At 39.6% G+C, this 61516-nt stretch overlaps 2 protein-coding genes across 3 annotated transcripts; one reads left to right on the top strand and one right to left on the bottom strand.

Moving 5' to 3' along the window:
- Nucleotides 1-577: 577 nt before the first annotated feature.
- desmb (desmin b) lies at nt 578-14783 on the top strand. 2 transcript variants are annotated; one of them, XM_059571410.1, is made up of 9 exons: nt 578-1158; nt 3365-3425; nt 3540-3635; nt 4483-4644; nt 7260-7385; nt 7472-7692; nt 7813-7856; nt 8639-8736; nt 14615-14783. In XM_059571410.1, exons 1-8 carry the CDS (start codon nt 578-580, stop codon nt 8731-8733), a joined length of 1386 nt encoding a protein of 461 aa, XP_059427393.1. In that variant the 3' UTR covers nt 8734-8736; nt 14615-14783. The 2 variants fall into 2 exon arrangements, with proteins under 2 accessions (XP_059427393.1, XP_059427392.1); XM_059571409.1 differs by having other exon boundaries at nt 8639-8727.
- A 1823-nt stretch (nt 14784-16606) lies between these two features.
- On the bottom strand, nt 16607-29275 carry tmem198b (transmembrane protein 198b). The gene is made up of 4 exons (XM_059571411.1): nt 29101-29275; nt 27387-27968; nt 18654-18856; nt 16607-16808 (listed from the first exon to the last, which is right to left on the bottom strand). Exons 1-4 carry the CDS (start codon nt 29267-29269, stop codon nt 16653-16655), a joined length of 1110 nt encoding a protein of 369 aa, XP_059427394.1. The 5' UTR covers nt 29270-29275; the 3' UTR covers nt 16607-16652.
- Between the last annotated feature and the right edge of the window lie 32241 nt (nt 29276-61516).

The raw sequence follows: 61516 nt of genomic DNA on the forward strand, positions 1-61516 counted from the left end.
TTTTTTATCATTTTAGCATTTTAGCACATCAGGTTAAATTAAAATTAAGAAATGTTGAATAAACTAAAATAAAATAAGATTTTATTTTCTTTGATGTAAATTTAAGTTTCTTTTATTATTATTATTATTATTTTTTTTTAATGATTTTAGTTTTAGTTAACTTTTTTTTAGTTGACTTCATGAACCTGGCATATACAATGAAAGTTGATGGGGTCTCTAAAATGTAATTTGACATGTATTTATTTATGCAAGCAGAAAGTCTTACAGGTTTGGCATTACATGAGGGTGAATAAATGATGACACCATCACATGGCATGACATGATTGACTATCACTTTAATTAGAAAAAAGAAATAAAATATATATATATTTTTTGTTATTGAAATTATTTGTTAGGTTTAGGATGGAGAAGATGGTATGGGAGGGAGGAGGTGGGCTGAAGTAGTTTGGGGTAGCTTGGAAGGGAGGGGGCAGAAGCCTAGAAATAGCTACAGATAAGCATCCCATGCGCTAATTCTGTCTCTGTCCTCTCCAGAGGGTGTTTGTATTCATCTGGTCTGTCCTTCTTGTGCTCCAACATGAGCCACTACGCCTCTTCCTCATCCTCTTCATCATACCGTCGAATGTTTGGTGGTCCTGGCTACCTGACACCACCAATGTCCCGTGCAATGTTCGGCCGAGCCTCGACTGGGGGGTCCAGCAGCTCTCGGGTCAGCTCCAGAGTCTACGAGGTCAGCAAGTCCTCTACTCCCACTCCTGGATTCTCCAGTTATCGAGCCTCCTCCTACAGTTTGCCCAACTTGTCTGCGGGCTATACCCGCTCCTATGGTGGCATGGGTGAAACGCTGGACTTCAACTTGGCCGACGCACTCAACCAGGAGTTTCTCCAAACACGCACCAATGAGAAAGCTGAACTTCAGCACCTAAATGACAGATTTGCCAACTACATTGAGAAGGTCCGCATGCTGGAGCAGCAAAACCAGGCAATGGTGATTGAGGTGGAGCGCTTGAGGGGGCGGGAGCCCACACGGATCGCCGACCTGTATGAGGATGAGATGATGGAGCTGAGAAGAGATATCGACTTGGTCACCAGTCACAGATCACGTGTGGAGGTGGAGAGGGATAACTTGGCAGATGACCTGCAGAAACTGAAACTCAGGTGAGATGCATTAAGCATGAATCTCAACTGGAGGAAACAACTTAAATTAGCCTAAATTGGTTTAACAGTCTAGTTGGGCTGGTCTGGCTTGTTTAAGACTGGCTTGTTTTGGTCTTGGTCTTGGGCACTTTCCAGGTGGTCAGGCTACGAAAAATTGGTTGCTTCTCTCTTAAAAATAAAGGTTCAAAAAGGAATTTTTGCAATGAATTGCTGCACAGAAGAGCTATTTTGGGTTCTCTTAAAATATATATATATATTTCTTGGTGTGAGAGCATTTTAAGAATCTAAATAAACTTTTCCACTTTAAGGAACCATCAATGCCAATAAAGGACTTTTATATTTAAGACATTTGGCCAGACCGGGAGTCCAAATAGATCATCTGAAGACCACCATGGCCAGGTCAGCAAACCAGTTTAGGCTCAGCATGATACAAAAAAGAAAGAGGGGATTAAAGGAGTACACTTGTAAACAGATGTTATTTGATTATTCAATAATGCATGCAAATTTTATTCATGTATTCTCTGTGGTACTGAAGCTGTCAACCCACTCTTGAGTTTCATATTTAGAAACACACAGTACATTACATAACAATTCAGAGTCATTCAGTGCCAACAGGGGAACAAACATGATATCTCCCCATAGCAAATACCTCACACACATTCTTCTGCCCCAGACAGCAAAGATAACACAATCTGAGAGAAATACAAACATCACATTCATACATAACACAATGTGAAGTCTAGATCACAGCAACAGGAGCACTTGTTACTCTTATAATATGTATGTTATAATATGTAACAAATGGAGGAGAGAAAAGTGTCCAGTTAAAATGAAATTGATTTCATGTATTGATTACAAATTAACACAACACAATGGAAACAAGCCACAACGCAACAGAAACAAGCCACAACACAATGGAAACAAGCCACAACGCAACAGAAACAAGCCACAACACAATGGAAACAAGCCACAATGCAACAGAAACAAGCCACAGTACAAAGGAAACAAATCACAACATAACAAATTAGCACAACACAACAAAAACCAGCAGCAACACAACAGAAACAAGCCATAACGCAACGGAAATAAGCGACAACACAATGGAAACAATGGGTTGGTGTTGGCGCAGTGGATAAGACACACGTCTTTGGTGTGAGAGACCCGGGTTCGAATCCACTGTGAGACACCAATGTGTCCCTGAGCAAGACACTTAACCCCTAGTTGCTCCAGTGGCGTGCGACCTCTGACATATATAGCAATTGTAAGTCGCTTTGGATAAAAGCGTCAGCTAAATGGATAAATGTAAATGTAAATGGAAACAAGCCACAATACAAAGGAAACAAGCCACAACATAGCGAAACTGGCACAATGCAACAGAAACAAGCCACAACACAATGGAAACAAGCCACAACGCAACAGAAACAAGCCACAACACAATGGAAACAAGCCACAACACAACGGAAACATGACACAACATTACAAAATTAGCACAACACAAAGGAAATAAGCCGCAACAAAACAGAAACAAGCCCCAACATAACAAAATTAACACAACAGATTGGAAACGAGCCACAAAACAACAGAAACAGGCTACGAAATTAGCAAGACACAACAAAATTAGTTAGTTAATGTGTTGTATTGTGGCGATTTCATTGTGTTGTGCATTACTGGGCCACTGTAGGGACATTCTTCTCAACATGGCCAAACAAAAACAGTTGGAGAGGAAGAAAATGTATATAATCAGTTTGCAAAACCACTGAGAGACCGCTGGGCACAAGTTTTTCAGGGTCACTGGAGTGTTCTAATGTGTTCTTTATTTAATGCTGAAAAAAGTTTCAAATTGCCTGTGTCTTTAGTAACCAAGCTAAGAAATGATTAAACATGACTTTATCTGGTCTACCAACCAATTATGAATGAAATAAAATGCTATATCAGGCCTAGAGAGGTTATTAAAGGCTTAAGGAAACTTCCTTTATAAAGGAAGCTATTGTCCTATCAAGCATGTTGTTTACAATAGTCTAGCTTTACTTCCTATTCAGGAGTTAGTCAGCCTAAATGTGCTGCCCTCACTACATCTTCCAGCAGGAAAAGCTTTGTGTGAGGTTGCTGTAAACCTTCAGTCTATAAAAGGAAAGGAAATAGGCTGGCTGTAATAAATATGATATACTTAACTCCCTTCTCCCATTCTCCCTCTTCTTCTCACCAGGCTTCAGGAGGAGATTGCCCTGAGGGAAGAGGCAGAGAATAATCTGTCCGCTTTCAGAGCAGTAAGTTCCCTAAATCACAAAACCCCCTCTCTTGAATTCCATTCTGTTTTATTTTCTCATTAATGAATAATAAAATGTGGCTTAGTTTTATTTTGATATTACATCCAATTTCAGGATGTGGATGCTGCCACTTTGGCCCGTCTGGATCTGGAAAGACGTGTAGAGACTCTCCAAGAAGAGATTGCATTCCTCAAGAAGATCCATGAGGAGGTTAGCACATTTAAGGACATTTAATTTTTATTGTCTGTGCCAGTAAAATGATGTAAAACACAGACTACAGGCAAGCCAACTTAAAATGTAACACATCTCATATAAACTCTGGTATTAATCACTTTCTTCAGTTAAAAATGATTCACTGGTTATTATTTGTAGTATTACTAAGGCTGATTCACGAGACAATCAGTGAGTCAGATAGTCATCTGTCTTGTACAAACTCAAAATTATTCATTTCAATATTTAGATTTGAAAATTCAGTTCATCTTAGTGAATCAGTGTGTTAGAGCTTGTGCAAGTTAATCTCTTAAGAAAAGGTTTAAATGATTCAATAAATGATTTGAGTTTAATTAGGATTGTGTTTGACATTTGCAACTCTTTTGTAGTACAATATCTAGTTAAATTCTCCTATTTGCCAATATACCCGTAATCACTATACTTACCCGTATTCCATCTCAGTAACAACAAAAATGTTTAGAACACAGTAAATACACTGTACCCCCCCCCCCCCCAAAAATAAAAGTAGCTTCACCATAGTATTCAATTACCTTAATACTGCTAGAGTTTCAAGCTAGAGTTTCAAAAGTAGCTTCCTCCACACTGCTGAGCTGAGTGAATCTCATCTTAGAGCTCTATTATACAGCTGCATCTGTTCCTGGAGATTACACAGCTCCTTTAAAACAGCCTCTGACAAGCTCTTTCTCTCTGTGCCTCTGTTTCAGGGCCAGCTGTGTGTGGATGTTTGAGATTAGTCCTGCCATTAGTTCTATCAGCAATGCCATGCTGCTTTATTAAAACAAGCACATAACACATACACACAAGCTTTTTCTTTCTCTCTGTGTAGGAAATTCGTGAGTTGCAGACCCAGATGCAAGAGACTCAAGTCCAAATCCAGATGGACATGTCCAAACCAGACCTGACTGCTGCCCTAAGGGACATCCGTGCTCAGTATGAAGGCATCGCTGCAAAGAACATCGCAGAGGCTGAGGATTGGTACAAGTCAAAGGTGAGACAGAAGAAAAGAAAATATACAACCTTTTGATTTTCGACCTTTTGCATTATCACCATTAGGTATCACTTAAAATATCTGACTTAAGATACCTCAGGGTCTCAACTCTGACAACGTATCCCCAAAGTGTCTTAAGCAACACTAATAAATGTATACTCCTGGATGTCTCCTCCCTTTTGAACACTATTACTTAGGACTAAAATCCTACTTTTTTACCCTTACATTGTATTCTGGTCAATGTAACCCAGAAAATATGTTCTTTCCTGAAAATGATAGTTAATGTTATCTCATTGGACTAAATTTACAAACTTTACTCACACACTGTTTTGGGATACGGTTTTGAAATCCCCCAAAAAAGATGGCCTTTTTCACAACTTGTTTTCCTTCAGTTAAAACAAGTTTTGTATTTCTATTTTGACTTACTTGAGCATAGGCCCCAATGATCCAGTGAGTTTATTTGGCTCAGTTTTGAGTGTACGTTGCCAAAACACTCTTAAAAATAAAGGTCCTTAAAAGTAATACCATAGAAGAACCATTTTTGGATCCACAAAGAACCATTAAAGGGGTCATATGACACTGCTGAAAATATCATTACGTTGCAATGTGTTTATGTTGTTTAAGGTAAAAAAAAAAAAAACATTCTTTTCCACATATTGTACATTATTGTTGCTCCTCTATGCCCTACCTTTCTGAAACGCATAATCTTTTACAAAGCTCATCGTTCTGAAAAGCAAGGTATACACTGATTGGCCAGCTATCCAGTGTGTTGTGATTGGTTTAATACTTCAAGCATGTGACACAGAAATGTTACACCTCTTAATATACTTTGATACCCTTTGTCCGGGGTGCGACAGGACAAAAACAATAAAACCCATTATAAACAAGGCATTTGTTGCATCACTACTTACATCCCCTCCTTGTTTTCAAATCTGAAGTAAGTCCATACATCTGATTTAAGTAGTGGATTCAATGAAGGAGTGGCCGGCGGGTAACCACATGACTCTGGGCTGGACTCGAAAAGCCGATCCGGTGATCCACAGCGCGAAGTTGATGTATTTCCTCAGCGACCAGCACGTATCAGCTCTAGGCATGACGAAGCAGATATCATCCTCTTTTTGGAAGGCCAAAGTAGTTTTGCTTTCACAATGAAACACACAACATGTCTACAACATGGCAGTGGCAACAATAGTACAGCGATAATCAAAGTTACACTTTCTTACTTTGTGTGGACATTTGGGTGGTGTTTATGCAAATCTTCCAACATCGTGACGTAGATGTGGAGTTGTGTTAGAACGAGCCGTTTTATGTAGGAGTGGTTGACTCTTAACTTTTATAAAGAATGTTTATTTGGATTTGAGACTGTAGTCTTTGAAACTTTACAGATCTTGTTTATGCTCCAAGAGCTTGTAACACTCCAAAGAGAAAGGAAAAATTGCATCGTATGACCCCATTAAGTAAAAAGTTATTTAAAGAACAATCTCTGTTTTACCTTTTTATAATCTGAAGAACCTTCTTTCACCACAAAGAAACTTCTCTGAAACAGAAAGGTTCTTCAGATGTTAAAGGTTCTTTATGGAACCATTTAGACAAAAAAGGTGCTTCTATGGCATCGTGAAGCACCTTTATTTTTAAGAGTGAATAATTCACATTGCTTTTTTCACTCAAAAACTTTATAAGCTCATATAAACTTTATAAATTGCATAAGTTCAGATCAGTGAGGCCTATGATCAATAAGAATCAAAACAGAAATACAAAACCCATTTTAATTGAAAGAAAACAAGTTGGAGAAGATTTAATGCAACAATTGGCAATAATATATCATATCAAGAAATGTATAAGTTTATTATTGACTGGGAATGCCAGATTAAAGGGTTACTCCGCCCTAAAATGAACGTCTTCGGGACACAATTTAAGATATTTTGACTGCCAAGTGAGTTACACTGTCAAGGTCCAGAAAAGTATGAAAGACATCGTCAGAATAGTCCATCTGCCATCAGTGGTTTAACCGTAACATTATGAAGCAACAAGAATACTTTTTGGACATGAAGAAAAGAAAAATAGTTACTTTATTCAACAATTTGTCTCCTCCCTCATTTTGAAGAACATAAAATAAAACACTGCTTGAGTTCTGTGGATATTCTCCGAAATGGCACTTCGGTGATGGGGAATAACACAGAGGAATCAAATTGTTGAATAAAGTCATTATTTTTGTTTTCTTAACATACAAAAAGTATTCTTGTTGCTTCATTCAATTCAGATTGAACCACTGATGGCAGATGGACTATTCTGACAATGTATTTACTTTTCTGGACCTTGACACTGTAATTTACTTGGCAGCCAATGAAACAGTCACAAGCCTCCCGATTTTCATCCAAAATACCATAAATTGTATTTAAGCTTTTACAGGTTTGGAATGACATGGGGTTAAGTTATTAATGACAACATTTTCATTTTGGGTTGGAGTATCCCTTTAAGCAAATTATTTTCTGACAGCATAAAACGTAGCTTTGTTGTATTTAAGTTTCAAAGTATCTTCCTCAAAACTGGTGAACTGGGTGAGAAAAATGAAAGGAAAACCTGCTGAACACTGATCGTTGTATTTTCACCATTAGGTGTCAGATCTTAACCAGGCAGTGAGCAAGAACAACGAGGCTCTCAAACAAGCCAAGCTGGACACCATGGAGTACAGACACCAGATTCAGTCCTACACCTGTGAGATCGACTCCCTCAAGGGCACGGTATGTTTCATCTGTTCTGATGTGGACATAACATGTTCTTTGTCTTTCTCCATGTGGCATTCATCTCTTTGTCTCTCACGCTGTAGAACGAGTCTCTCATGAGGCAGATGAGAGAGATGGAGGATCGTCATGGTCGTGAGGCCGGTGCTTTTCAGGACAACATCACCAGGCTGGAGGCAGAGATCGCCAACATGAAGGACGAGATGGCACGTCACCTGCGAGAATATCAGGACCTTCTCAATGTTAAGATGGCCCTGGATGTCGAGATCGCCACCTACAGGAAACTGCTGGAAGGAGAGGAGAGCAGGTACAAAGGAAATGAAAAAAAAAAAGATTTGTCCTTCTTGTTTTTAACATACTCCACCCTTTCTGCTTATTCTGATGACTTTTTGTTACTTTTTACCTTTCCTCCTCTCTCACCTTAAAGGATTGTGATGCCCATGCAGTCATATTCCACTTTAAGCTTTAGAGGTAAGATGGAAACCATGTGATATACTAAATATGTTGTAGATGTTTCCTCAAGAGGCCACTATGGGGCGCTGTACCTACCTGCACAGATTTCTGCAATTTTTTGTGATGTCTTGTGAATAATTTAAAATAAAATTATTATTATTATTATTAATTACAAAACATGAGGTAAACAGGGATTTAAATCAAAGTTAAAAACAGATAGTATAATTTAATATTAATATTTATAATATTTAGGGTTGGTCATTTCTTTTTTTGAAAGTAATAAATAATTGTATTCAACAGATGCACATTTTTGTTTGGTTTCTAAAAAGAAATTTTGTAATAAATGCTAGTCTTTTAACCATTCTGTTCATCAAAGGATCCTGAAAAATGCATCCTCAAAAAAAAGTTTTGCACAAAAATATTAAGCAGAACTATTTTCAACATAAGTAATAATAAGTAATGTTGGTAGCACTTTGCTAAGGTTCCTTCTGTTAACATTAACTAACAATGAAACACACATCTAAAATGTGTATTAATCTCAGTTAATGTTAATTTCAACAGTTTATAAATTACTAAAATCAAAATTTGCATCTGCTGTTAATGGAACAGATAAATTTCACAAAAAAAAAAAAGTATTTTAAAAGATTAAGAAATACTGTAACAAATCTATTTCACATTCTTTGTAAATGTTAGTTAAAGCATTAATGTTTATTAAAATATTATTGTAAAGTGTTACTACAAATCTAAGTATGTAAAATGAGTGTGAATTTTTTTTATTATTGAATATACATTTTCAACAGAGACGAGTCCAGAGCACCAACAGAGAGCATCTGAAATGCACTCAAAGAAAACTGTCCTGATCAAGACCATTGAGACGCGTGATGGGGAGGTGTGATATGTGTGTAAACACACACACACACACACACACACACACACACACACACACACACACACACACACTTCAGCTCATCCCAGTGCTGTCTTTTCATTCCCTCCAGTATATAGCCTCAACTTCCTTTGCAATATTAGTGTCATATACTTAAGTAAAATGTAAAAATATTTGATTACAGAACTTAAATACTATAAACAAATAAATAAAATGGGGGCGGGGGTTGCTTTGCAGGAGTGATTTAGTCACAAATTGCCTGCCTGTTATGGGATTAGAATCCCGCCAAATGTATTGCAGTCACAGATCGAAAAATAATAAGCATAAATAAAATATTTAAAAACACGTGTAAAATAATAGCGTACAAAACCGAGAAACAAATGCAATTTTTTTAAATAACAAACAGCGCAGTCATGGATTACTGAAACATGAATTAAAAATTTTCCAAATCGCAAAAAAATCAGGTTTCCTGCTCATATGTTATTTTTTGTGTGCTTGTGGTCTTTTCCCCTTTGCCCTTGTTTCCACGTTCTGCGCTTGCGTTTCTAAAAGTTGCAGTTTGAGTTTCATGTAAATCAGGGTAGGCTTCAGCGTCACCATTGGCCCGCAAGTTCTAGATTGACAGCTGCGCCTCTAGCCAATCAGTCCAAGGGGGAGATGACGTCACTCCAATGCGACTCTTGGCTGCTGTGGCAGGTGTGTGAAGATTAGTGATGGGAAGTTCGGATCATTTTACCGACTCGGATTTTTGAGTCTCGTTCAGCAAAATGAACGAATCTTTTTTCGAGTCATTTCGTTCATTTTAGCAAAATGTAATGAAAATGTTATATGTTACTTCCCCAACACATCTAGTACTTACGCAAACGTTGATCCCACTAAAAACAATACAAAACTAAAATGCTATAAGATACAGAAAAAAAATTCCTTCTTTACCTGGGTCTTCAGTCTGTGATTAGCTCACCTCACCTCTTATCTGACAAGAAATCCTTGGGTTTAAGTCATTCCTTAATCAAGTGACAGCCACATACGCAAAACTAACGCAGTCTTGAGCCGGAAAGAGAATTGATTAGTTCATCTCATGAGTCTTTCGGGTCTCGGGTCGAGTTTGCCTCGTTCCTTAATCACGTGACAGCCCCATACGCAAAACTAACGCAGTCTTGAGCCGGAAAGAGAATTGATTAGTTCATCTCATGAGTCTTTCGGGTCTCGGGTCGAGTTTGACTCGTTCCTTAATCACGTGACAGACCCATACGCTATTTCTGACATTTCTGTCACTGTGTTTTTGTTACTGTTTGTTGAGGATCTGTGGTTTGTTATTATTTTATAAATAAATAAAACCCTGTTATAAATAAAATATTGATTAATTTGTCTTTTTGACTGTCTATCGGTAAATAAACACTAGGCTATATAATAATATAATAATTCAAGCTTACAATAAAAAGTATTTATACTAGTTTGTTCATTTTTACTCCAATTTTGAGTTTGCTAGTATAATAATTGCTTTTCCTAGGCAGACTTGACATATTGGTGTAATATATGTATAAGAAGATTGCTCAAAAAAGGACATAATGACATATACATTAAAAGCAAATAAAATTTTGAATTTGAATTATTAATGTTAGTTTAAAACATTAAGGTTATGATAACTTCAGCTTTAACAGTTTTAACCCAGCTCAGAGTGAGGAGGATACTTCAGATCCTGGTGCGACTGCCAGTGCAGGGGCCATGTTTTGGGAAGACTTTGACGAGAGGGTAGCAAGCTTGAGGCCTTCTGCTACCTCTTCTAAGACCTCAGATGCTATAAAGGTGCAGGCCTACCTTGCAGAGCCACTCTTACCCCGCACATCAGACCCTCTGGCCTGGTGGAGGAGATGTTCACCAGTATACAAAAGCCTTTCTGAAGTCACAAAGACAAGACTTTGCATTGGTGCCACATCTGTGCCATCTGAAAGAATTTTTTCTAAAACTGGGCAGATTATCTCAGATAGAAGAAACAGACTCAGCCCATCCAAGGTCAGGGAGCTTGTTTTTTTTTAATGCAAACATGCCTTAAAGCAAGTCCTAAAAATATAGCCACAGTGTGTTATTTATTTTAAAGCTTATTTATTTTTATTTATTTAGAAAAAGACTAGCTTGTTGTGCAATATTTTTGTTGTTGTTGTGATTTTAAAGGTAATTTGTTATTGTTATAAGGCTCCGTAGCTTTAGTATCTCTTCATTTTCATTTATTTTTATTTAAATGGTTTAAAATTATTTGGGCAATAGTTATACTCTTTGATATAAAGTTTTTATTTTGGCACAAAAGTGTTATTTATTTTAAAATGTATTAATTTTAAATTATTATATAAAAAAAGCAAAGCTTGTTGTGCAATATTTAGTTTTTCTTTTTTTTATATTGTACTTTTAAAGTTCATTTGTTGAGGTTATTAGACCCTGTGGCTTTATTATCTTTTAATTTGATCTTTATTATACTTTTTTATTATTTTGATTTATTTTGGAATAGTTGTCCTCTTTGTTACAAAGCTTTAATGGCACAAAAATAAACAATAAACAACAATTCAAAAGTATGTACACAGTGTTTTTTAATGTTTATAAAGTGTCATATGTTACAAAAGTATGGTTTATATACAGACAATCTGATTTAATAATTACTCTAGCCAATTTTGTCACATCACGGGACAAAAGAACGAACAACCCGACCGAACAACCCGAAGAACCGAAAGATTAACTAATCAATTCTCTCTCCGACTCAATACTGCATTCTTTTACTGTCTATGGTTTTAGCGTATGGGGCTGTCACGTGATTAAGGAATGACTCGAACCGACCCGAAGACTCATGAGATGAACTAATCAATTCTCTTTCCGGCTCATATTGCATTGGTTTTAGCGTATGTGGCTGTCACGTGATTAAGGAACGAGTCAAAAACCCGATAGACCCGAACTATGAACTAATCAATTCTCTTTCCGGCTCATATTGCATTGGTTTTAGCGTATGTGGCTGTCACGTGATTAAGGAACGAGTCAAAAACCCGGAAGACCCGAACTATGAACTAACCAATTCTCTTTCCGGCTCAAGACTGCATTGACTGACAGGTGAAACACTACTACTAGAACAGAACCTATTTTTTTCTTGCTGTAACAAAATGATAGAATTAACAGAATCTATTATTTTTGTGTCAGATTTTCATTCCATAGACATTAATATGGAGCATATTGTTTTATTGCTTTGTCTTCTGGGTAAATTTCACCTACATAAAGCCAGAGCCATCCATTGCAAACCTAACTTTAGAATGTTTTCATCTGATATAAAGTCCCTTTTTAATTCCTTTAAGAATTTGTCAAAACCGTTGAACTCAAAGGCTTTAAAAACTTGTAACATTATTGAGTCTATTGTAAGCTACCTTTAAATTATCCTTTCTTTCCTTTACATTTTTTTTTTTTTTTTTGTGTATGTTTTTTTTTATCTTTAATATATCTTGTAAATTTATGTCTCTAACATAACCTCTTGTGATGGTGTCCGTTTGCCCCCTGTTGCTTCAAATATGTTGTTGTTCTTTCAACTGCAATAGAAAAAAAAAAAAAAAAAAAGAAAAAAAACTAAATTCTCTTTCCGGCTCAGACTGCATTGGGTTAGCGTATGGGGCTGTCACGTGATTAAGGAACGAGTCAAAAACCCGATAGACCCGAACTATGAACTAATCAATTCTCTTTCCGGCTCAAGACTGCATTGACTGACAGGTGAAACACTACTACTAGAACAGTACCTATAGAATAATGCGCATGCGCGACTGAACGAATCACTCCCCGAGACGACTCGTTCTTCCCGAGTCACATTAAAGATTCGTTCAAAATGAACGAATCGTTCAAGAACGACACATCACTAGTGAAGATGGATAACCAACGTCAGCAGACAAATCCTGGATGATCTCAGGTAATTAGCCATAAATATTTTGTTAGTGGGTGACAGAAACATTCCCTTTGTGTATTATGATATTTTCTGCAAGCACTATGTAGTCCGATATCCTGTTATCACGTGTCTTGTTAGTTTGGTTTATACCAATACTTTATATTTTAGGCAGTTGGGCTGCACGATAAATCACACGCGAAATTTAATTTATCTTGTCAGTAAAGCCGGTTGTGTAATCAGCGGTAAATCTCCATCACCTGCACGCTTTCACAAGGAGCAGCATTAGCGTTCGACTTGAAGCAGCTGCACCGAATGATCACTGTAGGACATCAAAGTACCGCGCGAGCAATAAGAGAGCACACGGATCCAATGCATTCGGATCGCTCGCGCGGTACTTTGATGTCATACAGTGATCATTCGGTGCAGCTGCTTCAAGTCGAACGCTAATGCTGCAAGTGATGGAGATTTACCGCTGATTACACAACCAGCTTTACTGACAAGATGCGCATTAAATATTACACAAAGGGAATGTTTCTGTCACCCACTAACAAAATATTTAAGACCAATTACCTGAGATCGTCCGGGATTTGCCTGCTGACGCTGCTTATCCATCTTCACACTAGAGGCTGACATTGATTGGAAACAAAATCACTATCAAGGGATTGGGACGGGAAAAAATGTTGGCGGGACCAGGAATCATAATAACACTTCGTTCCCCAACTTTCTACACAAATATAGCCTACCTTTTAAATAAATAAATTATAAACTGTAGGCTTATATTTTAATTTTGAACTAAATTGTACTCGCCCTGTGTCTTTATGATCTCCTTTTTGCTTTGGTGTGGCTGGTAAAGGACAGATCGGTAACGGCTGGTCTATGTGGTAATACAGTAGCCTACATCGGGCAGTACATCCAAAAGCCCACCTATCATTCATAGACCTCAAATATAGCTTTTCATCGAAAAGATGTATGTAGTAATAACTTTATATGGCCGCTCAATCTAATGTTGACCTACAGAAATGTGCGCTATTGAAGTGTGTGTGGTGGACACTGAACAGCAGGACAGATGGAGGCACCAGTGCTCTCACTTGCTCTTAAAATGTGAACTTGAGCGAGAAACTCCATGTATGAAAAATAAATCTATATAGAGAGTGACACTCTGAGTGCAATGTCTATGCTCAAATGAAAAAAAAATAAAATAGAAAACGTGTGTGAATGCACAAAAAAAAAAAATTAACTAAAGTGGGCGTGCTGTGATCTGTGCTGTATTTTTTCACTGTAACTGACAGATTCCGGCTGAAAAAAAAAAAAAATACAGCATGGGAGAGGGAGAGATCGTGAGTCATTCCGGGAAATGGGACAGGATTTCCCCCCAGTTTTTTTCATGGGATTGGGACGGGAGAGATTTGAAAATCCACTCCCGTGTCACAGTCACCCTCTACTTCACACACACACACACCTGCCACAGCAGCCACGAGTCGCATTGGAGTGATGTCAACTCCCCCTTGAACTGATTGGCTTGAGACACAGTTGTCAATCTAGAATTTACGGGCCAATGGTGACGCTGAAGCCTGCCCTGATTTACATGAAACTCAAAATGCAATTTTTAGAAGCGCAGAACGTGGAAACGAGCAAAGGGGGAAAAGCCACAAGCACACAAAAAATTATATATGAGCAGGAAACCTGATTTTGTTTGAGATTTGGAAAATTTTGAATTCATGTTTCAGTTTTGTGCAATAGAATTTTAAATGAGTTTACATTTTTGATTTACACTTATTATTTTTCGATCCATGACTGCGCTTTTTGTTATTTAAAAAAAACTGCATTTGTTTTTCGGTTTTGTGCATTATTATTTTACACGTTTTTAAAGATTTCATCTTTGCTTGTTATTTTTCGCTCTGTGACTGCAATACATTTGGCGGGATTATAATCCCATAGCCTGTCGACAAAGAGCTGATGAAGTCTGTCTACTGCCCCCTACAGGTGGTGAGTGAATCTACACAACAGCAACAGGACATCATGTAGCCTAACCTTTGGACAAGGAGCTGCAACCAAAGAATCAAACCAAGATAAAAATAAAACTTTTTAGGACAGTTTTTCATAATATGTAGTTTCTTTTGTTTTTCCACACATCCAAAAAGTGATACGAGCACATCTTAAAATATGGATTTCTAAGCATTTTAGTCCAGTTATAGCCTATATGCCAGTTTGGAATAATGTAAGGTAGATTAAACTCCAAGTTTCTGATAAGGTAAAAGAAGGACATAAATAGTAAGGTGAGTGCAGTGAATGGAGAGCGTAGAAGCAGAAAGCAGACTTAGATCATATAAAATGATAAAGAGGACTGTGAGGACGGTGCCAAGCATAAGAAAAAATAAATTAAAGATACCTAAGCAACACATTCAATTATTGTTTTCTCTCTGTGTTTGTGTTTCTGAGTGCGACTTTTTACCTATACGTGAGTATAAATATGCCCAGATAGAAATAGCGAGATGAATCACAGATCACAAGAGACACAGTGAATTCACAAAGTTTAGCATAATAATCAGGCCCATACAAACACATGCTGTTGTACAGTGTCCAAAAACAAAAAATATGTCAGATTGTCAAAGGTTTCATTGCATGAAGACTTTCTGTCTTTTAAGACTACACTCTGTTATCAGTTGGTAAGTTATAAAGAAATTATGACTATGCATGTAAAACTGAACAAACAAACAAACTAATAAATACCACCATCCATTCACCTGTCGGGACCCGGGATCCCCTTGAAAAACAATTAATTAGAAATAAACCATTATCTAATAAATATGAGAGGCCATGTTGAAATGAATATACTACATGTGCATTTTATGTACAAAACATGAATGAAAAGAAAATGAGAGACACCATAGACACCAGAAACTCCTCATTTCAATTGTCTGTATGAAGATGGGCCTGAAAACGCATTGTGGAAAGGAAAATGGGGGTGCTTATGTCATGCAGTTTGCCCCAAAGGATTGTGGGGATCTTTTAAGAAGGACGTTTGCTCCTCAACCATCATGTCTTCCTGGACACCCTATATGTTCACTTGCAAGCTTGTTTTATACACAGCAGTAACTGAACGCTCATGGTGCCATCCATTGTTCTCGTCTCCGAGGGAACAAATCTATTGTTTTTGCATCATTATTCTGTGTCCATGTACTTTATAGTTCTTCCCCCACTACTTCAAAAAAGTCACGCTGTCCCTGAGTATCATCTTCGCTCATTTCCTCCATCTTGTCCTCGTACTTTACATCACCAGGCGTTCAGCTTTGCATCCCAGAGTGGACCAGGTGGCTCTGATCAGCAGTAATATGGCTCTTTGCCCTACAGCCTTTCTGAAACGAGGCTAAGGAGTTGGATTCTCCTGAGAGAGTTTCATAGTGGTGTCTCGAAGGCAACCCTGCGTGACGGTTATTTGGTACAGTCCTGGGCCGGAATGCGGGATCTCACAATACAGACACTGACTGGTAGAATCTACAGACTTTACTATGAGAGGAGGAACGGCTGACTTCAAAATGGCAGTCAGCGTTGTAGTACAAAGACTAGATTCAGCACCAACTGATGAATTTGTCACAAACAGAAATGCAATATCGGGAAACATTGATGAACGGGCAACACACTAATTCACCACAGACGTTTTTTAAAAATAATTTGACAGAATGGAGCCCAGATTGATTTTTTTTTTTGACCACCTCATCATGGTTTATGTATTAGGTGAACAGAATGCCACGTCTCAGGCACATGTTCAGGTAAAGTTTGTTAGTGTAATTATGTTTGTGAAAGCAGCTCTTTAATACAACCATGGTCTCGCAATGATGCATCCAGTATTATTAAGTGCTTTCATTGTTCAGTTCTGAATGGGGAGGAGACCCAAGTCTCTGTGCGTGCGGGACCCAGGGTCAGGTCAGCACCGAATGAGAGAGTGTGTGTGTGTGTGTGTGTGTGTGTGGGGGGGGGGGGGGGGGGGGTTGGGTTGGGGGTTGTGAAAAAGTGAGTGTGGTCAGACCCGGACATGTGGTCCGACCCCAGAAGTGAGAGGGACCCTGGATCCACAGTCATAGTCCATATCCACACTTGTGTGACCCGCAGCCATCAGCCCACCCGCTGGATAAGCACGTCCATCCACCTGTCTTTCCCGAAAACTCTGGATGTAGCTCTGCCAGAGAGAAAAACACATAAATGAAAAAAATAAAATCAAATAACTACATTATTAAACAAGGCCAAAGTTACTTTTAAGTAAATGCGTGTCTTTCAGAGTTTTTCCAGCTTTGTAGGACAAACTGTTTTACAAAATTAAAGTTATGATTAGACTACAGTAATTATGATTTAATTTGGCATCATTTCAGAACATCAGAATTCAATGCAAGTTCATTTCTGTCACAAATTTTCAATGTTTAAAAGGTATTTTTAACTTTCATTAATACGTTCAAAATCATATTAGTTTATGTTAAAATGCATAGAATCAGATAGCTAAATTTATCAACTTCTCCCAAAAGATTTATTTTTGTAACATTATAAGTGTCTTTACTGTCACTTGTGATCAATTTAACAGGTTCTTGATGAATAAAAGTACTTTCTTTAGGCTTTTTTTGTTTTTGAATGGTAGTGCATCATGGTTTTCAACATTGATAATAATAAGCAATGTTTCTTGAGGACCAAATTAGCATATAGGAATAATTTCTGAACAATCATGTGACTCTGAAGAGTGGAGTGTCGCTAAAGACTATATTCAGCTTTTCCATAACAGGAATAAAACAGGAATACATTACATATATATAAATACATAATATACTTTTTTTTATTTTTATCAAATGTAAAAATATTTTTCAAAGTTACAGTTTTTACTGTACTTTTTCTACTGTATATACACAATGTGTTTCTAACATGAATAGAACATTATCAGCTTAGTTTTGAAAGGGTTTATTATTATTATTTCAGATAAGTTTTCTGCTTCCTTAGAAAACAGTGTGTATTTTAAGAACTTTAAATGTTTTTTATCAGTACTTAAATGTCTTAAACCTTAAACAAACATTATGTGGTTGAAAACACTGAACGGTTGTTATAAATCACAAGTGCTAAGCGAGTCTTTCTGTCTCAGTGCCAGTCAAAGCACAAAAGCAGATTTGAATTTAGTAGTTGATCACATGACGTACTAAATGTTCTAATCACACTGGTGTGACTGTAAAAGCCAAGGACCTGCTTAGAGTTATCATTATGGTGTTATTGTATGCATCAGAGGATTAAATAAAATCTCCATCCAGATAATTAGAAAAGTAATTAGTTTTAATAAAAACATCAAGGAATTCTTTACAGGGACATTATTTGTAGTAACATTTTAAGTTTTGGCAGCGTTTTTGTCACTTTCCCATTAAAGGGATAGTTCACCCAAAAACTGGCAGATCGGCAGATCGCAGACTTATATGTGCATTACTGCCACCTATCTCTCAAATGGACCCTTGAAACTCCCAATTGAGATTGTAGATAAGAGTGTCAATGGTCCATTTGAGAGATAGGTGGCGGTAATGCACTTATAAGTCTGCAATCAGCCGTAAAGCAAGAAGAAGAAGAATATGCCTAATCGCAGGCTGTGTCGAGGATGCGTGCTCAGTACAGTTTAGACAGTTCAGGCATTGCATTGCATCAGAGGTAAAAAACATAAATACTGTGCAGTTTCTTGCACAGATGGATCGTTTCGTGTCTTTACATATCAATGTATCGTCACGAGTTGCAGGGTTTAATTTGGTTTTGTGTATGTTTTTTTTTGTTTTATTGTACATTTTAGCCTTTTTTCGCATTCACATCCATTACAAGACTGATAGAATACAAAAGTTTGAGTTAAAAATCTCAGTTTTATATTCTACTGAAGAAACAAAGTCACCTACATCTTGGATGCCCTGGGGGTAAGCAGATAAACATCAAAATTTCATTTTTTTGGTGAACTATCCCTTTAAGTTCCACCCTGATCTGCAATATATGTGTAGGATGGTGTGTGTGGACTCACAGGAGAAAGCACATCTCCATCAAAGCGTCGTATAGGGTTGGGTTTCCTGCGGTAGGCGGGCTCTGGGTGCAGGGCTTTGGCGGCATGTGTGTGGTGTGCGTTCTGTGGCTGCTTCCTCTTTTTCTTCCTGCCGCTCTCCCTCCTCTCCTCCTTCTGACGTATTCGCATAAGCTGAACTCGCCGCTGCTGGTGACTGATCATCACTGAGAAAGAGAGAAAGCACATTACATAACAGAAACATACATATTGAACATTGTATGTTTTGTCTGTACAATAATTATCCATGTATATTTATGACTTGCATACAAAAAAAAAAAAGAATGGTAACGTGGACCTGCCAGTTAGCGGCTTCCTCCACACTTCCTTTACTTTAGTGATCTGTTCTTCTCTCATGCATACTCTTTAAAATCCTACATATGTAAATTTACATGGCCACATAAGCTTTATATATAATGTAATAATAATTAAATATACATTGAAACAAAATAATAAATACTATTTCACTATTCACGATCACCATACTACTACTACAAATTTTTTCCCCAGTACAACTGTTCAAATGTTAAACCATCAAGCTTTAATTTTGTTGGAAAGCTACTGGGATCCCTTAAAGATGTGATAAAACTGAAATAGTGACAGAACTTTTCTTCTGTATCATGATGCACATGTGAGTAATGGACCATCAACAAAGAAAAAAGTAGGCAAAAAGTAGACTTGGTTGTATGCATAGATTGATTGTTGATAGGATTTAGACACATGGAAAAGTGGAAAGTTGAAAGTGGATGCAGCTGAATACAGGGCCGCTGCTGGCCAAATGGGTGCCCTAAGCAGGATTGTATTGTTGTGCCCCCCTCCCTCAAATATGATGGAAAAAAACCACCTACTATAGGGGTGAAAATAGAACTTTAATCAAATAAAAAAGTAAATGAATAAATTGTATTATTTACAAATTACAATTGTAGCTCTCGACATTTACCTATGGCTACAACTTAATTATGACTCTAATTTATTTTATAGTCTCAAGCATTCAGAAATCATGCAAAAGAAAATTAGCAGTTTTACTATGATAAAAGCATGGATTATTTTTGTAAGGGTTGTGATATGCATGTTTTTTTTGTTGAAGAAATTATAAAGGCTGTGTCAACTATAGCAAAAAAGTGGCCAAAAATGAAAGATTAAGTGAATATTTGAATTAAATGTTTGGTCAGTAGCCTAAACAAGGATTTGATTGTCCTGTGTAACAGCAGCAAATACATTTGGCTCCCTTTGCAGGCATGTGTAATAACGTACATAAATTGTTTATTTTGTATGTGCCTACATTATGTATTTTAACAGTGTTATTATTAACCAATCATTATTGCCTCATTTTTTTTTATATATATATAATGCATTTTAAGTCCTTTTAAAGGCTATTAATGGCTTAGGTCTGTTTTTATAGCAACAACAAAAAATATTACAGTATATTAAATTAAATTAAATTTAATTTAAAAATGTAATTAAATTTATGCATTTAGAAGACGCTTTTATCCAAAGCAACTTACAGTGCATTCAGGCTATAAATTTTTACCTATACAGTGCATTCAGGCTATCAATTTTTACCTATCATGGGCTTCCGGGGAATCAAACCCTCAACCTTGCGCTTAATAGCGCAATGCTCTACCAATTGATCTACAGGAACAATATTATATTAAATTATTATTTGAAGTAACAAAACCATGGTTAATTTGAAGTTACCATGGCTACAAGAATGATGATTTGTGGTGTTATTGTTAAAACCATGGGTAATTTTTGTAAGGGAACCTGAAAAAAAATAAATAATAATAATAATTCACAGGAATGTGCCTGAAAGTGATAAATGGGCCTTGTTTTTACCTAAATGATTTATAATTTATTTTAATATATATATATAAAAATTTATAAGGTGTGCATTGTAGCTCACACTTAAATTAACACATTACAATTGTTTTATGACTGCAAGTCTTTCTCCTCAAATGCTACGTTTGAACCCATGTGAAAAAGTAGCATAATTTACATGTTTCACAGTTTTTTTTATAAATATCAAACATTCAATTCAATTGTGCATTATAGCTGACACTTAAATGAACATTTACAGTTGTTTTTATGACTGTAAGTCATTCTCCTCAAATGCTACTGACGTTAGATAAGTGTATACCAATATCGCATGTAACTTTAGAGACCGTCCCTAAATTTGAGACTCTCGAACGTCCAACGTCGAGCCAACTTTAAGCCGTTGTTTTTTTTTTTAGTTTTTTTTTTTACTTTCTTTAGTTTTCTTTTCTCTGCACCAGCTTGCTGATGTCCTTTACCTGGGCATAGATGGCCATCCATCAGTTATGAACATTCAGCCGCAAACATGAGGAGCGAGCGGTCGCGAGCGCGGATGGGAGAATGGCGGAAGGTTTTTTTTTTTTTTTTTTTGAGAAACATCTCGGTTACGTATGTAACCTTGGTTCCCTGAATAGGGAACGAGATGCTGCGGTGACGTCACCACGTATGGGAACACCTTCGGTGTGACGAATGTCTGAAGCCCTATACCATCCCGCCAATCCTATTGGCCAAATAGCGCGTGGCACCGCCCAGTCATGCGTAGGCATATATATACCTGGTGCCGCGCGCCATTTACCTCAGATTTCATGACGAGAAGGGAAGAAAACTATCAAGGTACGGCACGGCCAGAACCGCAGCATCTCGTTCCCTATTCAGGGAACCAAGGTTACATACGTAACCGAGATGTTCCCTTTCATAGGTCACTTCGATGCTGCGGTGACGTCACCACGTATGGGAACGCTATACCATCACGCCTGACGTACCTGATAGCTTGGATCCAAGGAAGCATCTGCTCAAGCGGAGAGAACCCGGGAGCCAGGGGCCATCCTCACATCCAGACTGTAAGACCTGATAAAAGTGCTCGGTGAGGACCAACCTGCCGCAGCACAGATATCATCCATAGAAGATCCACTGAGAAAGGCTTGAGAAGAAGCCACTGCTCTTGTGGAATGACCTTTTACTCCTAAGGGCGAAGCGAGCCCGCGCGCCTCATAGGCCAAGGAAATAGCCTCCACCAGCCAATGGGACATGCGCTGTTTCGTAACTGCATGGCCCTTATTCTTATGTCCAAAACAGACAAACAGCTGGTCAGACTCACGCCATGGGGCAGTGCGATCCACATAAGTCTTCAACGCCCTCACAGGGCAAAGACTTAGATCTCCAGACTCTGTCGCAGCAGGAGAAAAGGCCTCCAGGACCACCTGCTGAAAATGAAAAGGATTAGACGCGACCTTAGGAACATAATTAGGCCTAGGTCGCAACAACACTTTCACAGAGCCTGGTGCAAACTCCATGCACGAGGGTGAGACAGAGAGAGCCTGTAAATCCCCAACTCTTTTAAGGGAGGATAAAGCCATGAGAAGAAGTGTCTTAAGAGACAGGAGCTTATCCGATACAGTTTCCAGGGGCTCAAACGGATGCCCTGACAAACCCAGTAACACAATGGATAAATCCCATGAAGGAACTCGCACAGGGCGGAAAGGCCTCAACCGTCGCGCACCCTGTATAAAGCGAGAAACCAGTGGGTGACGACCCACTGAAACACCACCTATATGCTCATGGTGAGCTGAGATAGCTGCCACATAAACCTTCAAGGTGGCTGGTGTCAATCCCTCCGAAAAACGGTCTTGAAGAAATTCCAGTACTGAAGCCACAGGGCAGTAAACTGGATCCACATCATGAGTTTCACACCATGTCATAAACAGTTTCCACTTGAAAGCATATAAGCGTCTCGTAGAAACTGCTCTAGAGTTCAATATAGTCTCGGTAGTTTCAGCAGAAAGACCGGGACATATCAACTCACTCCGCTCAGAGGCCACGCCCACAGGTTCCACAGATCTGGTCTGGGATGCCAGATCCGTCCCTGTGCTTGCGATAATAAATCCCGTCTGAGGGGAATCTCCACCGGAGAGCCCGCTAACAGATTGATGAGATCCGCAAACCATGGCTGTGTGTGCCATCGCGGAGCCACCAGCAACAGCTGTCCCACTCTGTCCCGCCGTATTCTGCATAATACCGCTGGGACTAGCCGAATCGGAGGAAACGCATACAAGCTGGTCCTGGGCCAGCTGTGAGCTAGCGCATCCAGACCCAGGGGTGATGGAGGGCTCAGGGAGAACCATAGCGGGCAATGCGTAGTCGTGCTCGACGCGAATAAATCCACTTCCGCTTCCCCGAAAATATGCCATAGGTGATTCACCGTTTGGGGGTGTAATCTCCATTCCCCTTGTTCCAGAGTCTGCCTGGATAATAAATCCGCTCCGAAGTTCAGTCGTCCGGGGATGTGAACAGCCCGGATCGACAGAAATTTGTCGTGAGACCAAAGAAGAATCCGCCTCGCCAGTCTGCACAGAGGGCGAGAACGTAATCCTCCCTGATGGTTCAGATAAGCCACGACCGCAGTGTTGTCCGTTCTGAGAAGCACATGACGGTCGGTCAGTAGACTCGAAAAATACTGGAGAGCCAGAAAAACCGCCAGTAATTCCAATTTGTTTATGTGCCAGCTGCGTTGTGCCGCTGTCCACACTCCGTGGGCTGGGCGCCCCTGACAAACAGCTCCCCACCCGGTCAAAGACGCGTCTGTCGTGACAGTCTCTCGGGAAGCACAAATTCCCAGCCGAACCCCGGTGAGGAGAAATTCGGCTGATGTCCATTGCTTTAACGACATCACACACCTCCGCGTCACCGAGATCGTTCGATGCGGAGAACAACGGGGTGAAATATTCTGTCGTTTCGTCCACCACTGAAACGGGCGCATGTAAAGCAAACCCAGGTGAATCACGGGAAGCGCCGCCGCCATTAGACCTAGTAGTCTGAGGCACAGTCTCACTGTCACTGTGTGACCCGCCCTGAAGTGCTGAACGCATGACATAATCGACTGAGCGCGCGGGGCAGAAAGCTTCGCTGTCATCGCGCGAGAGTCCAAATCTACTCCCAGAAAGGTAATCCGTTGAGAGGGGATTAATACACTCTTCTGGAAGTTTGCGCGTAAACCCAGGCTGTGTAAATGATTTAGCACAATATCTCGATGAGAGTGTGCTTGAGTCTGAGAGTGCGCTAACACCAGCCAGTCGTCCAGATAGTTTAACACACGGACGCCCCGGAGCCGCAACGGGGCCAGAGCTGCGTCCATGCATTTTGAGAATGTACGGGGAGCTAGCGCTAAGCCAAAGGGAAGAACGCGGTACTGATACGCTTTGCCCTCCAAAGCGAATCTGAGGAACTTCCGGTGTCTCTCGATGATCTGAATATGAAAGTAAGCATCCTTCAGATCGATCGTGACAAACCAGTCGTTTGGTTGAATCTGAGACAAAATAGATTTTACCGTCAACATCTTGAATTTGCTCGACCTGAGTGTAAGATTTAGACGGCGTAAATCCAGAATGGGTCGTAATCCGCCGTCCTTTTTTGGTACCACAAAATAACGGCTGTAAAACCCTGACTCCATCTGAGAGGGGTGTACTTCTTCTATAGCCCCTTTGCTCAGTAGAGCTAACATTTCCTGTCTCAGCACCGCCATGTCCATCGGTTTTATCACCGTGGAGAGAATTCCGCGGAAAGGGGGCGGGCCTTTCCGAAACTGAATGGTGTATCCGTGACAAATTGTGCGTAACACCCATTGAGAAATGCCGGGCAAGCGTTCCCACGCGGCCCGAAACAATATTAGCGGTTTCAACATGTTCGTTTCCTGCAGCGCTGTTGCACACATAGAAATGTCCGGGCACGAAAGACTCATGGTGTTCGTGCACAGGGGAAGTATATGCAGAGCAGGCGTTGTATCTCGTTGTACGTAATCCTGAAACATGTCCACGGCAGGAATTAGGCCAACAGATTGAGCATCGGGCTCTGCCGCTAGCGAAACAGCGGCGGCTGAGCGAGCCGTCATGACGGGCCGTTCGATGAAGACCCTTTGAAGCGCTCCTCGAGCTCTGAAAACTGGATCGTGCATAGTGTCTGAGGAAGCGATTGGTGTTACAGTTGGCTCCAATGCTGTTCGAGGCGCTGTTTGCGGCGAAACAGTCAGGGTTTGAGCGTGGGGACTGCAATGAGAGTGTTGGATGCGCGAAAGCGGTCCAACAGCGCTCTCTAGCGGAGGGCACAGTCCCTGGCAGGCAGCGAAAAAATCAGGAGCTGCTGTTATGTGCCCGAGGGCGAGAGGCCTTGGCCGTCGAACTCAGGTTCAATCTTTTTCGCTGGCGTTGTTGAGCCGGTGGAACAACCCTAGGGCCCCAGTCCTTGCGAGGGGGCGCCATAGGTGAAGGCTCTTCCCGAGAGGGCACTTGCTGGCGGTGAGAGGAGGTTGAGCGAGAACGCGCGGGCGCCTGACGGCGTTCAACCTCTCTGGGTCTGCGGGGAATCAGCTGGCGGAAAGCGGCTGATTGTTGTTTCGCTGCTGTGAACTTCTCCACCACTGAAGTGACCGCCTCTCCAAATAAACCGCGCCATGGAATGAAGCGAAGCAGCCGCTTGACCAGCGGCCATATAGGATTTTCCCACTAAGCTAGACGTGACTCGACACGCCTTCGAGGGGAGGAGGGGGCGGGACTTCCACGCCGCGGCCGAATTAGGCGCAAGATGTTCGGCGAGAGTCTCTTCTATCGGCGGTATCGCTGTATAGCCGTGACTCGCCATGCTCGAAATGGTGGCGAAATCCGCGGCTGCAGCGTTCGTGATGCGCGCCGCAAACGGCTGTTTCCAGGACCTCGAAACCTCCTGGTGGAGGTCCGGGAAAAAGGGTAAAGGCCTCCGGGGCTGCGCAGGTGTCCGACTAGTTAGAAAACGGTCGTCCAGCTTCGAAGAAGGTTGGGCCTCGGCCTTCTCAACCTCCCATTCCAGCCCCAATGTAACCACTGCACGGGAAACCACATCCAACAGCTCACTGTAGGAGGGGGAAACACGCCTCTCCTGTCCACTAGGAGGGAGAGGGCTCGTGTCGGCCGCGAAGTCCTCAGACCCCGAGGCCGCAGTGGAAAGAACGTCGTCATCATGACGGTCACAACCGAAGGAGATGGCACTACATGCCCCCGGTGTGGGCCGTAAATCCTCACAGGAGAAAACGACAGGTTCAAAAGTTTTCCTGTGTATTAGGGTAGGGGAGAGCGAGCGATGTGGAGAGTAATTTTCCATCGCTGAACTGTCCTCGAGCTCCATGTCACACGTGTCACCCCAAGCTATCACCTCGTGCGGTGCCTCGGCAGTCGCAGAAGTGGTGTGGCGGGGGTTAGACACGGCGACATCGGAGAATACATCTACCCTCGAGCGAAGGACCCTGAGTCGCAGGCCATCGCAATGGGGGCATGAAGAAAGGCCGCTAAGCGCCTCCTGTGCGTGGTGTAAGCCTAGGCAGACTACGCACCTGTCATGAGTGTCCCCCTGAACGATGTACCTGGTACACGGGTCCTTGCACTTCTTAAAACTCATCGCGTCCGCGGAGAGGAGTATACTGCTCGTGATGATTCGCTGAGAACGCGAGACAATAGGGCACAGAAGATTCGCTTCGTACTGAAGGAATGAAATCTGAGGTAAATGGCGCGCGGCACCAGGTATATATATGCCTACGCATGACTGGGCGGTGCCACGCGCTATTTGGCCAATAGGATTGGCGGGATGGTATAGGGCTTCAGACATTCGTCACACCGAAGGTGTTCCCATACGTGGTGACGTCACCGCAGCATCGAAGTGACCTATGAAAGGGAACTGGGATGGTGCCCCCCCTGGGAGTTGGTGCCCTACGCACACTGCGTACCCTGCGTATAGGGAGCGGCGGCACTGGCTGAATACGAGCTTGCAGTGGCGAGTTTAAGTGGACTAAATGATTTAAGTCCTGCATACATCATCAGACAGAAGTGGGGCGTTTTCACTAGAAGGTACATTTATGAGATTTTGATTTAAGGTGTAAAAGGTGAAAATTAAATATATGCAATGAATGAACCTTCCAGAATAAGATCTATAACGTGTTTTAAAAAACAAATCCATTTCATGCCAGCTTCTTCTCTTTATAAATGCTCCTGAAACACAGGATCATAAACCGCATGTGTGTAAAGAAGCACAGTGCCACACTTTGCTTAAAATCTGCCGTGCATATATTTATCTAATTAAATTGCAGCCTTACTACTAATAATTCATAATCACACTAAGACACATTACAATTACATTTTTTTTTCAATTAATCATTCTGCCCTTGCATGGACTTTACCACTTTTATGGTACTTTTACTGTCATGTTTGGAGTTTGAAATATCTGTTCTCATTCCCTTTCAAAAGAATACTTTGCATGTTCTATTAAACTTCTCATGTGTTCCTTGGAAGAAAGGAAATCATACAGTTTTGGAATGCCGTGAGGGTGAAATAGTGCCAAACTTTCATGTTTGGGTGAACTCTTTCTTTAAGAAGTTGGACATTATAAACCATTCAGTGAACACACAACTTTACTGTATTGAAAACAAACAGAGAGACATGGAGAGCCTCTCCATGAACTGATACTCTGCTCTGCATTACGTTTCTGTGATGATCATCATTCACACAGGCCTGAGAGCACACCAACAGACAGGAACCATCTGCTGTGCTGCACACATTCATCCAACCTTCTCTCCCTCTCCGGTACAGTAAATCCACAAGAACAATGTGTCATATATTCCAAACAACACTTTGTCTGTCCCTGACTCACCCTTCGTGTGGGAGTAGCCCTCTGCCGTCACTCTCCATTGCACCAAAACACCCAGCAGGGCGAGGGCAGGCCAGGCTCCCAGGACCACCCACGTCGGCCAGCACACCGGCTCCCGGGGGCCCGTTTTCACCCGCTCGTAAATGTACCTCACCAGCGCGAAGAGCTCTACGAAATAATCCGTAGCCACAACTATCACTGCAGCCCCAAACACGGCCGTGGAGAGGGTGGTGAAGCATCTCTGCCACTGCAGAGTGAGGACGGCGAACAGCATGCCCAGGCCCAGCAGGACGCCCAGGGGCACCCATACTGACCGCGGGGGGTTGGAAGACAGCTCCTCCATTCCTATCAGGGTCCCGATGCCCACCAGCAGGCCCAGGAGCAGCCCCACCATGAAAAGCCCAACGCTGCGTACCAACATGGTCACTAGGCCACACAGGGTGCCGATGCCCAGGCCAATGCCCACGCTGGCCTCAACGCTCAGCTGCGTGTCCAACACTCGCTCCTTGTAACAGAGCAGGAAGATGATTACAGAACCAAACATGAGCCCCGTGAGGAAGAGTACAGCCTTAAAACAGCGGTAACCTGCAAAACAGAGAAAGAACAGGAGGTGAGAACTGAGTGAAAAAATTCCAGAAAGAGTGAAGGAGGGAAAAGAAAAAGATAAAAATAGCTAGAGATAAACACCAGAAATGCACAGAGTGGCTGATTTCACAGCTCAGGAATAGCTCAATAGTGTGAGACCACGATTCTGCCTAGTTTCTAAACAGTTCAACACATTCCAACACTTTCAATATGGAAAATTGACTTTTCAATTTCACTTAGGATTATACACTTCATGTATAATATTTCCAGCTCTACCATCGTAAAACTTTTTTACAAGGAGACGCACAAATGTGAGGAAAAGCCAGTAGAGATGTACCCATATTATTTCTGGCTGACACTCCATACAGACAAGCCAATTATTATTTTCATGATATGGAAGATATACAAATTCTATACAATGTTGTCTATATAAATATTAAACAAATATAAAATACCTAAAAAAGTAAATAAATAAAAAATCATTTTAAATGCTACAGATGAATTTAGGCATCACAATATTACAACGTACATTATAAAAATGAATGTTTTACTCACTAAAAAGTCTAAACTATCATTAAGTAAGCAGAAGGCATGTAGTAGAAACAAATTTTTATACAAATCATGTTATTAAAAAAGAGGCCTTTAAATTTCATACATCAATCATCTTTAAATGTTAACTTTAAGCAACCATTAGATGACAGCAAAGGTGATCTAAAATGTAAAATAGAGGAAATGAGCATGCAAATTCAAATATTCAATACTGACCAATACTTCTAAAATAAAATTAAAATCTAGTATAGCTGATAACAATAAAGAACTGATATCTTATTTATCCCTATTACACAGTTTGTCTCAAATAGACTGCAGAAGTGCAGTTATACAAGCCATGACCTTATTTAGAACCTCATGAAATATTCAAAAGTGGGCAAAAATACACAGAAACAGACTGAAAAATTTAAAACCATCATCATAACCCTGACCCTGAATAATTCTAATAATGAGAGACTGGGGGTAAAAGATCAAATGCTATCTATAAGTTTTTGCCTATAAAAATAATAACATCATTTTTTTTTCAGGTAATACAAATATTGCATCATGGTGATGCATAAGTAAACATGAAATCTCAACTCACCAAAGAAGCAATAGATTATTCCGAAGAGACAGCACATAGAGCAGACCACTGAGGGGACCACCTCATAACGTCGCCCCGCGCCGTCATTACAAGGTTCCAACTGCTCAGGTCCAGCTTCTCTTGAGGGAGGGGCCAGCTTAAAGGCTAGGGTCTGCAAGGTGGACGTCATGGTGAGCGTAGTAGGGAGGGGGTGACTGAGGGAAGGGGGAGAGGCTGGGAAATCAGGGTACACCTTGCATCCACATGAATCTACCTGTAAAAGAAAGAAGAAAATAAATGTTATAGAAAACCTTAGCTCACAAAAACATAATATTGGAAGACTAGAAGTTGCAAATTCAAAAGCAGCTTTACAGAAAATCATAATGTTAGTGTTAAAAATATCTTATCTTCATTTAAAAGTTAGCAGATTAAAGCTGGATGAGAATATAGAATACAAGAACTCGAAAAGTTGAGATCATCTATATAGTATATATTGCCCTACAAAAATGTACTGTATGTATAAGTCTAAAGTTGGAAATACCTATATATAAGGCTGGATATAAAACATATCCAACTTGATACAAAGAGCTGTGTAATGATAAAGAATTATGCAGCTAAGATTACAGTACACTAGAAAAAAGGCACTGTAGCACCTTTACAAAATTGTACTTTTTTTTAAAGATACTGCCCCAGTGACAGCTTGTGTACCTTTTTTCTAAAATTGCACATACTGCTTTATGTGATGTATACAGGTAAATAGGCTAAGATTTATACTGTATATCCACGTTAATAAATTACTGAATGATATTTGACATTTATGGATATTATATCCGAAAACAGATTTGCTTTAGAAATATATTAAATCAAACATTAAAAAAAAAAACTCCCTTGTAGAACAATTAGCCAGGCCTATTTCTAGCACAGTATTCAGGTTTGACAGGTTTAGAATTATATTTACTCCACCCACAATCCAAAACAAAGAGGAGGTGAGAGACTCCATGTTCTTGTTTTCATTTTCTCCCTCGCTTTTTTGTTTACCCTTTCCCTTGAACTTAAAAATTGGGTCTGAGTCTCTTTGGAAGGGATTTTGGGTCATGTAAGGCTACCTTTATGGAACAAATGACACTACTGATATATAAAGCCATAACTCACTCATAGAAGTTTGCATTCCATTTATCCACTGCTTTACTCTTCATTCTCTCTCTTTCTTTACCTCCCCCCACTCACTTCCTCAACTGCACTGCTTGTTCAATCATGCCCTTCTCCTCGGTCATAGTTGTGGATCATTGTGTGCTTAAGGATGCCTAATAACTGTTCTGCGGTCAGGTCTTCTTTCGGTAAATGATAGCAATCTAATCAATGGCCACGTCTCCTCTGGCAGCTGTGCAATTGTTCTGGCACTGTTTACTACCGAGCTCAGCCAGACAACTTCAGTTCTTCTAATTCTTCTACTTTTTCTTTATCCATCTCTCTAATTTATGCAAATGCACTTTGACATTACAGTGAAAAGTAGTGATGTGTCAGAACTCTTAACCAGTAGTGGTGGGAACTGCAAAGTGGTTCATTTAAACTTCATTTAAATTAATTGCACCCATGATTTATAATAAAAACAGCCATTAAGAACATTCAAATCCTTTGCATTTGCAATGAACTATACTAAAATTCAGATTTTTAAAATTCATTGCAATCAATTGACTTCTATAGCTGAATAGTGATAATGTATAATTTATTGACCTAATCAAGTCACTTATATATAGTGTTAGGTTTATCTTTAATATTTTAGGTGCTGCAATTTAAAGGAAGTGAATTAAAAACTAAAAAATATTATTTTAGGGTGTTATAGTAAGAGTGGTCTGCCCAACTTTATCAACTTTAAAGCAACGCCATAATAGCCATAAAAGTTATGCTGCTTTTTTTTTTCTTTCTGCAGTGTTATGCACATCTGTGCTGTTTCTGAATGCAAAAACACATTCTACGAAACTCGCCTGATCTGGTGGGCATGGCCCTAAACCAACTTAATTATACAGCGTTTCCTTAAGACAGACTAGCCAACTAGTCATTCTGAAAACCCACTGAGGAGTAGATTATGAAACTGTAGTGCTGTATATCCCTAGCCCATAATTCCCCTGAAGCCAGTCTGAGTTGAACGTGAGAACATTGTTCATTTGGTTACACTCCCTCCCTATTTTCTCCCCAGCTTTGTCATACAAAACACATGCCTTAGTAATTATCTTTAACTTAGGGATAACCAAAGCTCAGTTTAAGTCAACCCCCACGTGGCAGAGAATCCCTGCCAAACCAAACTGCAATCCGGCACAGAGAGAAAAGAGAGCCATGTTTTCTTCATTAAACATCAATAGATCACCTATGCAGTCAGATGTCTAACAATAATGACCTTCCACTTCCTGTCTGTGACCATACCAATGAAAAGATGCAAAGCTTACCAGCTCGGGGGAAGGCGGTATTAACCAATAGAAAGGCAGCCTCCCCCTCCATAGCAACAGACCAGGAGCCAATTAGAGTCATTCTAGCTTGTGTGGCTCTTCTAAGTGTTGCTGTAGCATCATCATCTCAGCCTAAGGAACTAAAATAAACTGACCAATGACCTTCATACCCTCATTCATGCTTACACAAACATACACTACTGCTCTCCTAAACACTAACCTAAATTATTCCTAAACATGCACATCTTAGCACACAACAAGCCACTAGTCTAGGTAAGTGACAGTCAAAGTCTGATATGAGAAGATAGAGACTAATATATGGAAAAATGTTTGGGGAAGACAGATTTTGTGTTTTATTTAGTAGACTGGCATTTTTTTTAACGCAAAGTAATAAGCAATTTTATTCAGCAAGGATGCACTGAATTTATCAAAAGCGACAGTAAACCCTTTTCACAATCGTCTTAAAACATTTCCATTTTACGTTCTTCTGAACTTTCTATGCATCAGAATATCCAGAATAACATATCGTTTGTGCGTGTTTTTAAGCATTGCGGTTTAAAAACAAGTGATTTTAAGCCACTGAAATGCATTTAACAAAAGAGAACTCATTTAGTTTTATATGCCTTGAACAGTTAAATACACACACTTGTATGCATGGGTAAAAATGCCCAGCTTTGCTAGTATCTTCATGAACATGTAAGCCGAGAAAGACAACACATGTGTAACAGCATATTCGATCCGGGCAGCTCTTAAAGTGACAGCAGTCTAATATTCCTGCTGTCTGTCATTCATGCTAATCACAACAAAAGAAAGATAATCTCACACTTCTCTAAACTAAATCACTTTTGTAACTTTAATAAGAAATCTACATTTCATTTTCACAGTGAAGAATATGCAGTGTTTTCATAAATTTACTTTATACTATGGAGCATTTCTTATTTATTTGTTCTAGTGTACTTTTTTTTACTTTTTTGTTCTCATTTGTAAGTAGTGTTGTCACGATACCAAACTTATTGTTTCGATACCGATACCTAGTCAAGAATTGCGATTTCGATACTTTTTCGATACTTTTCCTGAAAGGGGAAAATACACTCTCAAATATCATTGCTGTGCTTTATTTTAAAATCGGGACAACATTCTAATCATATAACACACTAATAAATGAACATATGAACAGCATATATGTTAAACATTTGAACAAAATATGAAATATCAAAATATAAAAAATAAATTAGAGCAATGACATTCAAGGTAAAGAAAGAATAAATTTAGCAGCATTATCTCAGTTATCATAAGAAACATAAGAGTAATAAATTTATCTTGATTCTGAACTTTTAATAAAAATATGAACAGCGATTATATTAAACAATGTTTCTGAACTCAGAAGATTAAATGTCAAAAGATAAATAATATCAATTTAAGCAATGACATTCAAGTAAAAAAAAAAAAAAAGCAAATAAAATTTAGCAGCAATATCTGAGATATTGTAACTTATTCTGTCAGTCATTATTGCCTTTAGACGGTTTCAACGGCAACAACATAAACAAACGTTACTGCGCATGCGCGCTTTTGTGGCCTTAACTTAACTTCCGGTAGACTTCCAAATAAAATAAAAAAAAACAGCCAAGTCCCTCTAGAGTAGATATTTTTTTGATAACAAACAAAATATGTTTGCTGCGTAAATCAGGTGGACTTAATAAAAATGCAAATTAATTATTTGCCAGCAGGAGATGCTTTAAAGCGCGAGAAATAGAGGTTTCCCCAGTAACAGCTGTAAACAAAGAAGAGCTACGCTCACAAAAGTTGCGTTATCAGGCAGGTAACATGCAAGTCTTCCTTCAGAAACAGTGATATAAAAACACCCGTGCCTCGTTTTGATATTTAAACATATAAAATGTAAGGAATCATTTTTATTAGTAAACGCGCAGGATGTAACGTTACTCGTGTTTATTGAACGAAGCCTTTTTGAAAAAAGACCAGTTTTAAAATTGTGGCGAGTCTCCAAAAATAAATAAATGTATGGGAAACACATCCCACAGCACAACCACACAAGCACCTGAGCCCAACTTCAGTCTACTATCACCTTAACTTTAACTGCGTTTGTAGACGGCACAGCTAGCCAGACTGATATACACAACACAGACCGGAAGTTAACTTAGGGCCAGGCGCGTGCGCCCGATGAAACCGTCTATATGGACAGTGATTTAAAAAAAAGTAAAAAAAAGTTAGGCGCACCAGTGCAAAACATTAGTCTAGAGCCCTACATAAGAGACTTTTATCTTTAGCGATTTAGACAAACAGACAGATTTATTTCTCTAGTGCCAAGCTAAAAACAAACCGCAGAGTTATCTCAATTCTTCCACTGGTCTCTGGTGACGGTGAAATGAGTTAAACTGCTGTGAATTCTGAATCTGTCACTTTACAGAGGTTACCAGAGGTCACAGGGATGACCACATTCAAATAGACAACACCTCTTTACTGGTCATGCTGATATCATGACCTCTGGAGAGTCTTGCCCCGCCTGTTGTTAGCCAGTAGGTTGGACACTTGTAACTATGGTAACCTAATCTGACACAGCTGTTTGGTTTGTCTGGCTTCAATTTATCCTATTGTCTATGTTTGCCTTCTATTTTCTGAGCTCCTAGCCTCCCACTGTATTTGGTTCTTCCTTCCTTGCTGTTCTTCTGTAAAGCTCATTAATTACTTCCATCTGCAGTCGTTTTCCTCAACTTGCACTTCTTTCCACTTAAACTGAGAGGCTTAGCGGTTCCCCATCTTCATTCCCTGGAGGTGTTTTAGTAGATTTGGACACCTGTGCCTTTGTTTCTCACCTTAACTCACTTCGAGTTACCACTCATATTCACACTCTTGTATTTATCTGTCCTCCAGAGCAACAACATAATCAGATTACTGACAAACACTATATGATTCATCATCCACTGGTTCATCATTAGCCACCCAGTCAATTCTATCTTAGATAACACGTTCAAACAACCATTCAATTTATTTTACACCACTGTATGTTAAAAATGAGCACTCAAATTTAAATCTCTTTGTTTTGTTTGTTGTCCCTTCCATTCCCATCATTTTTCTGGTGAACTGAAATAGTCCAGTTTTTACAGTTAAAAAAAAAAAAAGTGTAACATGCAACAGGGAGAGGAGATGCAACATTTAACATTAAAATGTTAAAGTTGACCATTTGTACATATTTACACACTCAAGCGATTTTAAACCATTCCAGCACAAGAAGAGGCAAAAGAGATTTCAATTTGCACATGCACAGTGGTGCGTTTCAGACAGTGTGCAAACTGAATCCTCTTTGGAATCTCCTTGCTTTTGAACAGAAACATACAAATAAAATTATGATAAATACCTAATTATGATAACCTGCTGCTGACATTAATGCTACAACAAAACACAGCTTTGATTTGAAAGATTAATTTAATTTTCATTCATACACTTCAAACTATGCAGTGTTTTATACACTTATTACATTTTTGTACCTGAATTCTATAAACCTTATTTTACTTGTAACTTCATTCTTATGCATTTATCTATGCTTGTGATTTGTGCGTTTGTTCTTGTTTTTCACTTGTCTTTAACCATGTTTGAACTGTCTTAGTTAGGCTAGGTCTTTCTGTGGTATCAAATAAGTACTTAGATTTTATAATTTATAAATGGAAAGCAAAGTTCCACTGAAATATTTTTTCCCTTGCTGATGTGAAAAACATTCTGCTCTGTGATTCAAAAAAGTAATATGATCTGAACTGTGAGTTTTGTGATCCGTTAAACCACTCTTGTAAACTGATCCAACCTATCAACTTAACACAGAAAAGAAAATGTTAAAAGGGAACATTTTGTGAAAAAAATAGAATTTTCTATATAGCTTCTTTGATATATAAGACTTTCATATACTCTGCCGATACACTCATATGACAATATTCACAATTCACTCCCTCCCTAGTCTGCAAAGGCCATTTATGAAACCTAAGCAACAAAAATTAGTCATTTAGAATTTGTCACGTTACTGACATTAAAACCATGAACACATTTACATATTTCTCACATCTCAAATCAGTGCCTATTCAGTAGCTAGCTCTTTTCTGATGAGTGACAGTGTGAACTACATTGCCACACAGAGTTTATCAACAACTCTTAAAGATACAGTTGGAAAAATGTACTTAAAGGGTCATGAAACCCTAAACCAATTTTTCTGAGATTTTAACAGAGGTAGGTGTGTTTAACACCATAGAAGACAATGTTATAATCTGTAAAATTTAATAATAGGATATAAATGGTTAAATTTGAGTTTGTATCGGCTATTTTCGTCTTCCGGTTTTGAAATCTTCATCAAGTCCACGTCACAGGATGTGACGTTTTTCTGTACGGATCATACAGTGATGACTCATCGTTCTCTCATAATTATTAATGAGGCTGAGCCTTCATATCCAATGAGAAGACATTTCACTGAATTAATCATGATACCACGTGGATCTTTTCAATGATAGACCTGTCAAACAAACTGTGATATTGCGTAGTCGATGAGAGAGGCGATCATGGGACGCAAGTGTTTGTATGCGTGGTGCAAAAGTTCAAGCGCATTGCATAGCTTTCCCCGCGATGCTGCCAGGGCTAGAGTCTGGCTCCGTGCGGCTGGTTGGCCATCCACAACGGACACATCTAATTTATATATATGCAGCAAACATTTTTCTCGAGAGAGCTTCGCCTCTCGAGAAGTCCTCCACCTCCACAGAACCCTGCGCGCTGCCGTCACTGTATATTTCTATGTCGCTGTCCATCTTTACTATTGTTGTTCAGGTGGCGCGTCGATCTAGGCACGGAATTTTTTTTAAACCGGAAATCTATTATTTGCAAATATATTAATTTATAGTGTGTATATAAATGTAACGATATCAACCTTCATATTCATCCGGAAGAAGGAGGCGGGAACCGGCGGACAATCAAAAACATTTTAATAACAAAATAAACACAAAACAGCGCACCAGCCCCTCACGGACGACTGGTGCGCATAAAATAAAAACCAAAACACAACTAAAAGCCCAGGCCTGGTCCTCTCTCGTCCTTCACTGTCGTCGCTCCAGTTTTATATCCTTCCATCTCCTCCATGGGCCTCGAGACCGGTGGGACGAACAGGTGTAGTTCATCTCCAATCACTCCCCCGGCCTCGCTCCCATGTCCCTCGGCCCCGCCCCACTCGTCACAATAAAGTATATAGTTGTTTATAATGACATTATAATTAATATGTACATTTAATATGTTTTATTCAATAGAATTTGATGACAGGGCGTTCAGTTACTTTTGAAATGACAGAAATAGTGTCAGTGTATTGCCAGCTTTTAAAAAAAAAACTTTTTTTGCTTACGTTTTACGACACATTTGTAATGATATGCAATAACAGTTATCCCTGCCGTGCAATACCACATCCACACTCCCCTCCCCTTCTCACAGCCATCCACGCCCATTTCAGTTGCATTTTTCAAAAACAGTGTGAGCTAGACTTGCGCTGAAATAGGGGGGTTTCATGACCCTTTAAGGGATAGGTCACATAAAATGCTAATTCTGTCATTTACTAACCCTCAAGCTGTTCCAACCTTTTCTTCTCCGGACAAGCCTTTTTCCAGATGCCCCAAACAATCGGAAAGGGGCTTAATCTGAGAATATGACTTTGCCCCAGTCCTCAGCAGTCCATTCACTATGCTTTCTGCAGAAGATCAATCTGTCCCTGATGTTTTTTTTGGAGAGAAGTGGCTTCTTTGCTGCCCTTCTTGACACCAGGCCATCTTCCAAAAGTCTTGGCCTCACTGTGCGTGCAGATGCGCTCACACCTGCCTGCTGCCATTCCTGAGCAAGCTCTGCACTGGTGGCACTCCGATCCCGCAGCTGAATCCTCTTTAGGAGACGATCCTGGCGCTTGCTGGACTTTCTTGGATGCCCTGAAGCCTTCTTTACAAGAATTGAACCTCTTTCCTTGAAGTTCTTGATGATCCTATAAATTGTTGATTTAGGTGCAATCTTAGTAGCCACAATATCCTTGCCTGTGAAGCCATTTTTATGCAACGCAATGATGGCTGCATGCGTTTCTTTGCAGGTCACCATGGTTAACAATGGAAGAACAATGATTTCAAGCATCACCCTCCTTTTAACATGTCAAGTCTGCCATTCTAACCCAATCAGCCTGACATAATGATCTCCAGCCTTGTGCTCGTCAAAATTCTCACCTGAGTTAACAAGACGATTACTGAAATGATCTCAGCAGGTCCTTTAATGACAGCAATGAAATGCAGTGGAAAGGTTTTTTTGGGATTAAATTAATTTTCATGGCAAAGAAGGACTATGCAATTCATCTGATCACTCTTCATAACATTCTGGAGTATATGCAAATTGCTATTATAAAAACTTAAGCAGCAACTTTTCCAATTTCCAATATTTACGTAATTCTCAAAACTTTGGCCACGACTGTACATTATTGTTGTTCCTCTATGTCCCGCCTTTCTGAAACACAACGCTGATTGGCCAGCTATCATGGTGATTGGATGAATTACTCAAGTGTGTGACGGAAAGGTTACGCCCCTTACCACACTGTGATGCTGTGCCTGCGCGACGAGACAAAACCAATAAAAAAAATATTAAAAACGAGGCATTTGTTGCATCCAGTGGGGACATAATTACTGATTATAATGACTTATACTGTCTTTTTACGCATTGAGTATCATGCCATGTAAACATAAAAACCATGTCTGCATTTGTGATCTGCGAAATGTCAAACAATAAGTGTCACTCTACACTGCTCAAAACTCACGTTTTGTGACAGTGGCTAATTCTTTAAATATGTAAACGTTCTTACAGACTGCGAGTCAGAAGCGCCAGACTGTCCTTGCAAAGTTGGATCTGTCCCACTTTATAGAAATAGAGACTGGCATTGTACGCTACTCTTCCAGGAAACAGCCCTCGTCCTCCGCAAAATGCGCTGCACACATCTGAATATTTGGGTTGAACTGTTCTGGAACAGTGTTGTAAATACAACTTAACGAATCTAGTTGTGTCCTCTTTTGGAAGACCAAACAAAGTAGATTCACTTTCACAATGAAACACACAGCGACTCCACGACATGGCAACGCCGGTGGCAACAGCGAGAATAAAAGTTACACATTCTTTTTTTCCCTGAACATTTGGCCAGTGTAATGCAAATCTTCCCACTGCGATATACTGTATATAAAACATTTAAATAAATAAATGATTCAATAATTCAAATTTATCTTTTTACTTCTTCCCATTTTAAATGACAGGTGACGACTAGCTTTAAGGTGCAATATTGCCACTTACTATGTTGGAGTGTCAACCAGACAAGTTACTGTCACTGTATTATTAACAATATTATCAAAATATGATAATTTTATTTGTAAAATAATAGCAGTCAATACTGGAATATGTCCCCATTGAAAACCAAAAGGGCAACTGATTCCAGACTGATTCACGCATGCATTTTTTTTTGTTTGTACGTGTTTAATGATGTACTGAATGAATGGCACTATGTGAGTGGTATTTGACTGTAGAAGCATATCCAGCACCACCTGCTACACCCCCTACAAGCTGTCCTGCCTTACTCAGCAGCAGGGCCTTGTCTGTGGGCTACGTCCTCTCACGACTCCCTTAGTCACCCACACCCAACACCAATCATCTATGAAGTAACCCACCTACAGTAGCGTCAGCATGCATTGGCTACAGATTATATTATGAGTATGTGTGTGCGTGCTTTAGGCAGTGTCGTGTTTGGAAAGCATTCAGTTCCTGTATAATTTGGCTGATGGGTTGAACAGTGTGTATGTTCATCGGAGCACAGGGTTCTAGGCTGATGCGTCACCATAGTTTTCTCTTATTGTATTGCATATCTTATCTAGCCCCCAGAGTGGTTTCTCTTCCAACTTTCTATCCAGTTTTTCCTCATGAAATGCATACTTCCTGAACTCGCACTCTGTTTTGTTCCAGTACTGTGTGCTGGTCTTGATGTGTTGCAAAATGTCAGAATAGCATCTGTCCAGCTGTAAGCTTCAATCATATCCACACAAAGATGCCAAAAACTACACCCCATGTCGTTATCTTTTCCTTACAAAAACATTCACACATTTTCTCAGCTTTAATCAATTTAAAAACACTTCAAACATTCTGTATGGTATTTGCACAGACATGGAAGGACGGTCTCATTTACACACAAAACACCACCATCATTATGATAATCCACCACAAGCAGATTTTCCTATTTTCATGAATCAGAAGGTGCTCTTTGGCACAGCCTGCGACTAAAATAGTTTGCCTTCTCGTCCAAACCCTGCAGGGGCTGTTTTTCTCTCATCCCATTGCGGTTTGGACACTGCCAAACACCCAGCGTGGAGTAACAGAATTCCACTCCGGAAAAGATCGGTGTGAGTGAATGTGTGTGTGTACATTCGTGGCCAAAAGTTTTGAGAATTACATAAATATTAGTTTTCAAAAAGTTTGCTGCTAATCTGCTTTTAGATCTTTGTTTCAGTTGTTTCTGTGATGTACTGAAATATAATTACAAGCACTTCATACGTTTCAAAGGCTTTTATCGACAATTACATGACATTTATGCAAAGAGTCAGTATTTGCAGTGTTGGCCCTTCTTTTTCAGGACCTCTGCAATTCGACTGGGCATGCTCTCAATCAACTTCTAGGCCAAATCCTGACTGATAGCAACCCATTCTTTCATAACCACCTCTTGGAGTTTGTCAGAATTAGTGGGTTTTTGTTTGTCCACCCGCCTCTTGAGGACTGACCACAAGTTCTCAATGGGATTAAGATCTGGGGAGTTTCCAGGCCATGGACCCAAAATTTCAACATTCTGGTCCCCGAGCCACTTAGTTATCACTTTTGCCTTATGGCAAGGTGCTCCATCGTGCTGGAAAATGCATTGTTCTTCACCAAACTTTTGTTGGATTGTTGGAAGAAGTTGCTGTTGGAGGGTGTTTTGGTACCATTCTTTATTCATGGCTGTGTTTTTGGGCAGAATTGTGAGTGAGCCCACTCCCTTGGATGAGAAGCAACCCCACACATGAATGGTGTCAGGATGCTTTACTGTTGGCATCACACAGGACTGATGGTAGTGCTCACCTTTCCTTCTCCGGACAAGCCTTTTTCCAGATGCCCCAAACAATCGGAAAGGGGCTTCATCAGAGAATATGACTTTGCCCCAGTCCTCAGCAGTCCATTCACTATACTTTCTGCAGAAGATCAATCTGTCCCTGATGTTTTTTTTGGAGAGATGTGGCTTCTTTGCTGCCCTTTTTGACACCAGGCCATCTTCCAAAAGTCTTCGCCTCACTGTGCGGGCAGATGCGCTCACACCTGCCTGCTGCCATTCCTGAGCAAGCTCTGCACTGGTGGCACTCCGATCCTGCAGCTGAATCCTCTTTAGGAGACGATCCTGGCGCTTGCTGGACTTTCTTGGACGCCCTGAAGCCTTCTTTACAAGAATTGAACCTCTTTCCTTGAAGTTCTTGATGATCCTATAAATTGTTGATTTAGGTGCAATCTTAGTAGCCACAATATCCTTGCCTGTGAAGCCATTTTTATGCAACACAATGATGTCTGCACGTGTTTCTTTGCAGGTCACCATGGTTAACAATGGAAGAACAATGATTTCAAGCATCACCCTCCTTTTAACATGTCAAGTCTGCCATTCTAACCCAATCAGCCTGACATAATGATCTCCAGCCTTGTGCTCGTCAACATTCTCACCTGAGTTAACAAGACGATTTCTGAAATGATCTCAGCAGGTCCTTTAATGACAGCAATGAAATGCAGTGGAAAGGGTTTTTTGGGATTAAGTTAATTTTCATGGCAAAGAAGGACTATGCAATTCATCTGATCACTCTTCATAACATTCTGGAGTATATGCAAATTGCTATTATAAAAACTTAAGGAGCAACTTTTCCAATATTTATGTAATTCTCAAAACTTTTGGCCACAACTGTATGTGTGGGTGAGCCTGGAACACCGCCAGCAGAAGAAAGCCTGGTAGAGAATAGAGAGAATGGAATAAAAAAAGGAGATTGATGAAAAGCAATGAGCAAAACAAGAGAGAGGTGATTTTTAAATAGTGTAGAAACTGAGAAAGGAATAGAAGAATTGATTAGAGGGAGAGTGAAAGTGTGTGTGGGGAAGAGTAAGAGATGGAACCCTTTCTTGCAAAACTCCTTCATAATGAATCAGTCATGCACTGCTCATTCTGTTCATGTGTTGCCTGCAGTATCTGCTGACGTAAGGTGAAAGGAACCCACAGTCTGGTTGTGCGGAGAACTAGAAAATGGAGTCAGATGAAACATTTCACAACTTTTTAGACTTCGTTTTACAAATCTGACCAAAATGCATAAACGTGGACAAGAACTTATTTTTACAACAACAACTTTTCTCTCTGAATGACATGGAAATGAAACTCCTGCTGCAGCTTCAAATCACCAAACTATGGGCCTCGCAGCACGCAAGGCTCCAGTGAGGTCATACTCTTGACACCATATGGTTCAGTCTACAGGAAACACATTGCATCAAAACAACAAAGACAGCTTCAAAGCAAAAGCCACAGATGTAAATAGTAAAAAAAAAAAAAAAAACTATCTGAAAAAATAAATAAATAAATAAATAACCCCCCCCTTCAAAAAAAAAACCCAGACGTCAAGCACGTACATTTTCTTTTTCTTTTAACTATCACTCATTGAACTACCACTGGTAATGAAAAAAATCTGTCATTACAGAAACCTTGTGACTTCTGGCTTGAATTCAGTTTCCTCTGGCGTCAGAGTTGTAAACGTACCAACAGCGATGTTCACGTGAGACCAACTACAGTTGAAAAAGAGAGGTCACATGCAAAACAAATGCTTAATGTGGGCTGGAATCACTTGAAAATATGTTGATAACATTATAAGAAGTTTGGCATTTTATGCATTTTCTTTATACTGGTTATCAAGGCCTAAAAACGTGTCCATTTTGATGGCTACTTTATCCTTAAAAGTAACAATGATGGACATTGAGTTAAATTTAATATCTGTTCATCAAATGAATGTCCAGAGGCAATACTAAAAGGATTAAACCGGATTATTCCAGGCCAACAGGGTGAGGTTACAGATTCAACACACATGAAATCTACCTGACACGGAAAAAAAACAGGCTTTCCTCAGATTACCACAACAGGTTTCACTACAATGCTTGGCTCTGACAGAGAGCTAAACAACAGCTTTTGGTGCTATTCTACAACAACTCAACACAAATACGTTATGGCATTGCTCAGACCACTGGATATCACAGCCAGCTAGGAAAGAGTTTTGTAGTAAACAGAGTTGATCAGTGATGACAGGCCTTAGATGGGAATGCTACTACTCTAATAAACACAAGGACATCAGATCCCTGACGCATCCAGTTTATTTAAGGTTTTCCATCAAATCTGAATTACTCTGTTCCATTACAGGTTGTTTTATTGCACGCCAAATAATAACATATAGCAGGAAAAAGGATGTGAATAATAATTTGATACTTGCCAAGAAAAGCATCACAATGGGAAACAATATTTCTGTTATACAAAATGTTACACAAATCAAAACATCGGAGGTTTTACTCAGCCAGTACATACGGAGAAGTAGCGAATAGCCAATAGCTAGCCTCGTTTTATGTCACGTGCTTCCCGAACAGCGTCTCTGCAGCATTTAGCGGGATGTGGGAGACTGGGAGTACTTTACTTTGAGCCTTCAAAAAAGAAGAGTAACCTGTAAACTCTGCACTACTGAACTGTTTAAGGGGACGTTCACATATCGCGTCTTTTGCGCGCTCAAGTTCGTTATTTCCAACACCGCACCGCATCGAGTTAAAAACATCTCAACTTTTCAGAATGCTGCAAGCGCATCGCGGGTCATGTGACAAGAACTAACCAATCAGCTTCATCCTTTCCCGTAACAACGTTAAAAGCTCAGTCAAGATGAAAGGAACAGCTGATCATAGTTGTATATGGATTTCCATTTTGAAATAAATTTAGTAGCAGAGCTACTGCAAGTGATTTTTTGAGCTGCAAATCCATTTATCCTTTGCTGAAATTTCCGCGTCTTCAAGGAGAGAGCACGTCATGGTTGCTTATCAAAGGCAGACGCCTCAGGGGCGCTTCTGCCCGAGCGCTTTGGAAAGAAGGAGAAAGCGGCGCGCCTAGCGTTTTCCATGCGTTTTTAGGCACGATATGTGAACGGCCCCTAAGACTTTTATTTGTGCAGATTCTCCAGTACAATGTTGTTTGCAAATGTTTAGTCGTAAAAGCTGATAACATTGCTTTTTAACAGTTAACATTTAAAGCTTTACAAACATGTTCTGTGGTCAGTTTGTCGTTTACCAGTTCAAAATTCAGTCGTGCAGCCTAATTATGACTGAATGAGAGAGGTAAATGTTTAAAGATATTTGAAATGCACTTTTTTTCTAAGTATTCACTGCTCTTTTTCACACAGCAGGTTTTTTGTGTGTGACTGTCCAATTTTTTTTTTTTCTGGACAACCTTCTGATGGATTTTACTTTAAATTGTGAGTTCCATTCAGGTTTCATGTCACTGGCACTTTATTCGAAGGATTGTTTACAATTTCACAGCATAAGCTATAAAGCTGTTTCCCAGTAAATAATAAAATACAATGCACTGCAATTTTATTCTGTTTTATCCTTATTCTTCGTGAAAATATGTTCTGAAAGATTCCTTAATAAGCTTCGTTCGGGATGTTAAACTACTTTAGGAGCTCTAAGGACTGCCATGGTGAAAACATTATTTTAAATCTCCTTGTGAAATTTGCTAGAGTATGGGTCAGTGTTCTGATTGCAGAAGAGTTCGACAAAGGATTACTAACACAATAAAACAACTCCAGGTATATTTTTGATTAGGATATGACAGTGCAAAATGGTTAAAATCTCTTAAAAATCTATGCTGAAGGATAAAGACCATTTACTAATAATTTACTTGGGGAAAAAATGGGAAAAACTAAAATATAAGTACATAAACCGATTAATCGATTAATCGTAAAAATAATCGACAGATTAATCGATTATCAAAATAATCGTTAGTTGCAGCCCTAAAGAATAGACATTATGGACTCTATATCAGTAGAGTTTGGATGTCCTAAAGCGACAGTTCACCCATAAAGTAATTTTAACACAATGTCAAGTTTTCAAACATGTACCGTATTTTCCGGACTATAAGTCACACTTTTTTTCATAGTTTGGCTGGTCCTGTGACTTATAGTCAGGTGCGACTTATTTATCAAAATTAATTTGACGAACCAAGAGAAATGAACCAAGAGATATGAACCAATAGAAAACATTACCGTCTACAGCCGCGAGAGGGCACTCTATGCTTCTCAGTGCTCCTGTAGTCTACTGTACACTGAAGACATAGAGCGCCCTCTCGCGGCTGTAGACAGTAATGTTTTCTCTTAGTTCTTGGTTCTAAATAAATGCGACTTATAGTCCAGTGCGACTTATAAATGTTTTTTTCCTCATCATGACGTATTTTTGGACTGATGCGACTTATACTCAGGTGCGGTATGCATTTTTTCTTCTGTGGAACACAAAAGAAGATATTTTGAATATTTTTGGTGACCACCAAATTTAATTTCTCAAAATATCGTTTTAATATATTTTTTGAAATAGCTAAATGATGGTTAGGGTTAATAAACAATGACTGAATTTTCATTTTTGGGTAAACGATTCCTTTAAGTTCACCAATTTTCAATGTTCTATTGGCCAGAACTTTTGATACTGACTGTACTTTCATCCCACAAAGCCTTGTTTTGATTTGCATCAAATTACATGCTGCCTACCCATGTCCATACAATTATTTCATGAACGACTATTTGGAATGAACAAACTAGTTCCAGAGATGCAAGTGAGATCCTAGTTTAACAAGTGTGTTTGTGCATGCTCGTATTTAATAAGATTCTGCAGCACATGTGGCTTGTGTTGAGTAGATTATTAGTATTATGACCTCACCGCCCTCCACCCTCTCTTTAGGCTTTTGTCTTTTCTTCAGCGCCAACTCCATAGCACCTCTCAGTCTTTCCAGCTCTCTTCTGTTGTGTTCTTTCAGAGTTTATGAAATGGCTCCACCAAACCACCTGTGACTGTGCTGCACACACCATTTCACTCCACCATTTTTTCATTATTACCCTGTAATGCTAAGTACACAAATCCTTGAGTACCCATTTCACTAACCCGCAGAAATAACCACATAATCTGTTCTGCAACCAATACAACTGTTACATAACATGGGGATAAACATTCAAAATGATTGGGACTACCTAAAACAAAGCAATGAGTTCATTTTTCCTTTGTGCTCAGATCGCTTTTTATGCTTAAATTTAACTTGAAAACTGCATTTTCTCAATATAAGATGTGCTGTGAGTCATATATTTGTTAGAGTTAGTGGACATCAAAAGAATGCAAATCTTTGGGTGATTTGCACAAGGAACAAAGGGATCCCCATGTGGCACACACAAGTGAGGAGGAAAGACTCAGATGTGACCAACCAGCTAGAGGGCTGCCGGACAATGGATCTTTCTGTTCATCATACAGTGCATTTGGGGAAAATACTTTTCTCTGTTTCTGTGTTCATGGAAGTTGAGCCAGCGTAAACAGAGCTAAACCACATCAATATCTGCAGCAAAATGCAGCAAATTATGATGGTACAAACAACTGTTACATGAGCAACATATGTATTGGTTAAATGCTTCCAATCTTTGAAAGTAATGGGTCATGCAAAAATGAAGCCTAAAGGTGGGCTCACATTAGCAAATATCACAGGTAAAAAGGTCTATTGTCTATTGCAAATAGGCAAATTTACTGGAAAACCTGTTGCGAAATCTGTGCGATTTTGACTCGAAACACCTTTTTTTTAGCAGACTAGTTCTAAAGTGTTTACCAGCTAAAGTGAACTTTTCTGGAAAGTTTGCTTTGGCAAAACTTCGTTATAGGTAGGGCTGCACAATAAATCGCATGTGATTGTCATGCGCACCTTGTCAGTAAAGCCGGTTTCATGATTATTAGTAAATCTCTATCACGTGCGTTCAGATGGAGCAGCATCTGATGTCCGTATTGGCAGGCCAAATCAATATAAATGAATCATTTATCAACATTAATTATGCTAACATTTAACAGCAGAGCAGACCAAAGAATAATCGATAATATACCAGGTGCTAATCATAGTAACCTAAGCATAGCAATCACAAGTTCCAATCATACACACTTAAATCTGTTGGTGTCCCATGATAGTTCTGTTAAATGTGATGTGGTCTCAACAGGAACAGTCTCTCCAAACATGATGAATAAACAGATTCTACGTGCATGCTGACATGCAGGACAAATGATGGGGCCTGCCCTGAGGGCATCATTTGTACTGTGCCACTGCTGCTATACTGTACCACTGCAATCGATGGGTGATGTGCCAATTCTGGGAAACATCCGGAAAGCATATAGGCCAAATTACACGTGAATAAAACTGTCAGCAGCACACATGCTGGTAGTCATCAACTACTTAAAGCAAAAGTCTATAATTTTCTTGGATCACCACAAAGAATGTGAGAATGTAACAGACGGTTTAGAAAGACAAATGCCAGTTTGCATGCGTGTTGTTGTTGATGAACAGACTTGATATGGTATGTTTTGGTATGCGTTTCCTAGTATGCACCAACAAAGTCTGCAATGCGTGGGAACACTGATGGGATCAGACCAAACAAAGAACCTGAGGACATGGTAATAAGATGATGCAAAAAATAGTGAACATGACATCATTATAAGGCACTAGTGACACAACCATGTTCTTCTGGAGATCAAGGTGTACACGTGTACAGCACAAGACACTGATCAAGATCACTGAGACTTCTTTGGGAAAAATCACTGATATGATGAAATATGATAAAGAGAACTGTAAGGAATTTAATGATACTAGCTCTCATTTCACTTTCTGCAGAGCGGTCATTATTCAGAAAAATGTTACCGTTAAATGTGGCAAAAAACAAAAACAGAATCAAGCATTATAAAGATCCATATACTGTAAAAAATAATAATAATAATAATTTTTGAATTCACAGAAAAGAACCAGTTCACAAGTGAATGGAATTAGGAATCAGACTACACTGGTCCTACTGTTTGCAATGTATGCATATACAGTACTGTGCAAAAGTCTTAGGCCACTAGTATTTTCACCAACAAAATATGGTTTTAAGTCAGTTATTTCTGTTTTGTTGTAGTGTGTCAGTTGTAAATTTCAGTTTACATTTCCAAACATTATTTTTGCAATTAAATTTAATAATCCAGTGAGATTTTTTTGCACAAGGAGTCTGAAAGCAGCCAGTGCTTCACAAAGAGATCTGATCTCACCATCATACAGTCAACCTGGAATAACTTGAAGAAACAACAAACTGAGACAGACTCAATCCAGAAGAACTGAGGCAATGTCTCCAAAACGCTTCAAGAAACCTGTAAAGCTACAGTACTGTGCAAACCTTTAGGCACTTGTGTAAAAATGCTGTAAAGTGAGGATGCCAACAAAAATAATGCCATAAATAGATTTTATTTATTAACTTCTATTACGGTAACTTAACTAAATTAAATCAACATTTGGTGTGACCACAATATGCGTTAAAAAAAGCTTTTGTCCTAGGTGCACTTGCACATTGTTTTTCAAGTAGCTTTGCAGGTGGGTTTCTTGAAGTGTCTTGGAGACATTGCCACAGTTCTTCTGGATTGAGTCTGTCTCAGTTTGTTCTGTTTCTTCATGTTATTCCAGACAGACTGGATGATGGTGAGATCAGATCTATGTGTGGAGCGCTGGCTGTTGTCAGACTCCTTGTGCAAACAAAAATCTCACTGGATTATTACAATTAAAGGTGCAATATGTAATTTTTCTGCTTTAAAAATAGCAGATATCACTATATCTATGTTATATATTTTTTTTTGTTGTGTACTTACATTATCCCGACAGTTTCCACGAACTTTAAAATCCGGAGAAAATTATAGTTTAATTAGAAGACACGGCACGTTTCTTTATTTCCGTTTTGTCGCCCATCTATGGTGTCATATAAACTTTGACCCTCTAGTTTATCTAACTTCCTGCGGAACCGCCAAATACAAAAGGTGAACAGAAGCAAAGACGAGACGAAAAAGTAGTAGCTAGCCTTGATCGAGACTATTATATTTTATATTTATATTGTTTATATTTGTATTTATACCTCAATCAATAACTTAGTTATGGATCCAGATTATGCTTTGCCTGCACGTTGTGTGAAGCGCAAACGTACGGGTGAAATAAATGACCTGAGAAGGTTTTGGGATGAAGAAGAAACGAGTCACGGGTAAATATTGGAGTTGCATTTCCAAGATAGAGAGAGCTTCGTGACAAGCTGAAACTACAGAGAGATGCTTGCATTCTAATAAACAGGTATGCATCCATTCAGCTAACTATATCTATCCGTATATTTTGTGAAACGATGATGTCTTGCGTAAAACGCAGACGGACTAGCTCTCATGTAGAGTATAATGTAAATCTACATGTGTTCTATATCTAGCTGGACAAAGTAGCTTCAAATGCAGTTCACTATCTTGTTCGATATCATAGTATAAACGTAGCCTAATTATAATTATTAACGAAAGGCAACCGTGTTTTTTTTAACATCTATTACTACTAGCTAGATGGAATATTGATTTGATAGGGGTCTGATAATTCATATATCTCTCCGTTCGAAAATACGTGATTGTCAAAATACTAAGGCCGGTGACACACTGGCTGCGTGGCGTCTCTGCTGCGTGCCAGAAGCGTGGCGCGCTGCTGCTGCTGTAGGTGACATAGAGGGAGACCGCCGACAGACCAGGCTCTTGTCTTCATGACAACAATATCTATACTTCATGGTGAACATAAATATAAAGCCTACTGATAAAGGACACCGTCAACAGTATTGACGGCAAAGTAGACTATGTTTGACAGGTGCAATATTTGAAAATCGATAATTATTTATTTATTTTTTAAATTACATTTGTATCTGAATTTATGTCAACCTATAGACTTTCAAACATCAAAATGTCATGAATTAATATGTATTGGTGTACAAAATTACATATAAACATATTTTCCTATTATATTTTGCCTAGAAACGCTTCCAACACGCGTGCGTGTCGTGTGAAAAATAGGCGTCGGTTCTATTTCTAGCATGTACACGTTTTCCGCGCGGCTCGAGCCGCGCCTGAGACACGCGTCTCACGCAGGCAGTCTGAAAGCTCTAACCTATTAACATGGGAGCCGAATTAAAAACTGACACGCCACGCAGCTGAGACGCTTGCGCCACGCATCCAGTGTGTCGCCGGCCTCAGTTAAAATGAGGGAGGAATGTGGGGAGCGACAGAGCGCGTGTTCCAATGAACAACAACTCCCATGAGCCTACGCTCTTTCCCGACGTCATCAAAGTACGTCTCATGTTATTATTTTGATTGAGTGACCCCTGGTGGCCAAAAAGTCCATACTGCACGTTTAATGGCAAAAAATAATGTTATGAAATGTAAACTGATATCTACTACTGACACACTACAGAAAAAGATAGAAATAACTTACTTAAAACAATTTTTTTTTTTGTAAGTGAAAATACTAGTGACCTAAGACTTTTGCACAGTACTGTATGTCTAGTAGTTGTGGTGTTGTAGTAACGCTTAATAAAATATCTGAATTATATTGTTAAAGTTTTTTTGTACAGTCCATAAATGCATGTTTGTCGTTGGAACTAAAAATCATAATCATTGACCAATCTCAGAATTCATTAAATGTTTCAATTAAGAAAAAAAAGAGAAAAAAAAACAGTTTTCGGTTCCAAATGCGAAAGAAAAGTGTATGATGATATCTCCCAACTCCCCCTTATATTCTCTGGAGCAATAAAATTGTTTAATATCGTGATGTCCTAAAATATCATAATCTAATTTCATAACACCACATACAACAAATAACAAAAATGCTTTCCAAGTTCATGAGGCTGTCGCACTCAAGTTTGTTTGTATGAGTGTGTGTATGTGACAAGTCGTGTCTCGTCTGGCACGTCGATGTCCAATACTGCATGTAAACAGAAGTCATGTTCACTTTACCTGCAGGTATGAACACACATGCATGGAGAGTCTATACACAGAGACGAACTGCGGTAAACCATACCGATGTCATAACATAAGATCTTGTAAGTGGACTACAAAATATCATGCTTAAACTCATCTGGAGTGTGCAGATGATACATCGCGTGCTAAGTAGGCCACGACATCATTTTCTTGATATGATCGCGTTCACAACACGCTAAACAAATCCCCCATACTACAGCCATTTGCAATGACACGCGTCTTTTGCATAAACGACGGTGTCAACGTGTATAAACCAACGCAGCGACTGATGATCTTATTCTGAACAAAGTGTCCAGACGTGGCCATATGCGCTCACCCTGATCGCGGTTCAGCATCCTGCTTCTCCCAGATCCCGGTCCCGTGCTTCGGCTTCGCTCGTCGGACTGTCTAATCTCCGGCGAAACAGCCACATTCCAGTCCTATCGATCCAGCTTTGCACACTTGAGCTCTATAGGGAATACAAAGCACTTGTTTGTCTTGACAAAAAGCACCGGAGATGTTCCCGAGGTTCTTTTGACTCCCGGTCGGCTTTTCGTTGGTCGTGGCTGCTGCCAATTAGTCCACGCAACGACTATTGCTTTGCATCTAGGATCTACATTATTCCATCCTGTGCAGTGAATTCTGTGGGATGACCGACAGTCACTGATCAAAAAGATGCCGAAACACACATAAATACTGCTGTTACCCACTCACACGGAGTCTGGGGCGGACCGTATTGGCCAGAGCAGGCGGGGTCAGGGAGAGATGTAGGACACGCGAGTGCTACTAGTGGAGGATCGTGAATTTGAATGAACACGGACGCAAATCCATGAGATTCATTCCGATTAATGGGAGTATCTACTCCTGGTAGCATTGAGTGCATATCTGATAAAACCCAATCCATTTCATATCTGAGTAATCCTTGTCTGTAATGAAACTTTCAGACTGTTGTCCTCATTTAACAAACAACTGTCTCGCTTCTCTTCTGTAATGAACTGCACTGACTCCTTAGAATAAATGCATGTGCAAAACAACAACATAATAGCACACAAATCAGTTTTATACAGAGCTGAACATTTTCAGATTATGGAACATTTTATTTAATTTAGTGTGAATTTAGTAGCCTATCTACTGACAAAAACTGAAGAAAAAAATAGTAGCCTACTGTATTGCTTAGGTATCTTACATTTATCAAACATTGTCAAATTACACAGACTTATAGTGTGTCACTGGATATAATATCATTTTTATGTCTTTGTTATTCCCCCATTAGCCTATTATCTACTCAAATATTCCATCCCAACAATCCAACAGACGAAGGAAAATAATGACGTGATCAAATTGACAAAGAAAGTGCGATACCACTGCTGCCATCTGCTGGATAGCACGTAAGAGACTCAAGGGAAGTGCGGAAATTATGACTACTGCATTAACCCCAAACCACCCCAAAATGGAACACAAACATGTTAGGCACAATAAAAGCCTCAATTCACTTTCAGTGTAGCCTATGGGAAAACTATGCCATGAAAGTGAGGTGACTGAAGATATGGTTTGAAACAAGTCTCAAGGTGAATTGCAGTATGGCAGTATTTTGGCAGTATTTTGAGGGGGAATGATCACTTTAACAGAAAAATTTTCAACCAACAAATGATTATGTAGTAAATACATCTATAATAATAACTTATTCTTAATTTATTTGGGATTAAAGTTGAACCTGAATGTTTTGTGTATATTTGTGTTTGTTTATTGCATTAATACAGAGCAGTATAAAGAGATATAGGAGAAGAAACCAACACAACTTTAATCTTCATCTATAAAAACCTTTCTTCCTGGAAAACTAAGGTTGTGGTGCCTCATTCTTTTTCAGCCTTCTCCACTGGATGATGTGGCCACAGACAGTCTACGAGTTTGCCATCATACAAAGATTGAAAAGTTGGAAAGGACATTCGGTGGGTACCTGAGAAAATGGCTTGGACTTCCTATTGTTCATCTTAATAAAGGGAAAAGACGTTCATGGACATAAGTGGGAGCTTACTTACTTACTAGGAAACAGAATGCAAGAACTTGGAGCACCTGTGTGTGACTGTGTGTCCTAACTTTCTGTTTTTAACACTTCAGCATGATGGACTTCATTGGACTAATTTTGTATTGTTTTTGTGTCAAAAGTATCAGATATAGTCTTGTTATTGCTAACATGAACAAAGTGGGTTGAGAGTTTTCCCGGATAAAAATGGCTGTGTAACAGAGTGAAGTGCTTAGTGTGCTGGAGAAATTATCTGGTGATAATAGGTCTCAGTTTGTAGAGAAAGGAGAAAACAAAGTTGATTTGGCTAAATTTTAAATGCATTATGCCTATTAATGGCAATGGAAATATGGTAGCCCAAAAACAAGCCACAGGTTACACCATGAGGACAACGGGCCAGATAAGCTGATATATTATATGTTGTTGACTAACAAAAACACTTAAGGTCTTTCAATTACAGGTGTCAGCAGCTCTATCAATGCCAGGGTTTAATTCACTCCATCAATGAGGACCAATAAATGTGCTGAGTTGATCTTAGGAAAAGATTTAAAATGCTCAGCAAAATGGTTGGAGATTGAAACACCTGCATTCAAGTTTCTCAACTTTAACTACACCAATCAGTTTCAGCAGCCCCACACTTAAAGAAAGTGAGACACAGCTCAGAAAAGTGTCACCCTGGTGAAGATGGAACGTTCATAAGGCTAGTGAGAAGATCAAGGCACCATAACAAAAATTAACTAATGGTTTAAGCTTAGCAGAAGTATCCATTTGTGTGATGGATTTGTAATGATTTCATTAGATTTACTCAAATTAGGACTAAGTGTTGATATAGATTTCAAGATTAGAAATTTTCAGGTAAATGTAAACTGAATAGAGGAAAATTACTTAATGCTGTAGACTATAGGGGCTCTTATTAGATATATTTATGTAAAAATAATATAATATAGGGACTGTTTTTGAAGAATCTTGAGGGTTTTTAAGATCCTAATACAGATGTTACAATAATAAATGCTATAGTTAGTAATATATGACTGGTAATGTTTGTTCTTAATCTTATAATGATATCGGTAAAGTAGGTTAGGTGATTACTAGACAGTCATAGGAAAATTTGGTGATGATTAAAATTAAGACATTACTTCATATTTTAGAACAAGAATGTGTGGTAAGCCACTTTACTTTAATACAAACTGCAAATTGGCATAGGAGATTGTTTATAAGAGGGGACACATTTCATTTATGGAATACTGATTCGTTGTTAATGAAGCTCAAATGCTCAAGTTCAAACTGAGAATTAAACCAAGTTATGTAGGGAACATAGAGCTAAAACTTAGACAAAGAAATATGTGGCCCATGTAGTTTGGACTAGAAATATGAATCTGGGCAGACCCGACATCCCAGCAGAACACGGAGTAATTGCGAGCAAAAGTATGAAAAAGAATTCTTAAGTTTGCAATGTAGTTAATCTGGATCAACACACCCACTATGAACTAGTCTCCTTCTCCAAATCATCATATAAATTAACTTTAAACTGGTTTTAAAACAGAGACATTTCCAATGGTTGAGTAGTAAGTAATTAAAGATTTAAATGTAATGTAAAACCATTCTCATGGTGACACCTGTGTTATATAGGGTTAATTTTAAAACAACCATGCTGTTTAAAATAGTACAGTAGAATTTAAAAAGATGTTTTAATTGCACATATTTTATAGCTTACTAATAAAATTGTGTCTATCTTACATTAAAAGCCAACGAACATGTCTGAGAAAAGGAGAACGCGTTGTTTTGGAAGGGAAACTGTGCAGAACATTCTGCATGTTGAAGGAAAATGCACATTTTGGTATTAATGACCTAAAGAATATTCGGCGTACCACTTGATCAAACCTCATCAGTGAAAGGGGTAAAAATAAATAAATAAATACATTTTAAGAATTTCATGCAATTTGTTGTTGGTACTTGAATATGTAGGAATTCAGAGCAGGTCTGAGAGAAAGATTTGACTCTCTGTATACAAATGAGCAGCTGCCTTACCAGCATTGTCAGCTTATTGAAAACAAATCTGTTATAGCAGTTTACTGTGTTTCTAATTTTCCATTGCTTGAAAATAAGATGTGGTAAAACTGGGAAAATTTGTAAATAATTTTCATTCCATCTTAGGATACTGATGGAAGGAATATCAGGTATCAGGTAGGATTAAAGTGCAGTTTATCAACATTTGCTTTGGTTATACAGGTACATCTAAAGAAATTAGAATATCATGGAAAAGTTCTTTATTTTTTGTAATTGAATTAAAAAAGCTAACTTTCTTATATGTTAGATTCAGTACACACAAACTGAAATATTTCAAGAGTTTTTTGTTTTAATTCTGATGGTTATGACTTACAGCTTAGGAAAATAAAAAAATCAGTACAAAAAAAAATTTGAATATTTTCTCAAAGATCAATCAAAAAAGATTTACAAAACAGTAATGTTCAAGATTTCCAAAGTTCTTTAATTATGCACTCAATATTTGGTTGGGGTTCCTTTTGTACGAATTACATATTGGCGTGGCATGGAGGCGATCAGCCTGAGGTGTTATTGAAGCCCAGGTTGCTTTGATAGTGGCCTTCAGCTCCTCTGTATTGTTTGTCAGATGTTACTAATCTTCCTCTTCACAATCCCCATAGATTCTCTGCGAGGTTCAGGTCAGGTGAGTTGGCTGTCCAATCAAGCACTGTAATATAATGGTCATCAAACCACGTGGAAGTGGTTTTGGCACTGTGACCAGGTGCTAAAGTCCTGCTAATGAAAATGAAATCACCATCTCCATAAAGCTTGTCAGCAGATGGAAGCATAAAGTGCTCCAAAATCTCAGATAGCTGCATTGACTTTGGACTTGATTAAACACAATGGACCAACACCAGCAGACGCCACGGCACCCCAAATCATGACTGACTTCAGAAACTTTACACTGGACTTTGGATTCTGTGCCTCTCCACTCTTCCTCCAGACTCCAGACTTTGATTTCCAAATGAAATAAATAAATTTACTTTCATCAGAAAATAGGACTTTGGACCACTGAGCAACAGTCCAGTACTTTTTCTCCCTAGCCCAGGAGAAATGCTTCTGACTTTTTTTCTGGTTCAGGAGTGGCTTTGTTCTAGGAAAGTGACTGCTGTAGCCCTTTTTCTGAAGATGTCTGAGCCTGGTGACTCTTTATGCGCTGACTCCAGCTTCAGTCCACTCCTTGTGAAGCTCTTCCAAGTTCTTGAATCGGCTTTTCCTGACAATCTTCCCAAGGCTGTGATCATCCCTGTTGCTTGTGCACCTTTTCCTACCACACTTTTTCTTTCCAGTCTATGAATATAATTTAATACAGCACTCTTTGAACAGCCAGCTCTTTCAGCAATGACCTTCTGTGGCTTACCCTCCTTGTGGACGGTGTTGATGATTGTCTTCTGCACTATTGCCAAGTCAGTAGTCTTGCATGTTCTAAACTAGCCCAAGAGGTACCCAGTATTTATACTCAAAATTAATCAAACTAATGGAACTCAAAATGGAATATTCTATTTTTTTGAGATACTGAATTGTACATTTTCCTAAGCTGTAAGTCGTAACCATCAGAATAATAAAAAAAAAACAATAATAATAATAAAAAAAAACTCTTGAAATATTTAAGTTTGTGTGCAATGAATTTAGAATATAAGAAAGTTTGCTTTTTAAATTAAATGACAAAAAATAAAGACATTTTCCAAGATATTTTCCACCTGTATATAGTTATCTTACAAATTGCAGGATTAATTGGATCCTCATTGGATATTTCTTAAAATGTATAAGAGTTTGTCTAGAGAATTTTATCAGAAGTCTAATTTATGACCTCTTGTGTAAAACGTGGAGAAAAAAAAAATTCAGATAGCATGTAAGATTATTTTATCTTCTATGGTTATGGAAGAATGATAAAACAAAAAAATGGAAGAAATTTTATTTTGTACGGTACTGTATATGTTGAGAATATGCATTATGACTGGTTGAGATCAAAGCATCCAGATTTAATGAAGGTATAAATTGGAGAGTTGGGGTGTTGCCTCGTTATTGCAGTCTACAGCCAACCCAGAATGACTGTATGAATGTAGACCTTTTTCCTCCAAATATATATATACAGTTGCAATCAAAATTATTCAACCCCTTTGACCTGCAAGGCATTTTGCTGCGGCGAACAAAATTTTATGAAAACAATTTAACAAAGGCATCAGCAAAGTATTAGAGAAAGTTTGTTAATACACTTTTGAGTGATTATGAGAATGGAACACTGATGAATCATGATGAAATTCAAATTGGCTCTAAACATTTATGTTCAAAATTATTCAACCCCCAAAAACTCAAATTTTGTGCAGAATCTTTTATTCTTTAAAATCACCAATAAGCGCTGTCTATAAGTGCTTAGAAGCTTCTGTCACCTCTCTACTACAGTCTTGTGTGTGTGTGTGTTGTCACACAGGGCGTGTGTGATGCGTCAGTGCAGTAGTACTGGGATAGTAGTGCCTGTAGGTTAGTAGATATTGCATGCTGCATGCTGCATGCTGCTTCTGCTTGCTACATTCTGCTTACAGCTACTGCCATCGACTGGCCCTTGTGCAAGGGCGAAAAGAGGAGCCAAGTGCGTAAGTCTCCTCCTGTTGGTACATAGCCTCTCCACCGCCAAGACTCCTACAGTGCCTCTTTGCGGCCACACACAGTAACTGGGCCCTAGCGGACCCAGGCTGAACTGTAGGGGATCTCAGAGCAGCAGTGGGCCCCAGAGGCGCGGTGTGCAGGCCCACCAAGCTGTGGACATGCCCTGGCACCCGCCAACCACAGCCCCAGCTATGGGTAAATAGTCCCACTGCCTTGTGGGGTAGCCTATAGAGGCAAAGGCTAAGGGACCAAACCCTGAAAAAAAGACAAAAGACCTCAACGACGGAACAGGCGGAGGATGATGGCTGACTTAAGTGGAGCATCACAACGGCTGGAAAGGCGGATGAAGGCTGCAGCAGTGATGGGTCCCCAGTCGTCTTGGACTCCGTGCCACTGGATCCTGACCCAGACCTGCCAAGGACCGTGTGGTGGTTGTCTGTGCACCAGCCTCCACACGTTAAACAACGCCACGCACAGGCGTTCTCCACAAAGGGAATCCACCCTACCACCCCGGATAAAGTCCTATGGCGACCAGCAAGTGGCGACGGGGGCAGGTTTGTGTAGTCTGGAAGCCCCTAGTCATGAGCTGGCACATCAGGTGATGGGTGTCAGAATCAGTCGCTGGGCTCTTGGGACGAGGCAGAAGAGCTCTTCGGCAGCTACACCCATGACTAAGCAGTCCTATTTAGGATCCGCTCCGCTTACCCCACATGGGGAAGGGGCTAGAAAAGGTGCCCTAAAAATAGCCTGCCTCATACCTCCCGACTGGATTACCGCGTCCAGAGGGAACACCCCATTTGCGGTCAGAAACAAAAGTAGTAAGTAACAGATCCGCACACCGAATAAGCTCCCATTTAAAAATGTTTTTTTATTAGTGACGTTTCGGGCCTCACATGGCCCTTCCTCAGACTAACAGGAAGTGTACAAACAGTTACCCTTTAAAGTCTGTATCACGTAACCCCACCATCACACAAATTAGATATATCCATCAACATACATTGATATTTACATATTTATACATCGTGTCCAGCAAGGATTAAGAATTATATATTTACATATTTACATATTGATTCCCACTGTTCGGTCAGAAACAAAAGAAATTTAATTTTGGAGCCTGGAATGTGCGCACTCTGATGGACAGCACCTCCAGTGACAGACCTGAGAGACGAACCGCCATCATAGCCAGAGAACTGCAGAGATGCCGGATTGATATAGCTGCTCTCTCCGAAACCCGGCGGGCAGGTGAAGGGAGGAGAAAGGTGGCTACACTTTCTTCTGGAAAGGACTGCCGTCATGCTACTGCATGACGGCATGTTAGCCACAGTGCTCAATAGTGGCTCTGAATCTGAGCCATTTACCATAGAAACTGGGGTCAAACAGGGATGTATCATTGCACCTACCCTATTTGCCATCTTCATTGCAGCCATACTCCACCTTACTGGCCAAGAGTTGCCACAGGGGATCCCAATCCTTTACAGGACTGATGGCAGGCTCTTCAACCTTAACAGGTTCAAAGCCAAGAGCAAAGTCAGAAATGCCACCATCATAGAGCTGCAATACGCCGATGATAACGCCATTGCAGCACACTCTCCTGAAGACCTCCAGGGCATCCTAAACGCCTTTGCCAAGGCATACAGAGCCCTGGGTTTGGTCTTGAACATCAAGAAAACTCAGGTTCTATATCATCCACCACCCAACCAGCCATCACTCCAGCCTATCATCAAAGTGGATAACACCACTCTGGAAAGCGTGGACCACTTCCCCTACCTTGGCAGCATTCTCTCTTCCAAAGCTGATATAGACTGTGAAGTTAACCATCCCCTAAGCTGTGCCAGTGGAGCCTATGCCAAACTCAGGACAAGAGTCTTTGATGACCGAGACCTGAGGGCTCAAACCAAGGTCCTGGTTTACAGAGCTGCGATTCTCCCAACTCTGCTGTATGGAGCGGAATCCTGGACCACCTACAGCAGACACCTGAGAGCACTGGAACGATTCCATCAAAGAGCCTTAAGAAAAATCCTGAGGATCAACTGGGAAGACAGACGTACAAACTCCAGTATTCTGGAGGACACGAATATGCCCAGCATCACTACCACCATAATGCAGCACCAACTCCGGTGGACAGGACATGTCCAACAACCGTCTCCCTAAGCAGATCCTGTACTCCCAGCTAAAAGAAGGACAGCGAGCCCTGGTGGGCCAAAGAAACGCTTTAAGGACAATATCAAGACCAGCCTAAAAAAGTTTAACATCACGTCACGAGAATCTCACGTTTAACGGGGACTACTGGAGAAAAGCAGTGCAGGAAGGTGCAGCACACCACGAAACAGAACTCCGCCGTGCCGCAGATGCAAAGCGGCAACACCGCAAGGACAAACAGAGAAAGGTTCCACCACCACACATCACCTCAACCTTCCAATGCCCACATTGCACCAGAATCTGTGGATCACAGATCGGCCTCTACAGCCACCTGAGGATCCACAAATAAGGCGACCCGACGGAGAGGACAGTCGAGTGACCGCCGAAGAAGAAAGAAGATAGTCTTGGCCCATTCATCGCCTGAAAAAGCTTCCAGATCACTGATAATCTTTGGTTTTCACATTGAACACAGCTTTCTTTAAATTCAACCAGATATTTTCAATGAGAAAATGAATTAAATTCTGGAAACTGAACAGGCCACTCAAGAACATTCTATAGCTGATCACTGAACCAAGCAGAAGTAGATTCTGATGTGTACTTTGGGATGACTGTCCTGCAGGAAAGTCCATTGATCATCAGCTTCAGTCTTTGCACCAAAGGCATCACAATTCTTGTCAAAATGGCCTGATACTTCAAAGAATCCAGGATGTCCTTCATACAGTCATGATTTCTACTTCCTGCTACAGTTAAGAAACCCCATAACAGGACTGATCCACCTCCAAGTTTGACAATGGAGATGGTGTTCTTCTGCTTATGAGCTTTGCCTGTTTTGCAGCAGACATAACGCTGATCCATGGATCCAAAAAGTTCCAGTTTGGTCACATCACATCACTCCATAAAACATTCCTCCAGAGCTCCACAGGTCTACACAAATGGATTTTATCAAGTTCAAGTCTGCCTTTTGTTCTTCTAGATCAAGAGTGGTATTCATCAAGATGTCTCAACATGAAGGCCATACTTGTCTAGTGTTCTTCTTACACACTGCATTGAAATGGTTTTCCTCCTTTCATCGAGTCATCTTGCAAGTCTTTGTCTTAACATTGCAGATTTTTTTTCAGTCGCTCTGATTAAAAATTTTATGATATTGTGCTTTTTCTTCAACACCCTCAAAGGTTTTCTGGTACAACACACTTTAAGCTAAGAAATAAGGCTGAAAACTGTGTCTCTAGGAACTTTCAATGTCTTAGGAATCTTCATATAGCCTTAGCCTTTCTAAAGTAATACGATATTTATTCTCTTTAGCTTGTGTGAGATCTCTGTTGACATTTTTGCTACTCAACTTCAGCACATGCATGGGCTAACTGTATGTATGTTTAACAGCTCAAGCTAATTCTGTTTTTAATAGAGTTTCTAAAGGCTTAATTCTGTTTTGAGACTGGATAGGGGTTGAATAATTATGACATAGCATTATTATTAAAAAATCTTATAACTCAAAAATATTAAATTATATATTGACAATATCACTTTTAATATGCCAGTGAACTGTTATAGATGCAATTTTAATTGTATCCTGGATCTTCAGAAAAGCTTGTATTTGTAACGTTCTGCAGTCTCTGAGGGGTTAAGTAATTTTGATTGCAACTGTCTGTGTGTATGTATGTATGTATATATATATATATATATATATATATATATATATATATATATATATTCAAAAGACTTTTGTCTCATACGGTTAATTGAAATGGAAAATTGCACGACACAGTCGTGTTTCTTAAACACATAAATTGAAAGTTTATGTTTTCATTTTGTGTGCCATATAGACACACAGAAATACGTCTTTTCCATCGTTCAACACATGATGGCGCCATATTCCTACTACAAGCACCGAGCAGGAACAATCACTGAAGCGAGAAGATAAATGTAGGTTCTGGATGATACACATAGACTACATCTTATCTCATCACATCTCATTTTAGAAAAAAAGTTACATATTTAATTTGAG

This window comes from Carassius carassius, chromosome 17 (assembly GCF_963082965.1).
Source record: "Carassius carassius chromosome 17, fCarCar2.1, whole genome shotgun sequence".
NCBI classification, from domain to species: Eukaryota; Metazoa; Chordata; class Actinopteri; order Cypriniformes; family Cyprinidae; genus Carassius; species Carassius carassius.

Excerpts from the sequence above, each read along its gene's own strand:
- desmb (XM_059571409.1), top strand. The coding sequence starts at position 578 with ATGAGCCACTACGCCTCTTCCTCATCCTCTTCATCATACCGTCGAATG. Across the intron at positions 7,693-7,812 it reads CTGGAAGGAGAGGAGAGCAG|GATTGTGATGCCCATGCAGT; the intron begins GTACAAAGGAAA and ends CTCACCTTAAAG. Across the intron at positions 7,857-8,638 it reads TTCCACTTTAAGCTTTAGAG|AGACGAGTCCAGAGCACCAA; the intron begins GTAAGATGGAAA and ends CATTTTCAACAG.
- tmem198b (XM_059571411.1), bottom strand. The coding sequence starts at position 29,269 with ATGACGTCCACCTTGCAGACCCTAGCCTTTAAGCTGGCCCCTCCCTCA. Across the intron at positions 27,969-29,100 it reads AATAATCTATTGCTTCTTTG|GTTACCGCTGTTTTAAGGCT; the intron begins GTGAGTTGAGAT and ends TCTGTTTTGCAG. Across the intron at positions 16,809-18,653 it reads ATGGAGATGTGCTTTCTCCT|AGCTACATCCAGAGTTTTCG; the intron begins GTGAGTCCACAC and ends TCTCTCTGGCAG.